Raw genomic sequence first — 72089 nt, 5'->3', positions numbered from 1 at the left:
CTCTTGAAATTCCTCTCGGATTTCCTCCTGAAGCTTCTCTCGGAATTCCTCCGTAAGTTCCTTTCAGAATTCCTCCGGAGTTCCTCACGGAATTCTTCCGGAAGTTCCTCCATGAATTCCTTCGGAACTTCCTCTCAGAATTCCTCCGGAAGTTCTTCTCGAAATTGCTACGGAAGTTCCTCCATGAATTCCTCTGGAAGTACCTCTCGGAGTTTCTCCGGAAGTTCCTCTCGAAATTTCTCCAGAAGTTCCTCTCGGAACTCCTCCAGAAGTTCTCCCCGGAATTCCTCCGGAAGTTCCTCCTGGATTTCTTCCGGATGTTCCTCCCGGAATTTCTCTGGAAGTTCCTCCCTGAATTTCTCCAGAAGTTCCTCCCGGAATTTCTCCGAAAGTTCCTCCTGGAATTCTTCCGGATGTTCCTCCCGAAATTTGTTAGGAAGCTCCTCCAGGAATTTCTCTGGGTGTTGCTCTCGGAATTCCTCTGGAAGTTCCTCCCGGAATTCCTCAGGAAGCTCCTCCTAGAATTCCTCCGGATGTTTATCCCGGAATTTCTCCGGAAGTTCCTCCAGGAATTCCGCCAGAATTTCCTCTTGGAATTCCTCTGGATGTTCCTCCCGGAGATCTTCCGGAAATTCCTCTCGAAGTTCTTCCGGAAATTCCTCACGGAGTTCTTCCAGGAATTCCTCCCGGAGTTCATTCGGAAATTTCTCCAGGAAATCCTCCGGAAGTTCCGCCATGAATTCCTCCGGAACTTCCTCTCAGAATTCCTCCGGAAGTTCCTCTCGAAATTGCTCCGGAAGTTCGTCCATGAATTCCTCCGGAAGTTCCTCCTGGATTGCTTCCGGATGTTCCTCCCGGAATTTCTCCGGAAGTTCCTCCCTGAATTTCTCCAGAAGTTTCTCTCGGAATTTCTCCGAAAGTTCCTCCTGGAATTCTTCCGGATGTTTCTCCCGAAATTTGCCAGGACTTATTCCCAGAATTTCCTGCCAAAAAACCCAAAAAAAATCTCCAGATAGTTCCTCCAAAATTTCTCCAAGAGTTCACTAGAAAAGTTCTTCAGGTTTTATCCGATAAATACCTTCAGTAATTAAAATTTTATTCAAAATTTCGGAATTTTTGTGCAATATCTGAAGGAATGCTAAAAAAATCCTGCTATTGGAGAATATCTTGAAGATATTCACGAAGGAATTCCTCGCATGAGTCCCTGAAAAAACTTTCAGATAAATTTTTGAAGGAATTTCCAAAGAAATTTCTGTAAACTTTCCTATGGAATTCCAGGAAGAATACTCAAATAAATCACTCAAAGCGTTGGATAAATTCTTGAAGGGATTTCGGTTGAATTGTTGTACAACCGGAGGATTTCGCGATGGAGGCATTCTAGAAGGTATTTCTAAAAAAGTTTCCAAATTCCAAGTGAAATCTAATAAGTGGAGGTATTTTTAAAAGGAAGTTCATATGGAATTTTTCATAAAATCTCTGAATCTGAAATTCTTGAAAGAATATCTCTTGGCATTATAGGAGCATTTCCATAAATTCCCGAAGATAAATATGGGACATTTTTTGAATAATTAAATAATCAGGCGGTTTTAGAAACAAAATGTTTGACCATACGCTGTATAACAAGGGGCGTAGTGCACCACACACAATGAAACTTGGTTGTACAACATTTGACTCCGCCCACCGTGACTCCGTCTGAGCAAAATCAAACTGTTTTGATTTCATCCGACCAACTTTGCAACTTTGAAACCGTCCGTCCGACAGTCGTACAACTTGTCCACAGACGGTCCGACTTGGCTCCGACCGAACCAAATCTCCTGGGGGCGGAGTCAAAGTTGTACAACACGTCGGAGCGTGTATGGGGCACCTAATATTTCGACAGCATTTTTTCCTCGCCACCGATTTTTTTTTTCGATTTAAATTACGGATTTTTCGTTGGAAAGCTTCCGTGGAGTGCTTAATTCTTGCTGGTTCAGTATGGTTTTAGTTCTGTCGAGAACGCGAGTGGGATTGTCCGGCGAGTTAACGGGGGAACGTGATTTTTTGCCGGTTGACGTTTATCCGACGGTTTTAAATATTCAGATGGCTATCCGCTGGCGTTGAGTCATTAGAGAGGAAGTTTCTTTTTTTCCTGATCAGCTGAAATTTAGGACTCTAAAACTCTCAGAATGTATTAGTAGATAACCGGTGAGGGTGTTCCTTTTACCCATTTTTACAGTTTTTATTCAACTCTCGGATAGTTTTTCAAATCGGCATATGTAACATTTTGATCACGCTGAGAAAATTACTTGACTTGACGTCACATTTTGACTCTTAAATCTGCACTGCGTGTGATCTTAGTTTGATTCAAATTGCAGCGGATAACAGATTTTGGCAATTGTCATTTTCGTCAATTTTTCTGTTTCGGATAATTTTCAGCTAATAGTTAATTACCGTTTAAGAGAATATTTTCTATTCTATATTCTTGTTGAAAAGTTAGTGATGTTTCTTGCGGATCTCTGTGACCCTGTTTATAGAACTGTTGTAGCGGATTGTGAAGGAAGCAGATAGAAGGATAAAAAAAATAAGCTGTTTTAATCCTGTGTCAGGCAAATATAACAAGGTGAAAAAGCACAAGTGTGATGCAAGGTTTAAACCGAGATCAAATGGAGCCTTGTGTACCTGAAAAGCAGAGTTCAAAGGAATTGGCGTCATCTTGAGCTAAGTGGAATATTTTTTTTATTATTTTTGTGGGTATAATGGGTATAATATATATGAATAAAATAATGCAGCACCTGACAAGAAACCTTACATCAGGAATGTCACTGTCATAAGACGATTTTGGCACAGTTCCATTTAGTTTCATCACCTTCATCATTTCATCATTGCCTTCGAATTGACAGTCCCTGGTATTCACTAACATGGAAACTGGTGACAATATTTTCATTACATTGAATGATCCACCCAAGACGCGTTTTCGTGGCTAGTGGTTCATACATCCCACCTTCTCTTCCCTTTCGGGGATGTCCCAAATTTGCGTTGTTCACCCCGATAAGGAGCCGTGGTTGAATGTCTTTGTAGGATTCGGCTTGTATTCCTTGTAGGTGATGATATTGGCGGGATAGATCATCCATACAAAGCGATTGACGGAAAAGGCCGAGATTCGGAATTGTATGGACTTCTCGTAAAGGGTACAGCTTGCAATTATTTCCAGTCCCAGATATCTTCACATCTACTAATTTTGAGTTTTCCTCATATCGATGTTTGTTCCCCGTCCATCTTAGGCATATTGGTGAAGACTTGCCCTTGAGATTTAGCTCTGATGCAAGTTCTGAGTCCATCAGAGTCCACGAAGATCCATCGTCCAGGAAGGCGTACGTTTTAACAATTTTATCGCGGCCATATAATAGGAGCGGGACAACGCGGAAAAGTGTCTTCCCGATAGAGCTATGATGAGCATTACAGTCGCGTTCGCTTGGTGATGTTGTGCTCAGAACTTCACTATTTGCTTTAGGTGCATGATTTCCGGATGATGCCTCAGCGTCACGTTGATTGTTGTGGAGCAGTGGATGGTGTTTGAAGGGACATCCATTTTTTCCACATGTCTGCTTTAGTTTGCAGAATCCGTTGTGTTTTTTCAGGCACTTTCTACAGATTCCAGCTTCCTTTATAATTGACCACTTAGAGTTGTACCCGATCTCTTGGAATCGCTGGCACTTTTCGAGGCTGCCACAGCTACCCTTACACGCTACGCATGTCTTTAACGATGCATTGGAGTTACACTCTGACGTTGGTAAGTTGTCAGGTTCCTCACAGTGTGCGTTAAGAAAGGCTCCAGCTTTTCCCGCACGCGAGTTATTCAGTGATGCTATTGGGCACAGAGTTTCGGCAAGATCATATAGCCAATCCGCAAACGTAGAAAGATTGACTGTTGATTGAAGACGTCGATGTTTCGCCCAATCCAATTTAAGCGATGGGGGAAGTTTATCGACCAGCTCCCTTAACAGTGCAACATTGTAAGAGTACTCTACAAGCTCGCATGCTTCGATGGTTGCGCATAAGTTTTGAACTGTAAGTGCAAATTCGATTATTGTATCGAGCTTATCCGCTTTAGGAGCTGGAGCGGCATTGATTTTTGATATCAGGCTGTGTATTATCACCTCAGGATTACCATACAGCATTTTAAGTGTACTGATGATTCCGGGAACGTTAGCAGGATGCATTAACCTGCATTTTATGGCATCATGAGCTTTCCCTCTAAGGCATTTCTGAAGACGCATCAAATTCTCTTCCTGTGTGTATCCACACATATCTGTAGTCGATATAAACATGGAATAGAATAAGGGCCAATCCTCCGGTGAGCCGCTGAAGACAGGCAACTCTCGTGAAACTGCCTGGCGAGCCGCTACTTGGTTGCTTGACAGATTGTGGCTGCTATCGAACTGTGTCGATATTACCTTTGGGGTAGACCGTTGCACTGGATCGAAGTGTGGTGTAGTGATATTTGCAACGGGCAGAGCTGTTGTACTTGTGATCCACTAGCCAAAGTTCGAGTGTTATTGGTATTTGGCATGTCAATTTGCAACCACGAGTTGACCTTCTCGTGGGCTCCTTCTTCCTCTACACTAAGTCCGGATGTTGACGATGTTTCACTAGCTATTTCTTGCAAAAGTTCGTATCGCCTTCGAAGGTATTCACGTTTATTTGCTTCTTCCTTCTGTTGTAACTTTCTTTCCTCGTCTAGCATTTCCAACTCTAGTTTCTTTTGTTTTTGTCTTGACGATGCCTTAGAACTTGAAGCCTTTGAACACTGACTTCTGACGTCTACTTCAACTGTTGACTTGTGGCGCTGCTCATTCGGCGGCAGCATCGAAGATATTTGGATTTGTTCTCTACCGGTAGCTGATGGTTGGGTTTCAATCGACGGTCCTTGGAAGTTGCTCACAGGCAGCGTGACTGGGGCTGACCTATACTCGATAGCCAACGAATTGTTAGCCAGTACAGGATTCTGCGATGATGATGGGATGAGCGCTGGTTGACTTACCAAAGGAAGCGAGGAGGTTTGATATACCGGTAACGCTTGTGCAAGATTTGATAGACACGGAAATGTATTCTGAGTCGCGTGGCTTGTTGTTACGCATGCAAATGATGGAACGATTGGAAGTCTAGGCATTACACGAGGGTATCCGATTATATTTGACGGTATATACGAGGGTACTGACGAGGCTGTGGTGATCGGGGATATTTGTGACCACAACCTGTTCACGTACTCGAGCGGAGCCGTACTTACAGGAGCTGTATGGGCGACAGTATTGGTCTGCATATGTCCCACCACGGGTGGTTTGCATTGAAGGCAGATGAACAATGGATTCTCTCGGTCGGATTGTATACCGATACACACTGGATGGTAGCAGTTTCGGCATGTAGTGCATTGCCATAAACGCGCTTGGTCGGAGAAATTGCAGACTTTGCATTGCCCCGTAGGCGTGGAGCATGACATTCTCGGGGCTTGTCCGGAGGGTCCGGATTCATGGGATGGAACCGACATTTCCGCTGTAATCCTTCGGCCTGACTCGCGTATAAACGAAATTTTTAATTTGTTGGTGGATGTCAGTCAGAAAAGAAGAAAGTTCCGAATTTTTGAATACAGTGGATGTATTAAAAATTTCCTGTAATGTAGTACATCAAATGAGTTCAGCAAAAACGTAATTTTAAATATATAATAGTATCTTACGTTTAGTGTTTCTCTTTTAGTTGCAACTTTTCTGTTTCTATGTAGTTAAGATGACGTATGGCTTCTGTAATTGGGTAATGTTTCTACTTAAGGCTCTATAAACCGTAATCAATTTGATGATGAAGATGATTTTGTTCTCATACGCACTAATACTAATGCAATTTTAGCTAAAATTCAATATTTCACTGTTATTCACCAACTTACCTCTGTCAACGTATATTCATGGTATTTTCATATGAATTTTTCACTCACCAAGCTAATTAATTATTAATTAATTGACTGAAAAGCGCTTAAAACTGCTTTTTTCCTAGACAAATTTTCGTATACTAATTGTACACACACCAACTCCGAACGATCGAAACACACCCATACACTTATTTTGAACATGCACTCAGTTTTTCATTTGTTCTTTTCTCGCCGTTTTCTTGATTTTATCACAACTAAACATAATTCACTACCCAACTTTCACTTTTGTCTTTGATGTTGAACACCAATTTCTTCACTTCATGTCGAAAAACCAACAAAAACTGCTCTAAAAAATTTGAAGTGAGAGACAGATTTGACGGCCGTATTGTGAATGTTGCAAAATTCGGAACATTCAAATTCACTACCGCATTATGTGAAATAGTGCGCTCAAAATCTCGGCAAAGCAACTTAGAAATATCAAAACAATACATCGAATATGCTAGTCGACACGCAAACAACTTTATACATATACAAGAAAAGAATCATCATTTCATCGTTGCCAGATTTATTTAATCAAATAATTATTGCGGTTTGTCGAATTAATCAAATCAACTAAAAAAAAAGAAAAGATTATACAAGCTTCTGTTGGCAGGGTGGAGAATGCTTGACTTTTAATTTTACCGTACCATTCATCCTACCATGCAGTCAAAAAAACAATACCTCGGCAGCCGCAGCAGCAGCCACGACCAAGCAGACGACAGCACATACTTTTACTATTTTCTCCCCCTACAATCAATGTTTTCGTAGAATAATTTCTAAACGTATAATCGGTTTTGGTGGCAAATATACATTTTATTATTCCTTACTCATTTTACAGATTTGAACTAATAAATCAGTATCTGTGGCTAGCACTCTTTCAAGGCTGTGGCACAGCCTAATTCAACTCGATTCTGTTCTATTTGCACTGCGCACAAGAAAGTGTGGTGAATGGATGGCACGAGACTCACGTAGCAGCAAACAAACAGTCTGCGAATGAAGAATAAAAAGACATAATTTCGTCTTACATTAATTTGGGCAACTGTCTGTTACCCGATAAAATTAAATATTCGGAGAATCAAAGTGTTTTACTGTACTTTCCCCAACACTGTATGTTGAAAGCCCAGTGGTGTATGAAGAATTCTAAAATAAGTTTCCATATAATAAATATTTCATAAATGCTCAAAAATAAACATTTTGTTGCATCTGGCAACATTATGTAGCAGCTGACAAGCTTTTACCACCCCATTTCCACCCACCTCAAATTTTCGTCACTTTTTCGTATTAGTTGCCTCACCAATACTAACAAGCAATAACATCATTAATTTTCAAAACAGAGTTATGGAGTCTTGAGCCTTAATCTGTTTCGTTTTTAATAGTTTTTCAGATTTACCGTTTCCTATTTCGGATTTAGCTTAACGCATGAACTACATAATCGTTTTCACCAACAGATTACGTCCTGTTTAGAGATATCATTGAGCGCATTGCATTAAGCATATATGTCACTAGTCTCACCTATTTTACCTATCTAATTTGTACATCTGCCGCGCATGAGATTGTAGCCAAAACAAGTCAGTGTTGCACTTTATATAGTTAAGCAACGTAAGGTAGAAATATAGCATAATATAGAAACATAGAATAATTCACTTCATCTTCTCATCAAATTCATACCGGCACAATAATTATTATTAGATCTACGTAGGTAGCTAATCAGTAGTTCGATCTTGAAATATCCGCATGTAACCACCTCTAATTTGTTTGCCTCTATTGTCCGTTAACCGACTAGTCACAGATCGTGTCCTATAGTGTAGAAGTTCATCACAATGGAATGCGATTACCACAGCTGATCGCAATTCTACTCTCCGGTGTAGTGAGATGCGCCGACCGAGGGGTCGTAACATGTATATTGTATTAATCACGCATTTTATTATTATTTATTATTATTTTTATTTATTTCTATTTATTATTCTGTAGCCTGTTTTTTTTGCCCTCCGCTATTCCCCACACCATTATTGATGTTCAACTGTTTTTTTTTTGCCTTTCTCGGACAACAAAGTTGTACCGAAAGGCTATATGATTGCTTCAAAAAAGAACTTTTGTGTTATATACCGATCAACTCAGCTCGACGAACTGAGGTGATGTCTGTATGTGTGTATGTATGTATGTGTGTGTGTGTATGTGTGTTTGTGTAAAAAAATTGTAGACACACTTTTTGGAACTTAGCATTATCCGATTTACTCGCAACAAGTTGCATTCGACGGGGAATGCGGTCCCATTGTTTGCTATTGAAAATTGGCTTGATCGAACATTGCATATCGGAATTATTGAAAAATCATTGTTTTTTCCCAAGGGAAAAAAAATCAAAACCAAAAAAAAAATTTTTTTCCGGAAATGGTGGCGATGCATTTTAACTACAATGCAAAAACATACAAAATGATCGAAAAAATGTGATCCATTCTCCTAAAAAGCTTTTTTGACCTTTCTAATGTTATTCTTTCAATATATTTTATAATGCACGAGAAAGGCATCATCACTGCTAGGTGGATTAATCTGGTTTTTTTTTTCATAATTTCTTCATGTTTTTTATACTATTACATATTTATAACAAGTGACACGCTCGCGAGTGATTGTAGTATTTATTTATTTATTTATGGACCTATTTATTTATTGATTTATTCCTTTATTTATTTATTTTATTTTATTCGTCCGGTGACGTGTTTTATTGAAATTGAAGTGAATCATTGAAATTTGAGTGAAACGTTTGATGGAATGGAGAAAAGAGAAGAGACATGTGCTTTGTGAAATGCAACATATTTGTACAACGCAAAAGGAAGTACCATTTCTATTACTATGTGTGATATATGTTTAGGTAGATAAGCGCGTGATGAATATTTTCTGGTGGTGGTGCATTGAGGCCGTTTTCGTCACAGAGATATTGAATTTTATATCAGAAATCGCGAAAAAACTTCAAATAAAACTTTGTAAAAGGTTTAGTATAATTATCTTTAAAATGCATGGTTGATTTTTGTATTCGATGAACCTAGAGGAATCGTTTTGCTCACTGAGCAGAAAGTACAAATTTGATAAATTTAGATTTGTTCAACGGATAGTTGTTGATAGATTGAGGTTAAGAAATCGCCTGTAAATTATTTAAAGAATAAACTGTAAATAAAATCGATATTAGTATACTCTTTCAACAGCCGGATGGCAAGAGTTCAAATAAAAACAGGTAAACACATAGTCTGTGGGTCGAATTGCCAGCTTGAGGCAAACCTCCATGACCTACCTTACCCTACCCAACCACCAACTCCGTAGAACTTATGAGGGCATCGCCAAGTCGGGGGCCTCTCGTGAAGTAAGTTCTACATCAACATTTCCTTTCCTATCCCTAGTTACGGTAAAGATGGGCGTGGCCGGGAGTAGTAATCCTCATGCTTATGCAATTTTTATCTTAGATTGGAATCAAGGGTAACTCCCCACCTTGATTTCCGATAGCAATCTGGATAAGGATTCCATAAGAAACATGAGTATCACTAGTGTTCAATCTACGAAGTATACCGTAACAACGCTAACGCTAACGCTTTCCCTGATCTTTAGTGCATTTGGGTCTATTTTGGCCCAAAGATGATTTAAAAACGTTGCAGCTTGGTAACCAAATGAGATAGAGTTTTGAAATTTTCTGACTTTTCCTAACTTTTGGATACGAACATTTTTGGGTGATAACCAGCTTTTAGCGACCTCTAGGAACACCACAACAAAAAAAAGTGACACATTGTGGATTAGCGGGTCAAAAATGACCCCAACTTGCATTCGCTCCCAAAAGTTCATTTTCGAACCAACCAATGCTTCACTGTTCGGGATGTGTGAGCGTCTGGATCCTCGACACTCGGTTGGTGACGTACGTATTCCAAATTGTTGGTAAAGCCTGGATGCAACGCAAAACACATGTGGAATCCGTCCAAAAATACACTTGCGTGGATATTTTTAAGGAATCCATAACCTTTACGAATAGTTCAGCCGACAAAACAGCACCGCACAGTTCCAAACGTGGGATAGTTTGGCATTTCAAGGGTGCCACCCGAGATTTTGATGAGAGGAGGTGCACCTTAGTCCTTCCTACTGCATCTACACTCCTTACGTAAATGCAACATCCATACGCCTTCTCGGAGGCATCCGAAAAGCAATGAATCTCCGTGGAAACCGCAACGGGAACGATGACACAGCGATCAATCTTGACTTCGTTCAACATAGGAAGCTGTCCAAGTAACTTCCTCCACACCTCACCCACCGGGCTGCGAAATGATGAGTTGACATCTGGGAAGGAGCGACCTACACAGCTCTGGTCCTCACAAGTTCCAATCTCACGCTTCCACGGGTCTTCCGATGACAATCGACCGCCAGCTTAGGGTTTTGTACTTGGCTGGTAGTGTTGTCCTGGGCACTGTTGTCCTTCTGACATCAGCTAGAGTGAGTGGATGCGACCAAGGGGACCATCGTCCCTAACCCCTAATCCCAAGGCGTTAAGCGACCTGTGCCGAGGGGATGCATGGCCAGGGGGGTAAAATAATATGCTAGGCCTTTAACGGAGCCTGTGGGGTACCTGGGCACCCTCCACAGTAATTGTCCCTTACCGCGTCATGCTGGGCTCTGGCGTGGTGGACCTCTTTTCCCGAGCAACTCGTGGGATCAAAACGAAAAACCAAGTCAATCCTTCAATTAGGGGTAGTAGTGTAGGCGACAACCCCTTCGTAAGAGGTGGGTTGTTCAGGTCTCCGCCTAGGAGGCCAGAGGCAATAGTCGGCAGCTCAGTGCGCAGCGCCAGCGTAGGTCACTCAACCTTCCTCTCGGCTAGAAAAACGCCGGTAGGGGTTATTGACGGCCCATGGCTTGTGGAGGCGATGAACCGCAAACGCGATGGGCTTTCGGCCTTCAAGGTGGCAACGGAACAGCTGGACGCCATCATCGACTTTGCGTCATCGAAGCATAATATCAGTAAGGACCTCAAGAGGAGCTTGCTGAAACTTCAAAAGTCGATGTTGTACGCCAAGCTGCCCTAACAGCACACATGTTCCATATAGATTACTGACACTCATATGTCACCAGATTTAGTCACAAACAAGTTGCTGCTACAATTTCTGACTGACTTGTGCTGCTCGGGTGGAGAGGGCGGTCGGGACGGCCAAGTGCGAACCCGTGAAATCCGTGGAGTCGAGGTCTACCCAGACTGAGGCCCAAGGATTCGCGGACTCGGGCAAGGTCGAATCGACCGAGGGCGTGCCAGCGAAAACGGTGGTGCCAAAGTCTACCCAGACTGAGGCTCAAGTATTCGCGGGCACGTCGGGGGTGACTGCTCCAACGGAGCAGACACAAAAACGGGGGAGACAGTCTCCAGGGGATGAGCTCCCTGGGGGCCGCTCCAAAACGCGGAGGATTACTACCTCGAACAAGGGTAGTGGGGCTGGGAAGCTGAACCCCGGCCAGGTACCTCCAAAACCGGGGGAGGAAGGACCTGGAAAGGTCCGTCCAGGATATGGTCCACCAGGATATGGTCCAGTACTCGGACGTCTAGAAGGCGATGAGGAGTGACGTCAAGCTCGGTGAACTCGGCGCCATCGTACGTCGAATAAGACGTACCCGGATGGGCGAGATTATCATTGAGCTGAAGCGGGGCGTCTCGCAAAAGGGCGCCGCCTACAAGAAGTTGGCGGAGGAAGTCCAAGACGAGACGGTCAAGGTGAGGGCACTCACGACGGAGGTGAATCTAAGGGTTAAAGACCTGAACAAGATCACAGAAGTCGACGAGCTCGTCACGGCACTGTGTTGACAGTGTGTAATGAAGACGCCCACCGCAGCCGTTCGGCTACGGAAAGGTCCGGCAGGGATGCAGGTAGCATTGGTTCGGCTATCTGCAGCGGACGCCTCCATGGTAGTCAAGTTAGGGAGCGTCAAGGTGGGATGGTCGGTGTGCCCTGTGGGCATATACGAGAAACCCGAAGTTTGCTTCAAGTGCCTGGAACCGGGGCACAAGCAATGGGACTGCAAAGGCCCTGACAGAAGCAACCTCTGCCGACGCTGCGGATTGGAGGGACATAAGGCACAATGCTGCACGAACCCTCCCAATTGTTTGATTTGTTCCAGCAAAGCTGTGAACAGCAAGCACCCCATGGGGTGTTCGAAGTGCCCGGCTTTTAAGCGTGCTGCAAAATCACAGTACAGGTAACGCAGCTGGCTTGCTCGGCCATGCACGAGTGTTTGGTGTGCGCAGGTTTAGAGGAAACGGCGGAACACGTATTGTTCGTGTGCCCACGTTTTCGCGTAATGCGTGACCACATGCTTGCCACATGAGGTCTGGACACTGCCCCGGACAACCTAGTTCGGAGGATGTGTAAAGATGAAGTTGGCTGGAACGCCGTTTTATCGGCTATCGTCCAAATCGTCTCGGAGCTACACAGAAGTTGGCGCGTGGACTCAAGGATGGCTAGTTCAGGCGCAAATAAGAGGTGGTCCAAGGGATCGGAGTCGGCTTCATGGGTCATACCGGTGGTCATGCCCTGTGGTCGAACTCGATCCTTTAATCGAACAAGTGGCCGCGCGAAGAACAACATGGTATCGTCGCTTTCGCGGCGTCGGTCAACCGGGCGGGTTCCGAACCCGAGGACGGAAAGGGGTCCTCGTCAAGGCTGGGGCAGGCGTAGGCACCGCGTCAGCAAGTCCCTCTGTGTGTTGGCGAATAGGCCCTGTCGCAGAGAGGTCAATTTGGAGTACACGCGGCATCATCATTTTTGATACCAATCGTGCAGAGGGAAGCAGGCGCGAAGTCGACCCTTCCCACCTTCCGAGGACATAGGGCGTGGTAAGGCCACCTGGAAAGCCGGCAATGCGCTGGCACGATACCATGGTGTTCTTCTAAAAAAGCGAGTCACGATGTTCGGTGCTGCAAAGACACGCAGCTAACCTCGAGGGTGCGTTGTGCACTGGCCCCCCTTTGAAGCATTACTTTCTGGTTGTACCGAAAGGACTATGGGCTTGGCGGCAATGGAAACGGTTTAGCGGTAGTCCTGCCTCCCTCGTTTGCAGTTGGAGGTGGTCCCTAACCCCGCACTTCCTGGACAACCCAGGATGTCTGTTGAGCAGATTGCCCCTCCATTGCTTAGGAAGAAAAAAAACACAGAAAGGCAGAATCCTAGATCTTCCCATGGACCTTAACGCACATGAAACGGGGACACCAAAGTAAATAGATCGGAAAGCTTACCCGAGCAACACACATGTTGTCGCATTTGAGTTACTGCAATCAAATCGGCCTGAAATGTGCTGCTAGGGTAGAGTGATTTTGAGAGTTAGGTTCTGTGTGAAATAGTTGGAAAATATTAAATGATTAAATTATGCGGTGTGATAGATCATTTTGCATTGCATTACAAATTCTCCGAAATTTCTCCAGGAATTACTTCTAGAGTTTCTCCAGAAAATCCACCGAAAGTTCCTCCATGAATTCATCCGGAAGTTCATCCAGGAATTCCTTTGAAAGTTCCTCCATCAGTTCGTTTTGAAGTTCCTCCGGAAGGTTCTGCATAAGTGCTTACAGGAGTAATTCCTTCAATTCTAATGGAAATTCCTCCAGGAATTCCTCCGAAGGATCCTATATGCATGCTTCAGGAAATTGCTCAAGGAAATCCCCGAGATGGTCTGAAACTTCTTTAATAATTACCCAATTATTCTTTTGGAGTTCCTCCAAAACTCCTCCACATTTTATAAATTACAGCTCAAACTCTACAGAAATTAGCACGAGGACTCTTCCCATATTTTTTTAATTCCTTCCGAACTTCGCTCCACTAAACTCTCCTCTCGGGAATTCTTTGAGGAAATTGTCCAGCAATTCTTGAAGTACTTCTTATGGAAATTAAATTGCGAAATGTAGATCCGGGAAATCTTTTTTTCTGGTCCGGAAGTTTGTTTAGAAATTCGTCTGAAATTTTTTCCAAATTCCTCCAAGATTCTCCCCGACAATTCTCACTGAAACTTATCCAGAATTTCTCAAAGAGTTCATCCAGAAAACCCTACAGGAATTTTCAGAGAAATTTCCTTGAACACTACTCCGACAAATCAGGAGATTACTTCAAAAATCCTCCTGCTTTTTCTTCAGAGATTACTTCAAAAATTCTCCAAGAAGTCTCTCAAAAATACCAACAAGAATATCCGCTTAAAATCTTCCAAAAACTCTTTCAGAAATATCTCTATTTGTTCTACTGGAAATTTCTCTGAAAAAAATCCTCAAGGAACTGCTCCAGGAAATTTCTCTTTCATGAGGAATTCATAACGGAATTTTCGTGGGAATATCCGAGGGAGCTCATAACAGATTTTAATGATCAATGCATGAAAAATTTCTTGAAGAAATTCGCAGATGAATTCCTGGTTTGAAACTGAGAAGAAATTTTTGCACTAATTTCTGAATGAATATCGTACGGATTTCCCGATGGACTAACAGGAAAAATTTTCGAAGGAATTCCCAAAAGAGTTTCTGAAGAAATTTTAGAAGTAGACGTATTTGTTCATGTATAATTTCAATACAAAAAAGGGTTAAGGTTCCAAACAATTTTTAAGTAAAATGCTGAAATAGTTTCAAGCCGAAATATTCTAGAACAAACTACCGACGAAGTTCTAGGGGTCCTTGAATCGCTGAAGAACAATTCCCGTGTATTTTGAGTAATTAAATGTCAGGTGGATTTTGTTTGACCGAGCATATGTTGTACAACAAGGGATCTAGTGGTTTCCCGAAAAACAATTCAAGCTGAATAAACCACTTTTTCAGCTGAAAAAGCCTATTTTTTATTAAATAAGCCCTTCATCAGCTGTCAACTTTGTTGGGTCTAGACTTTATTGGAAATAAGAATAAATGCTGCATATGATTGTAATAAGGAAATTGTCATATGAACTTGGCTGAAAGTTTGTATTTCCGAAAGGAGCTAGATAAACCTAGAGTTAACAGTAAAAATGCCATCGGTGTGGTAAAAATATTCAGCGGCGTGGCCAATTTTCGTACGGCGGCGCACCTAAATGGCGGCGTGAGAAAATCATTGACACATGACAAACGAGTAGTGTTGAATTAGTAAAGAAGGGAAAAATGGTGATCCACACTCCACAGTGGGCTGGTTACTAAATGCGATTATATGAATTTAAAAATTACAGTCAAGAGCAAATAGGTAAAAGACAGCGACTTCGTGGAAGGCCTTGAAGACACTTACTGCAAGCGATGAAATCGGCTATGAGGGCACTGAACGTTCCGAGAAACTGATGATGATAATCAAAGCCGTACAAATATGGAGTTCTACAATAGTACGACAGTGCTGTAACACCACGCGCGCTGTTACGTAGTACTATTACTATTCCCATCACAGTAGAGTATGAGAAGATGGAAGTAGTGCCATCATATGAAAAACGGGTTTGCTGTTCTTCCTATTGGCAACAATGCATACTTTTGAAAGGCGGATTTTCAAATAGTGCATCAAAAGGATCAGCTAGGTAACTCGCCACAACAATTATCAGTGCGATAAACCAGCATTTGTTTACGTTTGTTAGTCATTTGCTAGTGTTGCTAGTAACACTAACCGAAGTTATTTTAAATCAATTTTTCAATCCAAAACGATTAACAGAAGGAAATTATTTTAACTGTTGATAATGTGGCCCTTGACGAGTATTCAAATCATTCTCGATCCTGCGCTCCCTCACGTACTTTTCTTTTTTACATCTTCGCATAAGTAGATCATCACAAGCCAAAAACCATATCCAACGGAGGCCAAAAAATCGAAACGATGGATCTCATTATCTTATAAAACGTAGAAACGCCATAAGTTAATATTTGTAAAGTTACGATAAATCACGGATTTCGTAATTCTTTAGTCGCCAAAAAACGATAAGATTTTCTACATTTAGCACAGATCGATCTGGTCTACTACATATTTTGGATTTTATGTGTTTCTCTTCTCACTCACAACAAAACCTCACACCCACTGGTTTCGAATGTTCGTTCGAACAAAACAATTATCGGCTGTGCCGCGTTTCGCCATTTATCCATTAACGGGTGGGTGAGAAAATTTGAAGCTTCCCTTGCAAACTGACTCAATCCGTGCGAAATTTATTCGCTTCACTTATCCCACCGACTAGAAGGCGGCCGACTGAACAGCAATGTAGCCAGCAAAGAGAAAATTAAGTTCTCCGAGATAGAAATAAATATCAACATATTTTAGTGGACAAAAAAACCAACGGGATCTTTCTAATTTTACCCATCAGAGCAGCATTTGGTAGGGAATGGTAGCAACGATACAGCGCGATCAACCGAGCAAGAGTCAATTGGTTCGATTAGCAAATTGGAACGACAGTAACCGAGCGGTAAATTTCGGCGTCCATTTCGCTCGAAGATCCGCCCGGTGGAGACGCATGGTGGGCCATAAATTTTGACCGCTGGACTAGTACTGTCGGCTGAGGGTATCTGGTATTAAAAACGTCTTTGTTTTGAGTAAAATCAAATCAGATTTCATGTACCAAATACTATGGCAGCAAATGTTACAAATGTTCACTGATTTAAGTGAATAAATTTATGATATCTCTGAAAAAAAAACTGCTAGGAAAGTTCAGTAAAATGTAATGACTTTTGCACAAAATTTAATCAGACATTCGAATCGAGACAATTCAAATCACCTGACCAGAGCAATTGATTGATCAAAAAATTAAGCGGAAGGAGTCAAATGGGCTTGTTGAACCTAATGGACAAAATCATAGATAGTCAGAGCGGTAATCAGCTCTTCAATAGCTTTCGATAATAAATTTGTTAAATTTTATTAGCCAGTTAAAAAGAATGTCACTCGGGAACTGTCCGTCGCGTAACTGCATTCAGGACAAATCTGTCTTATCCGATCTCAGGTCCCATGCTGAATACCCTTAAATTCTACTTCTAGTCGCTAGTCGCCGTACTCGCTTCGCTACAGATGCGGAGGTGTCGAGCAACGATGTTCGGATTTTTCTACAAACATGTGGTCGTTTTGTTGATTTCGATTTTTTTTTTCACCAATATTCATCGCCGCGGCCGGGGATGACTGGCTGCAAAAGTTCCATTGCATTTCTCGCATCCAAGGATGCCATGGCGGGTGGACGTACGGCAAACGAGCGAAAGGCGTAGGCGTAGTGGGCGATTTGCAATTACCCTGCGAGCCGTTTGCCTTCGGGGCTCATATAGATAGTGCGCGCACACTGACTGACTGGCTGGTGATCTCGTTTACCTACAGATTGTGTCGTGAACGATCAGATCTGAATGTCTCGAAACAATGATCGCATGAATGTTGGATATTCTCGTTAGCGACCAGCCAGTGGCCGTCGAACGATTTTTTTGTGGTATGTGCCGTCATCTGGCGTTTTGGTAAACTTTGTAAGTAGGAGAATCGTGCACGGACATAGCAGAGCGATGTGGAATTATTAGAGAATCTGAACTCGTTCGATGGTGTGCGCTATATTTAGCACGACTTTCGACTCAGAAAATCTCATATTTTTAGACCAAAACGTCCCGTTTTCGAATGTGGGTATTAAATAAACAAGTTCTCGGTGAACGTTTGCACCATTCGCTGCTGCTCGTATTTGGAAAGCATGAATTTGGTCAGCAGATAAATGTTTGTGGTGTTTTATTGAGAGCTAAAGAATTGCATTGTTCTAAGGCATATATTTTCAAAATGTGAATTTCTAAATCGGATCCAGGAATTAGTTTTACAACACTTTTTGAGTAGTTGTACTAATAATGTGCAACAAAAAAACAGGAATGGAAGTAATAAATATCAAATTGTAATTAGTTAGTTCACTTTGGATTTATTTCGGGTCGGGTAAAACTCTTTGGTGGTGTTTTGCCTTTCTCGTATACCAAGGTGTAACGAAAAAGCTATATATTCACTTCCAAGACGATTTTGTGATAGAAGACAAATAGTGTTATATACCAATCGACTGCATTGCATTCGACTGAGAAACCGGTCCCATTGTATCCTATTGAAAATTGGCCAGATCGGACTATGCGATCAAAAGTTATGGCCAAAATACGATTTATATACAAAAAAACACGCTTAAAAATTCTCATTCATTTTTTTTAGTGTATCTCATGTACGAGAAAGACACAAACACCGCTAGGTGGATCAATCAGGGTTTTTTTATTTCTTTTGTTCATGATAAAACCAGTGCCGGATTTATGGGGGGCCGGGGGGGCCGTGGCCCCGGGCCCCCACAAATCTTATGTACCAAAACCAACCTTTTTTGTACATTTTGGGGCCCCCACAAGCTGTCGACCCCGAGGAATCAAATTAATGGAACTCAATGTAGAAGAAGAAATTTGCACCAAGTATGTTATCAGTAGTAGTAGCAGTAGCTTTAACTAAATGATTGGAATTTTGTTATCATTTAATCTAAGTTACTGAAACTATAGCTATAACTGCGTTACTAGTAGAATTCAAACAACGAACCATTAGGCAGAGTTGTAGAAAAACCTTCGCACTAGAAGTCCACCATACAATACATTTTGAAATTCAGCTTCTGGAATGAGTTATTGACAAACTACTAAATGATCGAACGCAAATTGCTAAGTGATCGATAACATCCTTGATTTGCACATAAGAAAGGTTGCTTTAAGCCACTTTATAACGAAAGCAGCATGTACAGACATGCAATAAAGCATGAGTCAGTTATTGGCTAAATAAACTACACGCAAGATAATCAGAATCGCGAAAAGGTAGTACAGCAGTTTTTTGCAAAAAAAAAACAGATTAATCCACCTAGCGGTGATGGTACCTTTCTCGTTTCTTTCAAATGAGTAATTCCTACGTACTTTCGGTATGAAAAAAAAAATTTTGGCCACAACTTCTGAGGCCATAGCCCGATCCGACCAATTTTCAAGGAAGGAAATAATGGAACGCAATTCTGCGTCGAATGCAACTTGTTGCGAGAAAATTGGCTGAGGGTAAATGCCTAAAAATGAGAGAGAATTATTCTTGTAAAACCCAGATTAATCCACCTAGCGGTGATGGTGCCTTTCTCGACCTTCGTAAAATGTGTGTGCTTGAAAAAAGATGAGCTAGTGGCTAGGAGTAAAGACAAATTTCTTTGTCCGTTCTATGAAAATCAGATTATTTATGGCAAAGATATTGTAGATCCAGTTGAAAACCGAAAATCATATTTTGTCCCATTTCCGGATGTCGCAACTGCATCGCGAGTGGTGCCCGACTATGGCACAGTTGCGCACTACTCGCGATGCAGTTGCAACATCCGGAAATGCGAGAAAATGCGATTTCGCGGGACCTCGGTTCGGTTTTCAGCTTGATCTACAATATGCTAATAAGAATTTCGACATTTTGTTTCCTTTTCCAATCTTTTGACGTACATAACCCTGTTTTATTTCACCCAGTCATATATTTTAAGGATATCACTTTTGGATGTTAGTTGAACTGAAGCTCCGACTACACAAAAAGAAAACGAAAATGTCATTCCCATCACGCGAGCGGAGGGCAATATTTGTTATGATATAAATCTCATGACCGTCTTTCTGCCAAACTCCCGTATGAAGTGGGAGAGACAGAGACATCATCTCAGTTCGTCGAGCTGAATCGATTGGTATATAACACTATGGGTCTCCAGGCCTTCTGTAAAAGTTTGGTTTTTGAGCGAACATACAGCCTTTTCGTATAAAAGGCTAAAATGGTGTTTCGGCCATATCTTCCGATCCCATAGTCCGATCTAGCCAATTTTCAATAGGAAACAATGGGACAGGATTCTGCGTCGAATGCAACTTGTTTCGTGTGAATCGATTAAGGTTAGGTGTCCGAAAAATAGGTGACATTTTTGTGATTTTTATGAAAAAGGTATTTTGGTCATAACTTCCAATCCCATAGTCCGACCTGTCCAATTTTTAATAGGAAACAATGGGAAAGGATTTTGCGTCGAATGCAATTTGTTGCGAGCAAATCGGTTGAGAATAAGTGCCTGAAAAATGAGTGACATTTCTTACGCAATATTTTCGTATGAATTTGTATTTTGGCCTTAACTCTCGATCCCTTAGTCCGATCTGGCCAATTTCAAATAAGAAATAATGGGACAGGATTCTGCGTCGAATGCAACTTGTTGCGAGCAAATCGGTTGAGGATAAGTGTCCGAAAATGAGTGACATTTTTACGCGATTTTTTTGTATGAATTTGTATTTTGGCCATAACTTTCGATCCCATAGTTCGATCTGGCCAATTTCAAATAGGAAACAATGGGACAGGATTCTGCGTCGAATGCAACTTGTTGCGAGCAAATCGGTTGAGGATAAGTGCCCGAAAAATGAGTGACATTTTTTACACGATTTTTTTGTATGATTTTGTGTTTTGAACATAACTTTTGATCCCATAGTCCGATCTGGCCAATTTCAAATAGGAAACAATGGGACAGGATTCTGCGTCGAATGCAACTTGTTGCGAGCAAATCGGTTGAGGATAAGTGCCCGAAAAATGAGTGACATTTTTTTACGCGATTTTTTCAAATGAATTTGTATTTTGGCCATAACTCTCGATCCCATAGTCCGATCTCGCCAATTTCAAATAGGAAACAAGGGAACAGGATTCCGCGTCGAATGTATGTTACTTATTGCGAGCAAATCGGTTGAGGATAAGTGCCTGAAAATGAGTGACATTTTGTTGAGTAGTTTTGCACACACACACACACACATACACACACACACACACACACACACAGACATCACCTCGATTCGTCGAACTGAGTCGATTGGTATATAACACTATGGGTCTCCGGGCCTTCTATAAAAAGTTTGTTTTTGGAGCGATCATATAGCCTTTACCGTATACTTAGTATACGAGAAAGGCAAAAACATGTATTTTAGCCATAACTCCGAATCCCATAGTCCGATTCTACCAATTTTCGTTACGATTCCGCGACGAATGCAGCTTGTTGCGAGAAAATCGGTTAAGGATAAGTCCTTGAAAAAAGAGTGAGAATTTTGTACGTGTTTCCCATGTAAAAAAATGAATTTTGACCAAAATATCGAAACCCATTATCCGATCTGTCCAATTTTCAATACGAAACAATAGGACAAGATTCTGAGTCGAATGAAACTTGTTGCGAGCAAATCAGCTAAGAGTAAGTGCCTAAAAAGTGAGTGAGAATTTTTCTTGTAAAGAATTATATTTTGGCCATAACTCTGTAGCCCATAGTCCGATTGGCCCAATTTTCAATACGAAACAATTTTGTACTTAGCTGGTAGCGCAGCCTGGGCAGTGTTGTCCTTCTGCTAGAGTGAGTGGGTGCGACCAAAGGGACCATCGTCCCTAACCCCTAATCCCAAGGCGTTAAGCGACCCGTGTCGAGGGGATGCATGGCCAGGGGGGGTGAAATAATGAGCTAGGCCTTTAACGGAGCCTGTGGGGTACATAGGCACCCTCCACAGTAATTGTTCCTTACCGCGTCATGCTGGGCTCTGGCGTGGTGGATCTCTTTTCCCGAGCAACTGTCCCACGAGTTGAAATGAAAAAACAAGTCAAATCTTCAATTAGTGGTAGTAGTGTAGGCGACAACCCCTTCGCAAGAGGTGGGTTGTTCAGGTCTCCGCCTAGGAGGCCAGAAGCAATAGTTGGCAGCTCGGTGCGCAGCGCTAGCGTGGGTCACTTAACCATTTCCCAGGCTACGCCGGTAGAGGTTATAGACGGCCCATGGCTTGTGAAGGCGATGAACCGCAAACGCGATGGGCTTTCGCCCTTCGAGGTGGCGACGGAACAGCTGGAGGCCATCATCGACTTTGCGTCATCGAAGCATAATATCAGTAAGGACCTCAAGAGGAGCTTGCTGAAACTTCGAAAGTCGATGTTGGACGCCAAGCTGGAGAGGGCGGTCTGGTCGACCAAGTGTAAACCCGTGAAATCCGTGGAGTCGAGGTCTACCCAGACTGAGGCCCAAGGATTGCGGACTCGGGCAAGGTTGAATCGACCGAGGGCGTGCCAGCGAAACGGTGGTGCCAAAGTCTACCCAGACACGCGGGCACATCGGGGGTGACTGCTCCTTTCAGATATTTATTTTATTTCGTCAACCAACGTAGACTAGTACATATACATATACATGTTTGTTTTTGTAATGCTATAGTATAATTAAATAATAGGTTTTTCGCCCCAACGCTCCAACGGAGCAGACACAAAAACAGGGGAGACAGTCTCCAGGGGATGAGCTCCCTGGGGGCCGCTCCAAAACGCGGAGGGTTACTACCCCGAACAAGAGTAGTGGGGTTGGGAAGCTGAACCCCGGCCAGGTACCTCCTAAACCGGGGGAGGAAGGACCCAGGAAAGACGGTGGTAAGGAGTTACGGCAAGCTGAGAACTCTCAGCCACCCCAGACCAGGGAAATAGAGGGGGATGACGCCTTCTGGACCCTGGTCAAGAAAAAGAGGAAACCGAAGACGTCAAGGGCCGAAAAGAAGGCCCAGGCGAATGAGGGTAGTCATCAAAACGGACGAGGCTAAGTACTCGGACGTCTTGAAGGCGATGAGGACTGACGTCAAGCTCGGTGAACTCGGCTCCGACGTACGTCGAATAAGACGTACCCGGATGGGCGAGATGATCCTCGAGCTGAAGCGGGGCGTCTCGCAAAAGGGCGCCGCCTACAAGAAGTTGGCGGAGGAACTCCTAGGCGAGACGGTCAAGGTGAGGGCACTCACGACGGAGGTGAATCTAAGGGTTGAAGACCTGGACGAGATCACCGAAGTCGCGGCATCTTGTCACGGCACTGCGGCGACAGTGTGAAGTGGAGACGCCCACCGCAGCCGTTCGGCTACGGGAAGGTCCGGCAGGGACACAGGTAGCATTGGTTCGGCTATCTGCAGCGGATGCCTCCAAGGTAGTCAAGTTAGGGAGCGTCAAGGTGAGATGGTCGGTGTGCCCTGTGGGCATATACGAGCAACCCGAAGTTTGCTTCAAGTGCCTGGAACCGGGGCACAAGCAATGGGACTGCAAAGGCCCTGACAGAAGCAAGCTCTGTCGACGCTGCGGATTGGAGGAACATAAGGCACAATGCTGCACGAACCCTACCAATTGTTTGATTTGTTCCAGCAAAGCTGTGAACCGCAAGCACTCCGATGTGCCCGGCGTTTAAGCGTGCTGCAAAATCATAGTGCAGGTAACGCAGCTAAACCTGAACCACTGTGATGCAGCCCAGCAACTGCTGTGTCAGACAGTTGCTGAATGGGGGACGGATATCGCCATCATAGCAGATCCTTACCGGATACCCGCCAGGAACGGTAATTGGGTCACCGATGGGTCTAAAATGGCGGCGATATGAACAACGGGGAAATACCCAGTCCAAGAGTTGGTGTCTTCGACACACGAGGGCTTCGTCATTGCCAAAGTCAACGGGGTCTTCTTCTGCAGCTGCTATGCGCCTCCTCGATGGTCGATCGAGCAGTTCGGTCGTATGCTAGATTGTTTGACGGCTAACTTGATGGGGCGTAGGCCGGTGGTGATAGCGGGGGACTTCAACGCTTGGGCCGTGGAATGGGGAAGCCGATCCACGAATCAACGGGGGCAGATCCTGCTGGAATCACTGGCCATGTTGGATGTGGACTTGGCTAATGTCGGTACCAAAAGTACCTACAGCTAGAACGGGGCCGAGTCGATTATCGACGTTACGTTCTGGAGCCCTGGCCAAACGAATAGTTCGAACTGGAGGGTAGATGATGGCTAAACTCACAGCGACCACCTAGCGAGCAGCTGGTAACAGTACTCTCGCGTGCATGCGATGCCACCATGCCTAGGAAAGTCCACCCTAGGAATGGGAGGCCACCGGCTTACTGGTGGACTCAAGCAATTGCGGACCTGCGCCGCGCCTACCTACGGGCAAGGGGGCGGATGCAGCGAGCACGCACAGAAGAGGAACGTGTTGAACGACGGGTGGCGTTCGTGGCTGCTAGAGCCGTTCTGAAGACTGAGATTAGATCAAGCAAAAAAGCCTGTGTCAAAGTGCCAACGCGAATCGATGGGGTGACGCCTATAGAGTCGTAATGGCCAAGACACGTGGGGCGATGGCCCCTACAGAGCGGTCTCCAGAGATGCTGGAGAGGATCATCGCGGGGCTCTTCCCACGTCACGACCCAAGTCCCTGGCCTCCCTTTGTGGAGCTGCCAGGGGCCAGGGTGGCCGACGAGGGAAGAGTAACTGTGGCGGAACTTGCGGGGATTGCACAGTCCCTTAGTGTAGGTAAGGCGCCAGGACCGGATGGTATTCCGAACCTGGCCATCAAAGCGGTCATTGCTAAGGCTCCCGAGATGTTCAGATCTATCATGCAGAGATGCCTGGACGAGGGAGTCTTCCCTGAAGCATGGAAAACACAGAGCTTGGTCCTGTTGCCAAAGGCGGGAAAACCACCGGGGGATCCGTCGGCATATAGACCAATATGCCTGCTTGATACGGCGGGGAAGGTGCTCGAGAAGATCATCCTCAACAAGTTATTGATACGCACGGAGGGTGCGGATGGTCTATCGAGTAACCAGTTTGGCTTCCGAAAGGGTAAGTCGATCGTAGACGCTATCTTGTCGGTTACCAAATCCGCGGAGATAGCTATCGTAAGAGGAGGGGGATTCGCTATTGTCCAGTAGTGACTCTCGACGTGAGGAATGCAACTGCACGATCACATCTGAACGCTCCATCAAACTCTTGGGGGTAATGATCGACGATAAGCTCACCTTTGGTAGCCACGTCAATTACGCCTGCAAGCGTGTCTCCACAGCTATAGTGGCATTGTCCCGGATGATGTCCAATAGCTCTGCGGTTTATGCCAGCAAGCGCAAGCTTCTGGCTAGCGTTGCTTTGTCCATACTGAGGTATGGGGGCCAGCTTAGGGCACGGCCCTGCGTATTAACTGCTACAGAACGAAGTTAGAAAGTACGTATAGGCTAATGTGCCTAAGAGTTGCGAGCGCGTACCGTACCGTGTCGCACGATGCACTTTGCATCATCTCCGGTATGATGCCTATTGACATCGTTATCGGTGAAGACATAGAGTCCTTCGAAATGCGCGGCACGAGAGGCATCCGTAGGACTGTCAGGTTGATACCGGAGATAGGTACGTGGGTCAAGAGGCGCCATGGGGAAATCACTTTCCATCGTCCAAATCGTCTCCTAGCTACACAGAAGGTGGCGCGTGGACTCGAGGAATGGCTAGTTCAGGCGCAAATAAGAGGTGGTCCAAGGGTTCGGAGTCGGCTTCATGGGTCATACCGGTGCCCTGTGGTCGAACTCGATCCTTTTATCGAACAAATGGCCGCGTGAAGAACAACATGGTATCGTCGCTTTCGCGGCGTCGGTCGGTCAACCGGGTGGGTTCCGAGCCCGAGGACGGAAAGGGATCCTCATCAAGGCTGGGGCAGGCGTAGGCACCGCGTCGGCAAGTCCCTCTGTGTGCTGGCGAATAGGCCCTATCGTAGAGAGGTCAATTTGGGATGCACGCGGTATAATCATTCTTGATACCAGTCGTGTAGAGGGAAGCAGGCGCGAAGTCGACCCTTCCCACCTTCCGAGGACATAGGGCGTGATAAGGCCACCTGGAAAGCCGGCAATGCGCTGGCACGATACCATGGTGCTCTTCTAAAAAAGCGAGTCACGATGTTCGATGCTGCAAAGATACGCAGCTAACCTCGAGGGTGCGTTGTGCACTGCCCCCCCTTTGAAGCATTATTTTCTGGTTGTATCGAAGGGACGATGGAAACGGTTTAGCGGGTCGGGGATGTAGTCCTGCCTCCCTCGTTTGCTGTTGGAGGTGGTCCCTAACCCCGCACTTCCTGGACAACCCAGGATGTCTGTTGAGCAGATTCCCCCTCCATTGCTTGGGAAGAAAAAAAAACACATACAGACATCACGTCAATTCGTCAAACTGAGTCGATTGGTATATAACACTATGGGACTATGACACATTTTTGGAGCGAACATATAGCCTTATATAGGATTATTCATATGGTAAGAACGGTAAGAACACGTAAATGACCCCTTCTATTTGTTCTCAGGGAGAATCTTATAGATTCCATGAGCGGCCAATTGAGATGGTAATTAATTTCAAAAGCACACTCATCTCCTTGATAGAAAATCATGAAGTAAGAGCTACCGCACAGCAAATAATGATGCAAAAACGACAACATCCCTTTCAATGGATTCCTCGCGACACTCCACAATTACCGAAACTGGGGCTGGGGTTCCCCCGGTTGATATTAGATTTCAAGAGCATAACCAACTATTCGATGAAAAATGATAGTGAAAGAGCCACTACACGGCATATCTTGGTATACAATTAAAAATATCTCCTTGTACAGGTTCCCAGGAAGCACCTCGTAGGTTTCAAAAGTGGCCAATGTGGTCGCTAATCGATTTTAAGTGAGTGAGAGTAAACACGGAAATGTCCTCTCCTATGAGCTCCATGGGGGTACTTCATAGGTTCCAAAATGGAAAATGTTGTCACTCATTCATTTCGGTATAAAAACGGAAATGTCACCTTCTACGGGTTCCCCGAGGGCATCTCATTGGATCCAAGAGTGGCCAATGTGGTCACTTATCGAGTTCAAGCGCATAACCATCTGTTTGGTGGAAATCATGAGAAAAGAGCCGCCGTACGACACATTTAGATATTAAAACGGAAATGTTCCCTTTTACGGGTTCCCCGAGGGCACCTTGAATGTACCAGGAGTGGCCACTTTCGTCGGAAGCGCTCTCATGGACCATAGATTACCGTTTTAAGAGAATCTATGAAGAATTAGCGATCGAAAGGCATATATGGAGCGATTTTTGTGCTCCCCTTATATGACCGACAAGGTCCCCGTGGAAGTCGTTTCCCGGTGGCCATTGTCTCCAGAATCAGCATGTCAACACATGACCACAAAATTGATGAGTTTATCTTTTGAACGGTATATAAACTTTGTAATTCGGTTACAATTTGACTGTTTTATAAGCATTTACATTTCTAGGTCAATATGACCCTAACATCTTATTCTTAAGATTTCTTAATACCCGAAGAAGGTTAAGCACTTCCATATTTTTTAGAGGTTTCTAAGCCAAGTTTCCATTTTTGCATGTGTATATCATGAAGCTAACACGATGATACTTTTATGTCCAGGAAAGGAAAGTCGAGACAACCGGATCGGGACCTTCAGCATGGTCTTGCTTTGTAGACGCGCATCTTACCCTTAAAGTGTCAGTGTCAGTGCTCAATATTCTTTAGCATAGTCTTGCCTTTGTTAATATCATTTAAGCTCATGCATTTGGAAGGCCCCTAGGTTGGACCTGAGGGAAATCCTTTTCATCTGGAACACTCACGAAAATAGTGCCTTACTTATTTTTCATTCGACGGCGTCGCACAGTGCTTCGAACGTATGGAAATACGGGACAAAAATCATAACTTACATTCTACACGTTTTAACTCAATGGTGTCTTTGGGAAAATGATTGTAAACTAGTTTTTCTACTATTTGCATTATTGACCTATGTTAAATTGATAATTGCATTAGTGGCGTAAGCGCCAAATTTCATAACATATAATACGCTTCGTATAATCGAGATCATTTTGGGAAAATTGTCACTTATGATAAAAACTCCTATTTACGTAATTGACCTATGTTGAACAGATAATTGCATAAATGCCGTAAACGCCAGATTTTACGATATGCCTCAAAGGACCAGGATCTTTTTACGAAAAATATGTGATATGATACTGTGGTATGATAACAGTTTTTATTACAACAATTGACCAATTTCCAATTGATCATCTCATAAGTGACGCCAGCTCTCATGTTTTATACTATAGAATCAGAATATCCTTAGTATAGTATTAGTATTGAGGGATTGTTTTTTAACGACGGTATCAGAAATCTTGGAACTTGTTATATTTTTTTCCAAGTTTGTTTATTTGGTAGGCTCAGGCGTGTATAACTCTTTACGGAGCCATGGCTCTTTGTGATATGTACAATCATATCATCTTATTATGAAGTCAGTAACAGAGGGGTAGAAGCCAGCGTACTCGTGGTGACTGGGATCATCATCAGAATGAAGGAAATTTGCTGACATTTCGAATGGTTGATACGTCAACTATGAAATCATGGGCAGTAGAGCAACAAGCAGACTCTTATCTGAGCTCTCATCCTCCGAAAATTTTCGTTTGTAGGTGCTATGTTCTATGCGTCCATCAAAACTCTATTTCCATACAAGTTTCACCGTCCTTGAGCTCTCTACCGAAAATTTCTGCATAATGCTTAGCGAGGTACAATTCATCAGGTCTTGCAAGTTAACCTCAGCGGACGTTTCAGACGCGGAAACCTGTTTAGGATTTTTTTTTCCTTTTCCTTTTTCAACGCGTAAAGGCTAGGAAGCAGATTTGCATGTACCTCGTTTAAAGTACTTTGAAGCAGATTGTATTTTTCTGTCGGATAAACTCTAGTCAATGTACAACGCCAGTACTTGTGTCGCTGTCATTACCTTTTCATGATTTGCGCTTGAGCTACTTGATATATTGGCCGCAAATGCTAGCTCCTCAGGTTAATTTTTATTGATAAGGTCTTCAACACGTAGTTTCTTGGTTTTATTCGAACATTCCTGAAACGGTTTTTGAGGTCTACCCTTCGCGATGTTGAATGAAGACTCGGCAATTTCTTCAATATTTATTTTCGGATTGCGAGGAAGATTTACCAACGAAAACAATCAGAGAGTTTTGCTTCTCGAATTTCTCGGATGATCGAAAGTCAGGAGATGAGGACGGCAGGTATATCCGCCGACTGTAGATGATTCTACCGGGTTCAGTTCGATCGACGGTGTGCTGAATTAGACGGCAAATGGAGCTGGTGAGTCCGATTGGGAAAGCGAAGTACCGAACTAGACGGTCCATGGACAAGGAGGATTTGGTCAGCGATTGGAACTTGGTAACAAATCTACAGTTTGCAGAGTCAGGTATGTGACGAATTGATATGTACGATGAGATGCCGCGAATCAAAATCCTGGCATCCACGGTACTAGGTGTTTAGTTTAGCTATTGTAAAGTACGCAAAATGTTCGGGAATTAGAAAAATCAAGCTTCCAATCTGATATAAGAACATTTAATGTTGAGAGATGTAACAGAAGATTACCGGAAGATAGGCTGCATTCAAGATAAGTAGTTAACACTTTTTTTCATCTGAGTTTACTGAATCTTACTCGGAGAGGCACTCCCCACTTTTTGAAGGAAAAATATTTGCATAGAGTAATAAAATGAGGGTCATTGGATGATTGTTCGTGTTTCCCGTATTACGTTAATAATTCCTCTATATTTAAATTTCTTTTCTTATACGTAAATTATGTCACTAAATTAGTAAAAATCTGCTACCTCGAACCAGCCCCTCTTTTGTTGCAGCTTGTTACAACGTGTTGATATGTACCACATAAAAATCACAAATCATAAAAAAAAAGTTCTTTTCAAATTATTTTGATCCCTTTCAACGTCAGCATGATGATCTCATGCGTTTCTTCATAATCTAGCGCTTCATATCTCGCGCTTAGTTTCATAGGGGCGTAGCTGTGTTGATCGATTTCTCTTAGTCGATGTTTTCTTTTTATTATTGTACCGCATTGCGCTAGTTTGTCGATGATTTAATGATTTGGTGTGATAAAGGATGATTGTATCTTGCACCAGAACCAATAATCACGGTTGTAGCTTTTGAAACAATTGAGTTATTAACAAAACATAAAATCGATCAAGAGGAGGTCGATCAGTACAGTTTGCGCCCTGTGGGGCTAAGCGCGAGATATATATTATTATTTTCCCATACTTCAAATAGTTCATCGATTTAAAAATAGCTATGAAATTTATGCATTTATATTTTACATGTTTTTTTAAAGAAATAGTGGATTTCACACAACGAAAGTAAATGAGATGAACAATGATGGTTTACAGATAACTGGAATTGTTTGTCTGGGTTTGTACTCTTTTGCTGCAATATATGTCGAATTTGCATTTCAGCGTAGTTTATGGACAGTGCTCATATCATATTGATTATAACTATTTTTTTAGTAATATTGTTAAAATCAATACACCAATTAAATTGTTTATGTTTATTACATTCTACCTTTTTCATGTATAAGCTTCTTCGTGTGGAACTGATAATGAATTTAATTTTATTGACTGCATTGCGGAATAAATGACCTAAAATATGTCCATTTACATTCCTAAATCCTGGTAATAATTGGAATAGTGCTTGAAAGATCGTGTTAAAGTGCGCGTCTATTCGGTGGAAGTGTCTCGGTATGTTAAAGTTAATCGAGCTTACATTATGCGAGATTTTCTCTTAAGTGCGGGATGATGCACGTAATAAATAAAAGTTGATAGAGTTTATAAGTGCGCGACGATTCGTTCATAGAAACGCGATCCCTAGTACGCAGAAGCCGAAACGTACGAAGAAGTCGCGGGACCATAAAGGTAAAAGATTTAAAAATAATTAGTGTGCGATAAAAAATGTTTATTTAAAAGTAGAACGGTCTCGAGACCACGGTTTTTTGTTCTGCTTTGTGCGGTAAGTTATTCAAATAATTAAGTGCGCGGTCGGACGTGTTTGTTCATAACAGAACGGTCTCGAGATCACGGAGTTTTTGTTCTACTTTGTGCGGTCAGTGATTGAACTATTTAGTGCACGATAATCAAACTACACGTTTCACACAGCATACCGTTTACCAAAACGAACCCCGCTACATGCCCTACCTCATATATCCAACCTCCCAGTGATTTCTCGTGGAAGTGCAGATGACTCGTCGGCTTCCATCAAAGCGAGTATCACGTCAACATTTTCCTACCCATTCCTCAATTGACCTGCATTCGGACACGGCCGGCGCTGGTATTGCTTTATATTGGGTCACCAGTTTTTACACATTGAGGATGATGTTAGTCCCAAATGTCATCTGTTGGTTCTCTGTGTAATTACAGCTGACCTGGAAATAACGGAGTAGCAACCGTGGGCGGTCAATCATGCTCATGCTCATGCTCAATTTCTCGGATGATCGAAAGCTCTTTAACCATTTTTGATCAATTCTGAAACAAGTTTCTCGGAGGAATCTTCTGGATTATATAAATCAGACAGAAACTTCAACACACGAGCTTTTCGTTAGGACGGATCAACGGAAAGCTATTGTTTGTCTATATCCATTAGGGTGGTTCAAAAAATCGATTTTGCTCCACAGTGCTCACCTGATTCTCTACCATGTTCTGAGTGTCCTCTGAAAATTTGAGCTCATTTGGATTAAAACTGATTTAGCACAAGCCGTTTCAAGTTTGCATGCAAATTAGTATGGGGAAATTTATTTTTTCATTATACTAATAATGACGTTTCCCCATTAAGCACATGTTAAAAGAAAACCTACATAGCTAAAAGGGATACTCGACAGCTTTCACCCAACGAAAACCGCATGTTGATTAATCGTCCCAATATTAATCGATTTTAAGACAGGTTGCGAATCTTTGGTCATGATCGTTAAACTTCTTTAAGGGCATCAATGAAATCTCGCTTAACTTTTCAAAAGGACCTAAGTAACATTTTTTTCATGAATTAATTTGAATAGCTCAATCAACAGAACAACATGAAAGCTATTGATTGCAGTATTCAAATTAATTCATGAAAAAAATGGCACGGCAAATGCTGGGTAAAGCGTACCATTGGTACTTCGCGTACCTGAAGGAATAAAATAGACCCCATCTCGCGGTCCTTAGCCTCTTACCCAGCAACTCCTATCCCTACCTCCCCGCGGTGCTGGCCGGGATACGAGCAACCTTAGGGAAGATCGGGTAACCAACCCCGGTGGGAACTATGGTCGTATGCTGACAGGGAAGGGGGGTTTGCTCCTCTCCGGAGGTGCAAATCTTATTGAGCGTCTGTTCTCCATGTCAGGATCGGCTCACAACAGCGTCTGTTCTCCATGTTAGGGGCGGCTGATCATCGTCCGAGTGCCAGCGAGGGACTCTGTGAAACTGTGAAACTGTGCACCATGGTCCACCGGAAATAAGGAGGAATGGTCCTCCGGAAATTTAGGGGGTTTGGTGTCAGGCCCTGCAAGCCAGCCTTTAAAAATCTTAAGCAACGAACAATCAACAAGAGAGTACGGACCGGAACCATCGGCGAAGACCACTGCGACGAAAAAGGACTAGCGATTGGAAACTCGGTTCGTGGAACTGCAAATCTCTCAACTTCATCGGGAGCACACGCATACTCGCCGATGTGCTCAAGGACCGTGGATTCGGCATCGTAGCGCTGCAGGAGGTTTGTTGGAAGGGATCAATGGTGCGAACGTTTAGAGGTAATCATACCATCTACCAGAGCTGCGGCAACACACACGAGCTGGGAACAGCTTTCATAGTGATGGGCGATATGCAAAGGCGCGTGATCGGGTGGTGGCCGATCAATGAAAGAATGTGCAGGTTGAGGATCAAAGGCCGGTTCTTCAACTTCAGCATAATCAACGTCCATAGCCCACACTCCGGAAGCACTGATGATGATAAGGACGCATTCTACGCGCAGCTGGAACGTGAGTACGACAGCTGCCCAAGCCACGACGTCAAAATCATCATAGGAGATTTGAACGCTCAGGTTGGCCAAGAGGAGTTTAGACCGACTATTGGAAAGTTCAGCGCTCACCGGCTGACGAACGAAAACGGCCTACGACTAATTGATTTCGCCGCCTCCAAGAATATGGCCATTCGCAGCACCTACTTCCAACACAGCCTCCCGTATCGGTACACCTGGAGATCACCACTGCAGACAGAATCACAAATCGACCACGTTCTGATTGATGGACGGCACTTCTCCGACATTATCGACGTCAGGACATATCGTGGCGCTAACATCGACTCTGACCACTATCTGGTGATGGTTAAACTGCGCCCAAAACTATCCGTCATCAACAATGTTCGGTACCGACGACCACCGCGGTACGACCTAGAGCGACTGAAGCAACCTGATGTCGCGACTGCATACGCGCAGCATCTCGAGGCAGCGTTGCCGGAAGAGGGTGAGCTCGATGGAGCCCCTCTTGAGGACTGCTGGAATACAGTCAAAGCAGCCATTAACGACGCAGCGGAGAACAACGTCGGGTATATGGGTCGAGGTCGATGGAACGATTGGTTCGACGAAGAGTGCAGACAGATTCTGGAGGAGAAGGACGCAGCGCGGGCGGTCGCGCTGCAGCAAGGTACCCGGCAGAACGTGGAGCGTTATAGACGGAAGCGGAGACAGCAGACCCGCCTTTTTCAGGAGAAGAAACGCCGCCTGGAAGAAGCGGAGTGCGAGGAGATGGAACAGCTGTGCCGTTCTCAAGATACACGCAAATTCTATCAGAAGCTCAACGCATCCCGCAAAGGCTTCGTGCCGCGAGCCGAAATGTGCCGGGATAAGGATGGGAGCATCTTGACGGACAAACGTGTGGTGATCGAAAGGTGGAAGCAGCACTACGAGGAACATCTGAATGGCGCTGACAGTAAAGGCAGTGAAAGTCAAGGCAGTGGAGGAGATGACTACGTCAGTTCAGCGGACGATGGAAGCCAACCAGCCCCCACCTTGAGGGAAGTTAAGGATGCCATTCAACAGCTAAAGACCAACAAAGCCGCTGGTAAGGATGGTATCGGAGCTGAGCTCATCAAGATGGGCCCGGAAAAGCTGGCCACTTGCCTGCACAAACTGATAGTCAGAATCTGGGAAACCGAACAGCTACCGGAGGAGTGGAAGGAAGGGGTTATATGCCCCATCTACAAGAAAGGCGACAAACTGGAGTGTGAGAACTTTCGAGCGATCACCATCCTTAATGCCGCCTACAAAGTGATATCCCAGATCATCTTCCGTCGTCTGTCACCATTAGTGAACGAGTTCGTGGGAAGTTATCAAGCCGGCTTCGTTGACGGCCGCTCGACAACGGACCAGATCTTTACTGTACGGCAAATCCTTCAAAAATGCCGTGAATACCAGGTCCCAACGCATCTGTTCGTTGATTTCAAGGCGGCATACGACAGTATAGACCGCGTAGAGCTATGGAAAATTATGGACGAGAACAGCTTCCCTGGGAAGCTTACCAGACTGATCAAAGCAACGGTGGATGGTGTGCAAAACTGTTTGAAGATTTCGGGCGAACACTCCAGTTCGTTCGAATCGCGCCGGGGACTAAGACAAGGTGATGGACTTTCGTGCCTGTTGTTCAACATTGCGCTAGAAGGTGTCATGCGGAGAGCCGGGTGTAACAGCCGGGGTACGATTTTCAACAGATCCAGTCAATTTATTTGCTTCGCGGATGACATGGACATTGTCGGCCGAACATTTGCAAAGGTGGCAGAACTGTACACCCGCCTGAAACGTGAAGCAACAAAAGTTGGACTGGTGGTGAATGCGTCAAAGACAAAGTACATGCTTGTGGGCGGAACCGAGCGCGACAGGGCCCGCCTGGGAAGCAGTGTTACGATAGACGGGGATACCTTCGAGGTGGTCGAGGAATTCGTCTACCTCGGATCCTTGCTAACGGCTGACAACAACGTTAGTCGTGAAATACGAAGGCGCATCATCTGTGGAAGTCGGGCCTACTACGGGCTCCAGAAGAAACTGCGGTCAAAAAAATCGCCACCGCACCAAATGTGTCATGTACAAGACGCTTATAAGACCGGTTGTCCTCTACGGACATGAAACATGGACAATGCTCGAGGAGGACTTGCAAGCACTCGGAGTATTCGAGAGACGGGTGCTTAGGACCATCTTTGGCGGTGTGCAAGAAGACGGTGTGTGGCGGCGAAGAATGAACCATGAGCTCGCCCAACTCTACGGCGAACCCAGTATCCAGAAGGTAGCTAAAGCCGGAAGGGTACGATGGGCAGGACATGTTGCAAGAATGCCGGACAGCAACCCTGCAAAGATGGTGTTCGCTTCCGATCCGGCAGGTACGAGACGGCGTGGAGTGCAGCGAGCGAGATGGGCAGACCAGGTGCAGAACGACTTGGCGAGCGTGGGGCGTATCCGAGGATGGAGAGATGCGGCCTCGAACCGTTCATTGTGGCGTCAAATTGTTGATTCAGTGTTATCTGTTTAGATGTTAACTAAATAAATGGAATGAATCATGAAAAAATGTTACTTAGGTCCTTTTGAAAAGTTAAGCGAGAAATGTGCAGTGCAACATAGTAGCCTGAATTTGTGTGTGCTATCTTTCGCGCCACGAGCAGCAATGTTGCCTGTTGATGAGTTATGCAATTAGCTCCAGAAAACCACGGTATGGATTAAATTCGATTACTAATTATTGGGGCGATTAATTAACATGCGATTTTCGTTGGGTGAAAGCTGCTGAGTATTCATTTTAGCTATGTAGGTTTTCTTTTAACCTGCGCTTAATGGGGAAGCGTCATTAACAGTATAATGAAAAAAAAATTCCCCATACTAATTTGCATGCAAACTTGAAACGGCTTGTGCTAAATCAGTTTTAATCCAAATGAGCTCAAATTTTCAGAGGACACTCAGAACATGGTAAAGAATCAGATGAGCACTGTGGAGCAAAATCGATTTTTTGAACCACCCTAATATCCATGTTATTGAGCGCAAGAGTATCATCTAGAAAATCGTTAACAGCTATTAATAGAGCAAATAGGAGCAGCTGGAATCACTTCCATTCTCTTAAGAATACTATAAGATCTGGTGCGATTTTCAGAGATGTGTTTTGATGTACTTTTTTTAAAAGCTGTTCAAAGTTGTAGACTATTTCTTCCTATATAACTTCATGCCCAAGGCTGGGAAGCTTCACTTATCACAATGATCGAAATATGTCCCACTGAAACACATTTAATTGGATCTTACTTACTTGATTTTACGCTTCCATATCGATTTTCACAGTGAAAGGTACCGTTCGAAAACTTAAGCAATGAAAAAGATGCTTTTCACCAACAGGTGATAAATCATCCACTTTCAGCTATAGAAATGTTTTCAAACACGAGTTTTTTTTATTGTCCCAGTGACCTCACAAAGATACTAATGCGCATACAGCATAATTGAAACATATTTTAATATCATGGTCTACTTGATTCGACTAAATACGAGAGTCGATTTTTCCATTTTTGTCCAAGGGACATAGCACTGTGCGTCGTGGCGCGTTGGCGCACAGGTCATTTTCATGCCCGCAATATGAAGCATAGTAAAACGTTCATCCAAAATATCAACAAGTTTCAACTGGCTTTCGGTGAGCTCGTACCAGTTTGTTTTAATGATTATTCTAGTATGTATTGCACTTTCGCACTTGAAAATTGTTTCGGCACTAAACGCTTACCAAGTCAATGATAAGACTATATTTTAATAATTTGACCAGCAAAACAAACTTATCAGGTATAAATGATTTAGCTATATATATTTGTTTCTGCAGCTTGTATTTATGATGTGTTTTCATGGTGATAGGTTTATTAAGAACAAACTGCATTTTTTTATACGGCTGATTTGTTTGAAAAAACCGAAAAACCACCCAGTTATATGACGAAACATGGTAAATTCGGATTTAATTATTGAATGTTTTCTCCATGATGAATTAAGAAAATTAACTAATAAAATAATTACTATGTCTGAAGCTGTATGTATGCATATGCACAATGTGTGACAGATTTAGTTTAGTTGATCACCGAGGGAAGTGGTTACCTCTAATACATTTTTCGAACTGAATCTGTCACATGTGCATATGCATAAAAAGAGTTTCAGACATAGTAATTAGTGGGTAGCTCAAAACTCGGAATATAGGATTAACTTTAAAAAAAACTCATAAAATAAAACATTTGACTTTACACTTCACAATTTATTTTCTTTACTTAATTAAGAAGCTCAGTTTTAAGCGAAGTCCAAATAAATATTGACGTGAGAAATTGTTTTCAACCAACAGATCACTTCCCACGATTTCCCATATTTTTGCAGCCTACATTTTCGGTCAACAACATTCGTACTCTTAAGCAGAAGTGAATTTCTGAGAACATTTCAAGGTCCAGAACGTGAAAGTATGTTGCTCATCAGTAACCACTAATTGACAACATAACAACAGCCAAATCGATCGGGTCGTCATCCTTCATAGGGAATCACCTTTCGCATCAATAGACTCACAGAGTACGGTGCAATACTCATCGAACCAACCTGCCACCCAGCCGGTGGTAGGCACCTGAACGCGATGACTTCATTCATTCCGTCTTGATCTAAGACGACGACGGCCAAGACGGTGGCTATTTTGGGAATTTTCCCTCTAGGGGTTCCCATTTTTTCACGCATATTCATACCCGCAACGCAATGTTCCTTCTGCCATGGTATATGGTGGCAGCGCAGAATGCCGATGGCGACACAAACAGCCAAGCAACCCAACGCACGTTCGCTCGGTGTCGGTGGGTGGGTAGCTGATGGGCTGACCCGGTCCCCCGGTGTAGGGGTGGTTGGTGTGCGGTGGAAAATTTTCGTGTAGGCGCGCGATCTACGGCCAGGGACCGTGCTCGAGCGTGTGTACGTGTGGGCCGCCAGCCGATCGTATCGTGTCGTCGTGACTTTCGTGCCGAGAGCCCCCGTGATCGGGCCAGAAATTGTTGCAGGGAAAATAGTCAGCCTTTATTCTTCGGATTGATCAGTATTCTTTCCGAGATCCGAGAGTTTTGTGCGATTCAATCTTCCTTTTTTTCTGTAGTTGAGGTGAGTTGGAATTCCTGGGGTTGCCTGGTGCTGGTGCTGATTAGATGGCGATCGTTTGATTTGCTGGTGCTGCTGATGATCCTGAATGCTGCTGATCCTGCTGGAGTAATCTGCTGCGGTTTGGTTCGTGGATCTTTGGAAAAATTGTAGTGACAGAAAAAGGCCCTGTTCGCCATGTTTGTGAATTATGACCATAAATGGAATCGCGATCGTGGTAACGACGGGTACGACATAAACGATCATAGTGAAAAACGAATACGGACGAAGTGAATTACATCACACCGTTTGCTGCTGAGGAAAAAAATCACTTGCAGTTTTCGTGACATTTTGTGTGAGACAAATTGAAGATGCTGCTTTGGATTAGTGGAACAATGGAACTATCTTTGAATGATTATACAGGAATAATTCTCAAATGATATATTGCAAAAAGAAAACAAAGTAAGATGATGGATCACTTCGATTCGGAAGAACTGTGATTGCTCAATAATGTACCGTGCCTTCAAAAGTGAGTCAACGTACAAATATTTCGCAATCTGACTTTATGAGAAAACTATTAGGATCCTCGCCAGAGGCGTTCAAACGTGAAAAAGTGTTGTCACAGTGAAATTTTTCGGACTGGCAGCGTAGAAATGATATAAAATTTCAAAAATAGCTCACCCCCGACAGAAAAATTTATCTGCAGTGCGGACATGTCGGTATTGGTGACCAACGATCGGACCTGAACTCGCACCATTAATGACAGCAGCCGCGTTAGCGCAGCAGTGTTTTAACAGTGTATAAAAATAAAATTTTACCCAAGAAATGAAGATAGCAGGATGTTGAGCCGTGTTGCGCGCCGGCGCATTCCGTGATCCCGCATGGTCAAACGCATACACACATACACACACATACACGGTCAAACGTAGACCGCCGAACAAACACTTGTGGATCGTCGAAAAGCCGCCGCCCGGTGCGACACGAATGTAGTAATTTTAGACCTGAATTTTCCTCGCGAACATTGTTCGTTTTGGATCGAGGGACGATCGCGAAACGAGGGTCGAGACTTCGAACGAACGTGCGCGAACCATGCACCAAATCTAGGAGCAGATGACATAGCGGACAACGGCAAATGACGCTTGACGGAGCGGGTGTAGGTGTCGACCGTGTATGTGTGCCTGTGCGTATGTGCGTGTTGACAGGTGGAAAGGAAAAGGAAGAAGCGGTGAAATTGGGACCAAACCGCCTACACTACTGTGGCGCGCACACGGCACCCACTTGTTCTTGAAAGGGGGAGGGGAATGGGGTAAATGTGGCGCAACTCAGCTCAGCTGCGAAGACACAATTCTTTTCTGCCTCTACGTGACTTATGAAGGTGTGGGACGAACGGGAAAAAGTGAAAGTAGAGGAAAACTCCCTCGGAGGTTCATACAAGTCATAAAAAATGGGAGCACACTCATATGTGGCGAGTATAAATACCCGCAGAACATACAGACCAGATTGGTTCAGGGCTAACGTTTCCAGTGAAAGGAAATGAGTCATCCACAGCGATGTGGCGAATGGCAAATTTTCCTAGAAATTGATGGAGGCGCTTGGTACGTTAAGGTGTCAAAATTAGCACATAATATTGAAACTTCCAATGCACGGTTTGTTTCGCTGTCATTGAGAATTACTTAAAAATTATCGGTAAGAGTAATTAATGTTTCCCTTACCATCACATTTTATTATGAGAATGTTTGTGACACTTGTTGGTAAGGTGCAGAAATATGATATTGACCAAAAGCTTACAACAATAGGAATAAAAACTACCGCAGACGCCAGCTCTCCCAGATGGACTGTGATTTTAATTACCAAGAAAATTTTAATGTTTCAAAATGCTTATCCAGCCATTTTGACATTCAAGAGATAGAAAATATTTACATATTTCAATCAATGTAGTCTCGCAAAAAATGCAAAACATTGGCACTCACCAGCTCTACCTAACAATCAATCATTTTGATTGAAAATCGACTAACATTTCCTTCGTTTTTTTTCAGTTGCTGCTTTTTAAAATGCATCTTAATTTCTGACTGAAAAAATAAGAAAACCACAAGCAATATTTATTGTCTGTCTGAGCGAGTACTTACTCGTTATCAGTTGGAGTAAATAGAAGAAGTCCCCCTAATGTATTGCTTAATTGCGGGCAAGGGAAAGTACTGGCGAAAGGGTTTTGGTTTTAGTAGGTCGATTATGAATTACATGTCACATCCACACACTATCTGAGCTAACCTCCTCAGGTGTCTGGTTGCAGATTTCCGTTTACCCTTGCTCAAGAAAAAAAAAGATGGACTAGAAAAACATAAGTCCACCTATATCCACGTTATTCTGTACAAGCAAATTGAAAGCAAACTATAATCGTCGAAATCAAATGGATGTACGACAAGCTCGTCCTGGTGTCCGGACCGTCCGTCAAGTTCATCTAGTCCGTTGATAGCTGAGAGTTTTTGAAATCGATTTCGATCAATGCAACAAATCAGTCACGCGTTGACCCTGGTGACTACACTACACTGGCCACGTCGGTCTTAGCCGGATACCAAAAAGATTTTGTTATATGAATTCGGCTTTGACTACATGCAAAATAATTTCACGAATAGCAATTGCAGTTTTGCTAGTTTCTCAAACTGTTCTGCTGCTTTTCAGTTGCGGCTGAATTCTTCTGCACATTTGAGCACAAACAGCTCAGTAAAATAAATAGCGTTTGATGTTCTGGTGTTCTTCAGCTAGAAATTCAAAATTTTCATATTTGAGAACAGAGTCTCAATGTAGCGAATGAAAGATACAATCAAATCAATAAAGGAAATCTCGCGCTTAGTTTCATAGGGGCGTAACTGTATTGATCGATTTTTCTTCGTCAATGTTTTCTTTTTATTATTGTACCGAATTGCGCTAGTTTGTCGATGATTTAATGGTTTGGTGTGATAAAGGATGATTGTATCTTGCACCAGAATCAATAATCACGGTTGTAGCTTTTGAAACAATTGAGTTATTTACAAAATATAAAATCGATTAAGATCATCGATCGATCGATCAATACAGTTACGCCCCTATGAAACTAAGCGCGAGGAATGTTTTGATTTGATCTACAAATTATTAATTCAAGGCAGAGCTGATGAGTGTCAATGTCTTTCATTGAATAAAAGCCTACATTGATTTAAATACGTAAATATTTTCTACTTCTTGAATGTCAAAAAGGCATTCACTCGGCCGCCATTACCAAGCGCAAAATACTGGATAGACAAAAATACTATCTGGTTTGAATTTTTAAGGTCAAGAATCACCGAACAGTCAACCGTGTGCTTTTTGTTGGAAAAAGTAACCTTCTTCATATAGTACTATAGATAACCTTCCACGAGTCATGATCAGGGTCTGCAGAAATCGCTCTCAATAGATAACGGACAATGATAAAAGAAAGGCAAAGACTGTTCCGAATCAAAGTAAGCCTTGATAACAAATTTATCATAGGGGAAGAGGCCCCAAAACGCCCCCCCGATGCAAAACGCCTTTTGTGGTTTCCCTCATATTTACCGTCATTAAGATGTCCGTAACAAAACTAGATCTAAAATTATGTAGGATAGGCGAAGAAAGTTTCAAAATAGTGCATGGGAAGGTCGGAAAAACCGAAAATTTCCACATTTTGAAGAAACATCTAACATTTTTGCGAGGCAAAACGCCCTAGTGGCAATAACCTACAAAGTACTTGCGTCTCCACGGACTATCCATGCCAGAATGCTGATTCGCCGACGCGTGGTGCTTTGTTCCCTAGGAGCTGTCAGCTAAAGGCGTTTTGCCTCATGAGTTTTCCGGCAACAAAATATCACCATTTTTTGAAATGTGAATATTATTATTATGATTGAGATTTTTGTCAATTTTTGAATGGTATCAACTAGCTATCTTGTTTAACTGATGCATAATGTAAAAATACCCATGAATAGCGTTACAAATAAGACAATAGAGCAGTATGTGCTTAGCTAGGGCATATTGCCCCCCCTTCCCCTACTTGTATACAAGTGCGAAAAAACAGAATCGGATAGTCAGCCTCCAAAGAGAAGTGATGATACTCGTTTTTTTAATCTTTCGTTTATTTTGGAGGCTCAATTGCCGTGAAGCGTTACGGAGCCGAAATCAAGTTTAACAATTCATTTCTTAAATCTTATACATAATGTTAGTTTTGGGGAACCGAAATACTCGCGGTTTGGTCGAGGTTAGGGAATACAATAATATAATAGGAAAGTAAGGGAATTCAGGGTGCTTTAGTGATCAGGTTGCTGATGTTCACATAATTAACATTCTTGGCGATGTATCACATCTGTAACGGGACAAACATTTCTTTGGGAAACATCAATAAGAGGAAGGCATACGAAAGGGGTTAACGACGACAGACATTGAAATGGACAACAAGAGAAAGACATTCGATATGGGGTACGACAGAGAAGGGGGTGGGCAGACTAGGATCGCAATCTTACATCAGCAACTTTCACAAATTGATGGACGAGGGACATTTTTCGAGGTCAAGGCCCGCCAACACTTCTCTGAAAGGCTATGGTTGTTTTCCTCGGACCCGGAGATGTTCAGTTAATGCAGATCGGGGCCGCGATTCTCCTCGCACGCCCACACGACATGATCAATGTCCTGATAATCCTCGCCGCAAACACAGAGATTGCTTTCCGAGAGCCCCACTCTGAAAAGATGTGCGTTTAAAGTGTAGTGATTGGACATCAGACGATACATGGTTCGAATGAAGTCTCGTTCCATATTCAATTTTTTTTTGAGCCATGGACGCTTCGACACCTGCCGGCGAATTGAATACAGCCATCTACCCAGCTCCCCATTTGTCCATTTCTGCTGCCAGCTGATCAAGATTTCCTGACGAACTAATGAGAAAAAATCGATCGTAAATATCACCTTCCACGGCGCCCACCCTAGCCAAAGAGTCCGCTTTCTCATTTCCCGGGATCGAGCAATGAGAAGGGACCCAAGCCATGGTGATTGTGAATGACCGTTTTGATAAAGCACTCCCGGTGTGATTCTCGCTTTGTTCTCGCTAATTTTGTGGTGGGAACCACACAGCTGTGTAGAACAAGTTTAAATGCATCATCAGAACTAATGCTCGCCGCGTTTGGAGCTTTTTAAAAGTAATTTAGCATGAGGTATAACCTCCCGAATCAGCTCTATATCATGACAGCTTGCGAAAAAGGTCTCTCACGGTATGCAACATATCGTATATGTATACAGAGACGATAAGTGAAAGACTTTTTCATTCTCTTTTGGATTCAATCCCTGGTCATGATTGATTCTTAAGGCGAAAAGATTTTTGTTAATTTTTTTTTCAAGATGGGATTTTCATAAAGAAATCATGCACAATTTTTGCTGTACAAATGATTTTTAATCGTCACCGCCACCAATTTTCGTTGCTGCAATATTTTAAACCGCGCCATCCGAGAGTTTTAAGCGCGCCGATGTATTTTAAAGGTACCAATTATGCATAATAAAACATCGTTTTTCCGAATATGTATACTGTATTTTTTTAGTGAGATCCCACCTCTTTGAAAATGGAAACATGAAAACAAAATGAGTGTACCAGATTCCTGAGGTGTGAGGCTATCTTTAAGTAACGCTGTAGTTGTGGAATGTTTTTCGTTTATTTTGATTTTTTTTTCATTACTAAGAAAAGACTCCCGGAAACCACAAGTGATTTCAAGGAAATCTAAAAAAACTTCATAATAAACCATAAATAAATAGGTCAACTGTTTGTTATGAAATTGCTCTCCTTCAGGGGAATTCATCCATCAAGAATTCTGAGGAAATTCTTCCCAAGTGGCTCTATTGAAGAGTTCTCCTCCAAGGAAATTCTCCTCCAAGGAAATTCTCCTCCAAGGAAATTCTCCTCCAAGGAAAAGAAAGAATCTTTTTGCCTTTCTCGTATACTAAGTATACGGTAAAGGCTATATGATCGCTCCAAAAACAAACTTTTTATAGAAGGCCCGGAGACCCATAGTGTTATATACCGATCGACTCAGCTCGACGAATTGAGGTGATGTCTGTGTGTGTGTGTGTGTGTGTGTGTGTGTGTGTGTGTGTGTATGTGTGTGTGTCTGTGCGCACCCGCCCAAAAAAAAATGTCACTCATTTTTCAGGTACTTACCCTCAACCGATTTACTCGCAACAAGTTGCATTCGACGCAGGATACTCTACCATTGTTTCCTATTGAAAATTGGTCAGATCGGACTATGGTCTTGAAAGTTATGGCCAAAATACCACTTTTTTTTAAGAAAAATTGAGTAAAAAAATGTCACTCATTTTTTAGGCACTTATCCTTAACCAATTTACTCGCAACAAGTTGCATTCGACGCAGGATACTCTACCATTGTTTCCTATTGAAAATTGGTCAGATCTGACTATGGGCTCGGAAGTTATGGCCAAAATACCACCTTTTTATAGAAAAATTTAGTAAAAAAATGTCACTCATTTTTCAGGCACTTATCCTCAACCGATTTACTCGCAACAAGTTGCATTCGACGCAGGATACTCTACCATTGTTTCCTATTGAAAAGTGCCCAGATCGGACTATGGGATCAAGAGTAATGACCAAAATACTATTTTTATAATGCCGAGAAAGGCACCATCACCGCTAGGTGGATTAATCAGGGTTTTTTCGTAGATTATCACTTTTTTTTCGCAAAGCGGTTTCTGGGCGTGAGAAATTCCTTCTCTATTGAATTCTGGGGATTTCCATCTCCAGGATTTTTGGAAAATTCTTTCTACATAAACTCTAGTGGAAGCCACTTCCAAGGATTCTTGGACATCCCTTCTTCATGAGTTCTGGAAATTTCCTCCTGCAAGATTTTTGAAAAAATCTTTCTCAAGAAGTTCTTGAAAATTCTGCTTTAAAAAAAATTTAAGAAGATACTGAATGCATTCCGAAAGATTTTTTTTTTAACTTTTTGAAGAATTTTGGTACATTACTTCGTAAGTTCTAGGAAATTCCTGTGATATTTTTGACAATGTGGTGTAGAAATGGTCTTCCGCTATCTTATTTGTTGATTAAATTGGCATGTACCAATTCTCCGAAAAACATTTCGTAGAATGCACCTTTCCACCGAAAGTCGTTCCGCGGGATGCCATTTGGCGGAATTCAGTTGGAATAACTTTAATTGAAATATTTATTGGTAGAGTTTGATAACGTGGGGCTTCTTCTTCTTCTTATTGGCATTACATCCCCACACTGGGACAGAGCCGCCTCGCAGCTTAGTGTTCATCAAGCACTTCCACAGAACTGTGTTAACCGCGAGGTTTCTAAACCAGGTTACCATTTTTGCATTCGTATATCATGAGGCTAACACGATGATACTTTTATGTCCAGGGAAGTCGAGAAAATTTCCAAACCGAAAACTGTTTAAACCGGCGCCGGGAATCGTACCCAGCATGTTCTTGCTTTGAAGCCGTGCGTCATACCGCACGGCTAAGGAGTGCCCCAAAATACGTGGGGCTAGTATTTCGCAAAACGATCTAAATTCTTTTGGATTGTGGCTTAAAACAATGAAAGAAGGCAATGTTTTCTTTGAATGAGCGCATCTGGACGGTGTAGAGGAAGAGTCCCCAAACGCCCCCTCGAGGCAAAACGCCTTTTGTGATTTCCCTCATATTTACCGTCATTAAGATGGCAGTAACAAAACTAGATCCAAAATTATGTAGGTTAAGTGAAAAAAGTTTCAAAATAGTGTATGGGAAGGATAAGAAAAAAACCGAAAATTTCCACATTTTGAAGAAACATCTAACCTACAATGTACTTGCGTCTCCACGCACTCTCCATACCAGAATGCTGATTCGCCGACGCGTGGTACTTTGTTCCCTAGTTCCCTATAGCGTTACAAATAAGACAATAAAGCAGTGTTTGCTTAGCTAGGGCATATTGCGCCCCCTTCCCCTAATGCAAAGCGAAATAAAAATCCCTTCTTTAAGAGGATGCGTCTGTCCGCTACAAGGCGGAATGAAGAAATAACGAATTGTAAAAGCAAAAAGTCTGTTAATAACAAGGTAAAGAGAGGAGATAATCCCATCATTTAAGGGGCTAAAACTACTTCTATTCTGAGATGCCCTCCTTAGCTGTGCAGCAAGATGCGTGGCTGCAAAACAAGATTATGCTGAAGGTGGCTGGGTTCGACTCGCAGTTAGGACTAGAAAACTTTTCGATTGGAAATTTTCTCGACTTTTCTGGGCATAAAAGTTTCATCGTATTAACCTTATTATATATGTATGATTGCAAACAAAATGGTAGCTTGGCTTAGAAACTTCACAGTTAATAATTGTGGAAGTGCTGGACTAACACCAAACTGCGAGTCGGCATTATCCCAGTGGGGGTTGGAATGCTAAGAAGAAGAAGGAGAAGAAAAAGAAGAAGAAGAAGAATAAGAAGAGGAAGAAGAAAATATTCTAATTTAAGCTAATCTGAGAAAATAACAATCAGCTGAATTCTACACCATTCTTAACTGGAAAAATTTCCCCATAGTGACACCGTGACAGCAGTACACAGTTAAAATAAATTCTGAAAATTACACGCCATGGAAATATTTAAACGCTTATTTTTGTGTTCAATAGCCTCTAATTTTACATCCAACTTTCTGCCCATGATCGCATATTTGTAACATTCTCATTTTTATTCATTTTGTAAAAAGTCTGTAAATCGTTCAGTAAGCTCAATTTACTGCATCTAATCCCACAACAGTGAAATAGGCTTTACTATCTTGCTTATCTGTGGTAAGCTGGAAATGATTGAGTTCGTGGGGTGGATTGAAACGATTTACAAACTTAACCAAAATGCAAATGTTACAAATATGCGATCATGGGCAGTTTTTCTTGTATACAATATAGAATACAAGCTCCATGGTAACGACGACCTATAATTTTAAAAAGTCATGGAAAAATGAGTCGTATCGAACGGAGCCTTGTTACATCATACATGCTGTAACATTTTTATACTGCGTACAGGGTGTCTGCAAATTATCCGTACAACAAGATAAGTTTATAATTATTGAAAAATGAAAAATGAGTGACATTTTTTTACTCTTTTTTTCTATAAAAAGTCGTATTTTGGCCATAACTTCCGAGCACATGGTCCGATCTGACCAATTTTCAATAGGAAACAATGGTAGAGTATCCTGCGTCGAATGCAACTTGTTGCGAGTAAATCGGTTAAGGATAAGTACCTGAAAAATGAGTGACATTTCTTTTGGGTGGGTGCGCACAGACACACACACATACACACACACACACACGCACACACAGACATCACCTCAATTCGTCGAACAGAATCGATTGGTATATAACACTATGGGTCTCCGGGCCTCCTATAAAAAGTTCATTTTTGGAGCGAACATATAGCCTTTACGTATACTTTGTATACGAGAAAGGCAAAACCAGTATGCATTGCATGTTATTGTAATAGGATTACATGAACCAAGCTGGATTTGTTGACTTCAAAAAGACCCCTGTATCCTAAGATATACGCCTTCGATCGTGTCGAAAAAAATCACGATGGCCACACGTTTCAGATATTTAGACGATTGTGACATGATTTCAAATGTCTCGGTAATGTTTTCGGTGTTTTTCTGGCTGTTGTTTTCAAGATGGACCAAACCAAATGATAAATTCAATTTAAATCCGGTGAGTTAGAAGGCAATTCTTTTTTGTTTGTAAAAAAACAGAAAATAGCATTCAACAAAGAATAAAAGTTTTATTTTAACATGAAATGACTCTCAGTATTCCCAGAATATACATCTGTTACAGCCTGCTGAGTTGTTATGCCCATAGAGTTACTGATTCACTCCATTATTGTCTGTTTTTGCGCTGTAGAAGCAAACTGTCAAAATCTGTACGGATAATTTGCAGACACCCTGTAGTTATCGCAGGATCAATGAATTAGATTCGAAGATCTACCTAAACATAAACAACTGATCAATGACTCGGTGAGAAAATTGCAGTCCGAAGATATATTTCACGTTGAACATGTCAACTCGTTCAAATCGCAGCTCTTGAAACGATCCTGCTTAAAATATGTTGACCTCTCTTATCTGAGCAGAGACACTTTCAGCACAGCAGAAATGAAGCATTCCTTTTAATTTTAGAATTTTAAATTCCAAGGCCATTTTTTTCATTTTCAAATGGGAAATCGCGTGCATGTGATTGGGAAATTCATTCACGAAACATTCACAATGTACCCCATAAATAATGTTTTTTTTCCACACATAATCCTATTTTTGTTTTGATGGCAATGGGATCGAAGTAGGTTGCGTTTGAAAATGGGCGAGAAAAAATGTTCATCCGGTTTGTCAGATGACGTAAGTTTTAAGCTTCTCCTAATTTTAAGAACAAATCATTCAAAAGAAGGTGACCGGACGAAACAAAAATAGAAGAAGAATAATCATAGTATGGCTGGGATGGCGATCTTTAAGAGACCAGAATGCGTCGCAGTTCAAGGATGATTTATTTTTCATATAATTTATTCTGTGATGTCAAAAAATGTTGATACAACCTAGAACGAGGTTGATGGCTAGATGGTGTTGGATTGGAGTTAAAATAATTAATCCATCATCGCATCCGATATTATGCCAAATAATAAAGAAAATAGAAATATGTAGCTAAATTTCTATGGAACTAAATCAAAGTTAAAAAAAACAATTTTATTCGTGGAAGTTTATTTTTCTGGATTTTTTTAAATACCCTACGAGAGTTAGATAGTTTAGTTCGATTTGTAGTGGTTTGCACCATGATAGCAAATATGTCAAGGATTTTACATTTACCCCTGATATCAAACACTGCGGGGGAAGTGGATAATGTTCTGATCACGCAATTTTTTTCTTCCCTCCAGGGTTTATTTTGATAGCTGTGAATCTTATTATGCTCCTTCTTTGTTGTCATTGTGATTTCAGTGGTGATTGGACTAATATACATAAGAAACGCCTGATTAATCCACCTATAGGTATTGATGCCTTTCACATGTTTTATATTTGAAAAAAATGTATAAGAAAGAAAAAAATAGCACTGATAGGTGAATATATTCCATAATTCACATTTATTTATATTCATAACAAGTTTCGCAGTTGATTGCAATTTATTTTTTGCGAAGGAATTGGTTCAGGACAAGTGTTGAAAAAATAGGTTATAATTTTGCACGTGTTTTGCGCACATACACAACACGCACACACAGACACCATCTCAATTAATTCGTTAAACTAAGTTGATTAGTTTATAACCCTGTAAGTCCAATTTTTCTTATAAAAAGTTCATCTTTGGGGCGAACATATAGATTTTACGTACATTTTGTGTTCGAGGAGGCAAAACCAGCCCTCCACTAGCTATTACGAGAATTCCTTGGGGATCTATTCCGTTAAGCCAATGAAATAATTCAACAAAAGATACTCAGAGTAATTATCGTTTTGGTTTTAGTTATATGTAACTACTCATCACAATTGAAGGTCAAGGGAACATGGATTTTCCACTTACCCCATCCCACCGGGTTAAGTGGAAAAACAACTCCTAATTTTCAAATCTATTTCCATAAATTTTAAGCGACCGAAATTGTATGAATTACCGCACAGTTGGTACAAAATGGACTGTTTTTGATAGTCCATTTTGATTGAATGCATTTAGATCATTTAAACTGGTTTTACACTATTTCAAACATGCACTATCGATTTTTCCTTTTCCACTTCCCCCAGTGTACCTTACTAAGGTGCTTAAGTGTACGGATTTCGATGCCCCACGGTATCGAAATCATACCAGCTCGATTGATCTGCTGGAATGGTAAATGATACACGTATATACCATTCATGACATGGTTTATTGGGTAGATCGCATGTTCTAAACTTCAGGACGTGTTGAAGAATTCAAAAGGCCTGTAGTAGCTTGTAAAAGTAAGTGACATTCTATCGGCTTGATGGACCTGCTGGGATGTTCACCTATGCACGCATGCATCTTTTATTATTTAGTTGATAATATATATCGCGTGTTTTACATTCAAGGGCGTTTGGGAAAATTGAAAATGTCTGTAGTAACCTCTAGAAGTGATGGGAGAAATCCTATCGGCTCAATGAACCTTCTGGGATGCTCCACGATGCACGAATACATCGTTCAGGATTTGGTTGATCGGGTAGATCGCATGTTCAGAACTCCAGTACGTTATAGAGACCCTGAAATAGTTTACGTTTATTCAAAACTTGATCAATTTATGTCTTTTGATTTTAAAGACATTTTTGGACATATACCTAGCTTAGGACATGTTGTTTCTAGACATATTTCCTAATATACTCAAGGACATCAAAAAAAAAATTAACGCTTATTTAGTTATATTTTCGTTTTCTCGTTTCTTCTCGTTGGGTGTTTCAATCACAGCGACCATTTGTTAGATCTATTGTGATAAATGCTCCATTTGATGTAGCTTCGTCGAGTTGCGCATTATTACTATGTAGAGGAATCGCTATGTAGAGGAATCGTACTACCGTATTGGGACTTGTTCTCCAAACTTCAGGGAGATCTATCAGCCCCTATTGTGGAATTGTAATCTTCTTTTAAAAATTACCGAACAAAGGTATAAAAGATGAGCCGAGCCTTCTACATTTATGTCACAGAAACGAGCAACATCATCTTGAAGTTTTCCTAACAGCTTTAAGTGATATCGGCTCGGGCAATGGCCTGTTATAAGACCTGTATATTTACTTAAATCTTTTTTGAAAAGATCTAGACATTTACCTCGCAATTAAAGTTATCTATTTCTAGAAGATCCCAAGATTCCATTTTAAGAAAACACGCAGATACACCACAAAAAGGTTTGGAATCTATGAATTGTCGAAATGAACCAAGTCTTGTCTTCGTTGCCATTAATGCCACAATGACCAGGAACCCAATACAGGTTCACTTTGTTACGACAACCCAAGGTGTGAAATGACTAAACACATTCCCAAACCAGTTTAAATGTGGGTGTTGCTTATTTCAAAACATTCAATGCTGCTTAACTATATTTGAATTCTTATAATTTCAGTGTAAGAGTAAATTGAAGCATTTTAGAAAAACTTGAACTGTAGCTTGGGAAACAGTTGACTACTTGCCCATGGAAATCGACATATTTATCCCTGGGCACTAACACCTTCTCTCTTGGTTATTCAGCTTGGAACCAACATCGATCCAATTGATCCAGAGAGAAGAATTGATCCACTGCACTTCGTTCATGATTATCAAAACATCATTGGAAGCTGTAGCTCTCCTCATCCAGTCATCATTGTTTGTGAGTTGATACTTATTTTGACCTTTTAGGTCACATCCGGGGAGGTTTGAATCTCATATGATCTTCAAAGCCTTCATCTCTGTTTCAATGGTAGCACGTGGACCAAGAATTATCTAGCATTTTTTCGGCGTGCTTCTCATTGCACAAGTTATTGAAAGAAGCTAATAGCAAGTAGCTAATCTTTGAAGTTTTTCTAACTTCTTCTGCGCCACATTTTCTTTCGTTTTTGGCCACCATATTAATGTTGATATTATCCAGTACAAATAAGTAGGGGCAATATGCCCTAGCTAAGCAAAAAATGCTTTAATTTCTTAGCTGTAACGTTTTTATAGGTATTTTTACCAAATGCAACAGTTAAACAATATAGCTTGCTGGTGTCATTTTAAAATTGTAGAAACTCTCAATCATATTGATAAAATTCACATTTCAAAATAGTGGTGATATTTCATTGCCGGAAAACTCATGAGGCAAAACGTCTTCTAGCTGGCAGCTCTTTGGGAACAAAGCACCACGCGTCGGCGAATCAGCATTCTGGTATGGATAGTGCGTGGAGACGCGTAGTACATTATAGGTTAGTCCGCCTAGGGCAGCGGTTCTCAACATTTTCCTTGCGAGGTACCCCTTCGATCTTTTGCATTCATTGAAGTACCCCCTATTTTTACCGCCGTAATGAAAATTAGCGTAATTAACCAGATATATGAAAACGGACCAGAAAACTAACGGGACATATGGCTCTCCATCAGGACCTGATTTTGGGGAGGTTCGGGTAGCCATGGCCCCGGGGCCCTCTTCCGGCAAAGTCTGGCCCTGCTCTCCATTATATACATGGTCCAAAAAGTTTTAAATTCTCGTTATTCCTACTTTCCAATTCAAATTAAGTTTAAACTCTTGAAAAAGGGGTTCTGAGACACTTGAAGAAGGCTTCTAAAATTCTTGGAAGGAGGTTTCACAGCCTCTTGAGAGGGGACTCCCGAACCTCTTGAAAGGAGGCTTCCGAGCCGCTTGAAAGGTCCTTTCGAATCTCTTGAAAGGAGGCTTCCGAGCAGCTCGAAAGGGGCTTTCGAATCTCTTGGAAGGAAGCTTCCGAGCCTCTTGAAAGGAGGCTTCCGAGCCTCTTGAACGGAGGCTTCCGAGCCTCTTGAAAGGAGGCTTCCGAGCCTCTTGAAAGGAGGTTTCCGAGCCTCTTGAAAGGAGGCTTCCGAGCCTCTTGAAAGGAGGCTTCCGAGCCTCTTGAAAGGAAGCTTCCGGGTCTCTTGAAAGAAGGGTTCTGAGCTTCTTGAAAGAAGGTTTTCGAGTCTCTTGAAAATAGACTTCCGAGCCTCTTAAAAGGTTTTTTTTAAAGGAGGCTGTCGAGTAGGGCAGTTCAAATTTCAAAAATGTTCGAAAATTCCAACTCCCATATGTCTATTAGCATCATTTTGTTAAAATAGGAGTCCTGGCAAAATTTCAGGCAATTCGGTGGCCATTTAGGGGTGGCGCGAAGTCAATTTATGTTTATATGGAAATTTGTATGGGAAAAACTTAAAATTTATTCAAGTCTCCCTACAACTGTCAAATCGTGATGAATTCAAATAAACATCCCCAACCTCCCTTTTTGGAATCTATATAAATGAGACCTCGGGATAACACATTAGTTATGAGTGGATTGAACGGTTCTATTGATAGTATGAATATGGGATAAATGGCTAAAATGGTGTAATTAGCCTCAACGTAGCAGTGGAAATATAAATCAAAATTAATGTGTTACCCACTGGTTGAGATTCCAAAAATGGAGGTTGGGGATGTTTATTTGAATTCATTACGATTTAAGAGTTGTAGGGGGATTTGAATAAATTTTAAGTTTTTCCCATACAAATTTCCATATGAACATAAATTGACTTCCCGCCACCCCTAAATGGCCACCGAATTGCCTGAAATTTTGCCAGGACTCCTATATTATCAAAATGATGCTAATAGACATATGGGAGTTGGAATTTTCGAACATTTTTGAAATTTGAACTGCCCTACTGTCGAGTGTCTTGCGAGTACCTTTTAAATTTGGATTCCGTGAGGATTGCCCTTAAGCCTCTTAAATGGGTACTTCCGAACCTTAAGATTCTAGATTTTAGTTCAGAAGCTTATTCTTAACATATCATTCAACATTTTTTTCCTCAATCAGATCTTTATTGAAAAGTTTTCATTGGAACTGTTAAACATCCGCCATTACGCATTTTTGTCCGAGGTACCCCCTGGGGCCAGCGAAGGTACCCCCAGGGGTACATGTACCCCAGGTTGAGAACCGCTGACCTAGGGCATTATGCCTCGCCAAAACGTTAGATGTTTCATCAAAATGTGGAAAATTTCGGTTTTTCTAACCTTGCTATCTTTTATTATTACACTTTTTCGTACACACTAGTTTCGCTACGGCCGTACGAAATAGGGTAAAAATGATGGAATACGCGTTTTGCCCCTGAGGGGGGGGGGTGGTTTGTGGCCTCTTCTTATATGAGATTCAGGGTTACACTATCGCCGTGTAAATCCACTGAATCATGTTTGACTTTAATCCCCATTTTCTACCGGACGTCGTCTTACTTATAAGGTACACTGGGGGAAGTGGAACAGGAAAAATCGATAGTGCATGATTCAATTAGTGTAATTAGTGCGGTAATTCATATTATTTTAGTTGCATGAAATTGATGGAAAAAGATTAAAAAATTTGGAGTTGTTTTTCCACTCAACCCAATGGGATGGGGTAAGTGGAAAACCCATGTTACATTGACCTGGGCAAATGTGATGAGTAGTTACATATAACTAAAATCAAAACGGTAATTGCTCTGAGTGTCTTTTGTTGAATAATTGCATTGGCTTAACGGAGTAGGTTCCCATGGAATTCTCGTAATAGCTAGTGGAAGGCTGGTTTTGCCTTCTCGAACATTAAGCGTACGTAAAACCTATAGGTTCGCCCCTAAGATGAACTTTTTTATAGGAAAAATGGGGCTTACAGGGTTATAAACAAATCAACTTAGTTTAACGAATTGAAGTGATGTCTGTGTGTGCGTCTTTGTATGTATGTGTGTGCGCAAAACACGTACAAAATTATCTCCTATTTTTAAACACTTGTCCTTAACCAATTTGTTCGCACAAAAAATTGCATTTAACTGCAAAACTTGCTATAAATATAAATGAATGTGAATTATGGAATATATTCATCTACCGGTGCTATTTTTTCTTTTTCATATTTTTTTTCATATGTAAAACATGTGAAAGGCATTAATAACGATAGGTAGATTAATCAAACAAACCACTACAAATTGAATGGGATTAGTTTAATTGTATTGTTATAGTCACCTGTGATATAAATTTACTTGAAAAAGGAACCATTGGTGCAAATAAGATTTAATTTTATGAATGGAAAAATCAACTTCTAGCGAAACCTAAAATGACAGTTCAAGCGTTAACCATGTTAGTGTATGTATTATACAAATTTTAATAAAGTATTAGTGTGGGCATCAAAGTATATTGTTGCACAATGTTATGGTGTGGTAAAAACTGTAAAGTATGTACAATTTCAATTTTTCGAGTCGATGTTTACACTTACCCCCTTTTTCCACTCCCCCCAGTGTACCTTACTTAAAGCATTAGTAGCTTCTTCGAGATGTAGGTTCCAATCCAGCTTACTGTCCAGTCTAACTCCAAGATGCTTAACTGAGTTTGAAAATTCAAAATAGAGAATGAATTATTCGTTTTCCTTGTAAACGCCACTAATTGGTTGTATGACATTCCCCAAAAGGCCGTTTGCCAGAATGCACCATTCCCCAGAATTGATCATCTCCTATTTGCCATTGGATGTGATCCCTTCGTTAGAAATAGACGTTTGCCAGGATTAAAGCAATGGTGGGTATGATCCTTTCTTTAAAACAAGGCGCTTGCCCGGATTAATGCAATGGTAAATATGATCCCTTCTTTAAAAGCAGGTGCTTGCCCGGATCGAGGCAATGGCAGATGTGATCCCTTCTTTAAAAATGGGCGTTTGCCAGGACTAAAGCAATGGTGAATATGGTCTTTAAAAGTAGGCGTTTGTCGGTATTAACGCAATGGAGGATGTGATCCCTTCTTTAAATATGGGCGTTTGCCAGTTTCATATGAATATAAGCATACATTTGCAGTAGGATATCCTCAGTTATGGGGTTGAGGGATAGCCAATACGATATCGATTTGCGATTAATTAAATCTGATAAACGAAAGTTTGAGCAGAAAAATCGGTAATTTTTCGTAGGCGCTTGGTGTGCTTTGGCTGAACCCCGACGATATAATCCCTTCTTTAAAAGAAGGCACTTGCCCGGATTAAGGCAATGGTGGATGTGACTCCTTCTTTAAAAGTAGGCACTTGCCCGGATTAAGGCAATGGTGGATGTGATCCCTTCTTTAAAAATAGGCGTTTGCCGGGACTAATATAATGGAAGATGTGATCCCTTCTTTAAAATTAGGCGCTTGCCCGGATTAAGGAATGGTGGATGTGATTCCTTCTTTAAAAGTAGGTGCTTGTCCGGATTAACCCTTTCAGGACGGATGGGTCATATATACCCAGCGCGCTGGGCAAATGTGACCCAGCTGTCCTGAAAGGGTTAAGGCAATGGTGAATGTGATCCCTTCTTTGAAAATAGGCGTTTCCCAGAAATGCAGCAATGGTGGATATGATTCATTTTTTTAAGAATGCACTTGCTCTGATTAAGGCAAGGGTAGTTGTTATCCCTAGGTGTTTTCCCGTGCCCGTGTTTGAATATAGCTATTAGCAATTGTGGATATGATTCCTTTCTTTAGAAGTACACATTTTGCCTAGAATACAAGATATATTTTCATCAATGAGGAAAAATAGCTGTCTAATATGACTTTAAGTGATCTATTTGTAGATATGATGCAATCAAATGAAGTCTGCGTCTGGAATGAGGCGATGAAATATGATATCCATTCGTTAACAATTTGTTTGATAGTAGACAAATATGAAAGTTTTTTTTTCTTTTGAAAAATAGTATCCATCTTTCTGAAAATTGTCTAATTAACGTATTAGCCCTATTACCCTTTTTATGAAAATTATTTATGTACTAGCTTTATGTACCCGGCCTTGCTCGGAATTGCCAGTTTGATTCGCAGTTTTTTTTTCACAATCGGAAAATGAATAAACCAATTGGTCAACAGGATAATTGCGTTTTCTTATCGATACTTCATCATTTGATCAGAAGAAGGCAGATTTCATTTGAAAACATTGACTGGTTTTGAAGAAGGGAGCAAACCCATAATCGCCATATTCCGGGCAAACGTTTATTTCTAAAGAAGGAAAAACATCCACCGATGCCTTATTCCGGGCAAACGTCTATTTTAAAGAAGGGATCACATTCACCATCCAGAAGGAAACACATTAATCATTGCTTGTCACTGGGCAACCATAATTTCGATAAATGGTTAAATTGATCGATAACTAAACAATACAATAATGGGTTCAAAGTTAGGCTGGAGCATACACACAAACATACAAACATTGAGTTTTATATATCTCGGTACTTATTCAAAAGGACGTATGTGATTTTGTAAACAAAGATGCATACGTCGATTTGTCAAATATGATGGCACTCCTACGCAAACCAACACAACGAACATGTAGCCGAAACCTCCCCTACCTGTATGTGGCGATGGTTTGCGTGGGAGTGCTATCAGATTGCAGAAATCAACGTTTAAATTTTTGTTTACAAAATCACATACGTCACATACGTTGAATAAGTATCCGAGATATATAGATAGCTAATAGCTATATGTATTCGGCTTTGCTAGGGACTGAAAAGTAAATTATTCAATTAAAATGTCCAATGCTGTAGCACAAAACCCACAGAGGTAGATCTACCGCTCATAGAATTGTTCCTTTGTATCAATCTATTTTTATATATTTGTTTGGCCCTTTCTACCTTTTCAATAAACATCTTCCAAAAATAGAGAATAAGTGTACCAAATCTGGTTGTAATTTATCCTGGGAGTTACACTGAATTGCTCATTTTTTTTAAAGACAACCCTTCCCCATAACTTCCCTTTTTCCCCAATGACCTCCCACCTCCTTTTGTTATCTTCTCCTTGGGATAGAAAATGTGTACACCAATTTTGGTTGAAATCGGTCCTGGGAGTTAGGTGTTACACTGAATTGCTCTTTTTCTAAATACAACCCTTCCCCCTTACCATCCCTTTTTCCCAATGATCATACCACCCTTTGTTATTTTCTCCTTAGGATAGAGAATGTGTACCAAATTTGGATGAAATCGGTCCAGGGGTTCAAAAGATACACTGAATTGCTTGTTTTCTGAACAATACCCTCCCCCAGCCCCTCCCTCTTACCAAATTACACTTCCATATGATCGACTACTCTTAGTGAATATGTGTACAAAATTTGGTTGATATGGGTACTGGGGGTTGGGAGTTACACTGAATTGCTGTTTTATAAAAGACAACCCCTCCCCCATACCCTCCCTTTTTTACAATGACTGCCCCACCCGCTTTGTTATCTTTTGTTTAGGGTAGAGAATGTTGGTATCAAATTTGGTTGAAATCGGTGCAGGGGTTCAGAATTTACTCTGAATTACCCGTTTTCTGAACCATACCCCTCCCTCCAGACCCCTCCCCCCTTTCAAAGATTACACTCTCATATGGTTGTCTCCTTATATTGAATATGTGTACAAAATTTGATTGAAATCGGCCCTAGGAGATGCAAGTTACACATAATTGTTCGTTTTCTAAACAAAACCCTCCCACCCCCTTTGTCAACTTCCCCTGAGGATAGAGAACGTGTGTACCAAATTTGGTTGAATTCGGCCAAGTGGTTCAGAAGTAGTTAGCGAACATACATACATAGATTGATTTTTATATATATAGATACCGAAAATCCTTTATATATTTTTTCTATTCTTTACCCATCAATAATAATCGGAATTTCCAGTTTTACTATTTCTGGGGAATGGTACATTCTGGCAAATGGTCTATTCTGGGGAATGGCTTTCTGGCATATGGTCCTTTCTGGCAAATAGGTTTCTGGCAAAAAACATTCTGGCAAATTGATTCTGGCAAATGGTTTTCTGGCAAATGTCATACAATCCACTAATGTGGTCTTTGAAGGATTTATATTCAATTCTTCTTTTTCACACCATAATGTGATGCAATTTAAAGCAATTCGCATTCGTTTAGAAACAATACAGTCATACCGTGGGGGACCGAAATCCGTCCACTTTATTAGATATCAATAAATTTAAAAGGGTTTAACCCTCTAATGCCCAAGACCGCCTTTTGACATTTTTGATTGTTTTTTTTTGTAATTTTTAAATGATCAGATTTCGTAAAAATCTTTATGTTGATCAATAATATAAACCTCAATGCATGTTTAAGTGTGGTTTAAAGTCAATTTTCGAAGTTCTACACATTTATAAAAAAATATTGAAAATTTAGTAATATTTTGTTCCTCCGTGTTTTTGCTCATACACCTTTGAATAGTGAAATATTTGTAGTTTAGTATTTTTCTACAACTAACCTTATTAAATAGAAGGTTTTAGTGGTGAATATTACACTCTAAAATATTTATCCAACTCGTTACACGGAAAATACAATATTAACCCTGAAAATTTAAAAATTGCAATAAGTCAGCATTGGAAAGAAATTTTCAAACTCTAAATATGTTGAAAAATCAAAAAAGATTAATAGATTCAAAAAACTATTTGGCTGGATAAAAAATTTGAAAAAAAAAATACTAAAAAATCAAAGTGTGAAATTGATAAAATTGTAAATTAATTTTTTTTAACGTCCAAACCGTGTTTAGATCGATTTTAGAAAGCAAAATAGTGATTTTGAGCGAAAACAAAAATTTGGGTTGTAGAGGCTTAAGGTAATTCATTTATCTTATTTTGTTTATTTTGTTGACAGCAAGCTGTTTGGTCATTGAAATGGAAAGTAGGCTTTAAAATTAAAATAACAAAACCCAACTTAATTCACCGAGTAGTGATACTGCCTTTCTCGTATTTAGTCAAGACACCAACCTTATATGGCGCTTATATGGCTCGGTTCGATGTACCATTTTCTTTATAACTTTTAAACGCAACGGTCGATCGTTATCAAATTCAAAAGGCTTTGTCCTCTGTCGAATAAAACTTGTTGCGAGAAAATCGGTTAAGGATTACTTTATAAAAAGTTGTCTAATGTTTTTCTCATTTTTTGTGCACACACATACACACGGACAGACCGACATGTTCTCAGTTTGTTGAGCTGATATCGTTCTTCTAGTGAAATGATAGCTTTCGGTACAACTTGGTGTACGAAAAAGGCAAAAATTAAATACAAGTCACTCCCCATCAAAGGCGAAGTTTCAGGCTCCATTTGCTAGCGTGTTGACCTTAATTGTAGGTACCAAAAGTATCTGTGTTCATATTTCCATCGCATTGGAGGTCAGCTGATATTTCTCTTTTTGATAGCATCTCGCCAATCCACTCAATACATAGAAACCTCGTTTCAACATACCATTCTTGAGAAAATTATTTTAGCTATTTTAGTGGAATGTCTTCACTTGTCAGTTTGAAATTTTTGATGAACAATTAGGCGCATTAAGGATCCTAGAACTTTATTTAACAGATAATTGTTCTAAATATGTGTATATAGCAAGAAAGCGAAATTAGAAAAATGCCACGGAATGTCATGTCACCAGGGCACTGATCAATAAAGGTGAGTGCATGGTAACTGGTGTGATCTATTCGTAGTCTGCTAAGTATGACAACTTCTTTGCGATTTCATTTTAAAGACTGTCTGAATGGTTTAGTAGTGTTTTTTATTTCCCTGAGTTTGTTATGGGGTCTTCAATTCCCATTTTTTAGTCATACTATTTGGGATAGAGTCAATGACTTAACATTGGAGGAACTAAGCACTCCACTATTTAAGTGCTCAAAACTAATGGGATATACCTAACACTTACTTAACCAATTATTCTGGAAGAACTTGATCCCTTTTCTAAGATAGTAGTATTTGATGGTACTGAATCAATATGTTTGCTCTAAAATAAACCTCCAATCATTAGAACATTATTCCAATAGTTGCGGTCTGGCTACCGTGTTTGTTTATTGGTTTTCCCATAGTTGCGAATCCTATTGTTTTTATATGCGCTTCGATACTACAGGAACAATACCGCAACTATTAGTGCAAAGAGCAGAAAATTTTAAGTAATTTTTGGGTACATTACCAGTTTTTATCATGAGTATGATTTTTCAACTAATCGATCGAAATTGTAGGTAGCTGCGATTAATTCACGCATTTCTCAACAATTACACTATCTCTACTATAGGAACATTTGCCCTAATTGATTTTATTTTACAATGATCTACTTTTTTTCGCGTAATTGTGCTCATCTCAAGGGCACTTTTTGCTTCAATGACTTTCGGCCAATGGCCTTTTTGGCCAAATGACTTATTCGGCCGAATGATTTTTGGTCAAACAGCCCTTCCCCTCGGCTCAAGCCCTTAAACCAAACAGCGATACATCGACGGTCGCGTCTACTATGGCTTCACCCTAAGAATCAATCAGCTAATCTCGAAGACAGCAAGTCAAAAAAAAACCTTCCAGTTTAATCCGTACACTGTTGTGAAAATTCACGTATTTGTAAAGTCTGTTTTTGAAAACTTCCCCCAAACACACGCAACACTACTCTCGCTGGGCGATTGTCTCCGCCACCTGATGCTGGGTCGCGGCATGCAATGTCCCGTTTAGATGCTTCCATACCAACGGCAACAAAATCGCAGTCGCCAGGCGACGACGACAATCGCGTCGCTTGTGTTTGAGGGAACCTGTGAAGTTGATTATAATGACGAATGCCGTTTCTTGAAAGTTAAATTTAGATATTTACATATTTCACTTAGAAATTACAAAATCGTTCTTCGTAGCATCAGCAAAATCAACAGCACCAGCAAGTTCAGAAAGTTTAACACTTTTACCATTCTACAATGAACTCTAACCACCCTTTAATTTATGTTTGTTCCATACAGATCTAGCTCCTAACACCACCAACAACAACCATGGCTGACGATGAAGCAAAGAAGGCCAAACAGGCCGAAATCGAGCGCAAGCGTGCGGAAGTGCGCAAGCGTATGGAGGAAGCTTCCAAAGCAAAGAAGGCCAAGAAGGGTTTCATGACTCCAGAAAGAAAGAAGAAACTCAGGGTAGGTTTGGAATCAAATGGTGAACGCTAACTCTCCAAGTCTAATGCTTTTATCCTTTTTCTCATCTGTAATACAGTTGTTGTTGCGTAAGAAAGCCGCCGAAGAACTGAAGAAAGAACAGGAGCGTAAAGCAGCGGAACGTAGGCGCATCATCGAAGAGCGATGCGGCAAGCCAAAGAGCGTCGAAGATGCCAACGAAGGTATTGTTGATCATGTCGCCCATTCTAGAACGTACTGTACTTTAGCCATAAAACGAAACCGCACCCCCCAAGTTATAGTTATGTCTAAGTACTGACGCTGACGAATTTCCGGTTAGCTCGCACTTTGTAGCGAACCACTTAGGGAAGAAAACCATGCTTCATTTTTATCTATCTCATCAACGTCATCATCTTTTAGAAGTTTCTATCTCTTTCCGCCATTTTGATCATCGTGTACACTGAAAAAAGTATCATCTGCTCATTTTTCTCATCCGTCACGGCACATGGAAAAATGCACACATCCCAATCGCATAAAAAAAAATATTTTACACACTTTCTACATTACCCCCCGCCATTCCCCTCCACCGCCCAACCACCAATTCAGAGCAAATCAGGAAAGTCCTCCGCGACTATCACGCCAGAATCAATGCCCTGGAAGAGGAGAAGTTTGACCTTGAATATGTAGTGAAGAGGAAAGATTTCGAGGTATAGCAGCATTACTACAAACAAAACCACACTCTCTATCTCTCAAAACTCTCTCACTGTGCTTCTTTCTCTCTGTTGCTGTCTGTTCAACGACTCTACAAAACAGAACCGCCTACATTACAATACAAAATACTTTACGACCTATCAGTTCTCTTCTCTACTGTCTGTTTCTGACACAAGTTTTTTTTAAAATGATTGCTTGATTTTTTGTTTCTGTGGAAGGAAGTTTTCCAACTCAGTAACCGCCGCCTGCTCGATCTATTTATGTGTTTTATCATCGGACGTAAACCACCTCTTTGTTGAACGATCTTTTCTTCGGTGTTTACACTGAAACGAAAAGTTACTCCGAATGGCTTATGATTTCCGTGGAACGTCATTTTTGTCAAATTTTAATTTTTCTAGTTTTTTTTTTGTTTTTTTGATGTTGTGTATATTGTTGTCACTAAAACTTTCCGACCAAGGAGGATTCTGTAGGAGGCAGAATAAGTTTTTTTTGTAGGGTGATAGGTGCTAATCAAATCCTAAATACCATCCGGCTTGAATCAATCCAACAATCGACTGCAAGAAACAGGCTTCTGTAGTAGTAGCGAAAGTTTGCTGCTTTTTGAAATTGGGAACCGTCTAAATCTGTTGTCAAAATTTCCCCCTTTCTGTTTTTGTAGCAAGTGTGAAGCACATATGCAAAGAATACCACAAAAGAATTTGTAACCTGGAGACGGAAAAGATTGATAATGAGTATGAAGTGGCTAGGAAGGACCACGAGGCAAGGATTGATTTTTGTTTTAGTTTCTACTATGCGAACCGTTTTGTCTATGGCACATTTATATGGTCTTGTACGAGAAGAGTAACGCCTCCTAAAAATAATCACACCAGTACACACTGATAGAAACAAGTATTCACCATATAAACACTGCCACCGTCTAAAACTGAAAACAAAATGGCTGCCAGTTAAGCCGCCGCCGCTGAGCGCTTGCCGTTGCGCCGCTGCTACTCACGAGCGTGATTAACGAAGTTTCTCACTCTTCCTCCTGCTGCTCCTCTTCTAGCTCCTTCTCTCTGACTTGCTGAATCTTTGGATTGACCCAGCAGCTTCATTAATCATTTGTGCCAGGCCTTGCTACGAATTTTTGTCTCTTGATAAACACCAAACTTAATGCAAGCGAACTTGCTTAGATTTTTGTGTCTTTGAATGCATTTTTGGGGAACATTCTCTAGTCGACCCTTCCGCGCGATCCGATCCTAATCTGAACACTTGCCACACAAACACACAAGCTCACATCATACACGTGTACCTGAGAAACCTCATTCACCCTTCGACCGTTACGAATGGAGGGCGCCTTTCGTGAAGGCTCCCCGAATATAATCATCGTTTTAGAATAGACCAAATCCAAAATGAAGCCAACAGCCACATCCCAAAATTCATTTTTGATCTACTTGTCCACAATTTGTCAACGAAAAAAAATAATTGCTCACTCACTGATCAATGGTTTAACTCCTCCGTGTATTTATCCACTAGCCGAGCTTCAAACTATTGTTCGAGAATATTGGAAAAGGATATTTGCTTTGGAAGGTGACAAGTACGATTTAGAAAGAATCGAAAAAATGAAACAGTTCGAGGTAAAATTTTCAAGACGACCCATCAAAATTTGCAATAGTTTGCCAATCAAAAATATTAAAAACAAGATACAAAACAAACGCCACACACACGTAAACATAGATGAACAGATTATTTTTGATTGCATTGACACTCACGTTTTTTTTTATCAATTGCCATGAATCAAAACCAGAGAAAAGTCCAACTCTGTAAAATCGGCATCTACATAAGCACACTGAAACAAATACTACTCCCGAAACCGAGCAATTTTTTGTTTTGCTACTTTTTTCCTCGAAAATATTTTTGAATTAACCTTTTTTTAGAAACTAAGTCAAGAAAATGAAAACAAAAAAATACAAAATACAATAAAACTACACCAAAATGCAAAAAGTAAATCGTTTAAGGAAAATAACAAGAGATATCTGTGTCGGAATCAAATTCCGTCCGTAAACATGGCCGCAATCGAGTTCGTCATTTCATGATCGCAGACTCATGATTCATTCTTTATCAGTTTCTCTCCGTCTCAGATTACTTCAGACGTAAACCTCCAAACAAGCGCCCCCCCTCAAACGTTCATTTATCTTATAGCTAAAAGTGTACAAATTTGCAGTTACTTTCCAACCGAATCAATTGAGCGAAAGTCTTAGAAATCAGCACCAACTCACGCGTTTTTTTTTTTTGCGTTCTCGTTATATCGTTCACGTCTCTTTCTCTCTTTCACATAATCTATCCCTCTTTGTCACTGTCAGAGAACAAACTTGAATTCACCGTGTTGCACATTCGTTTTCCCATTCGCAGACGTGTTGAAAGACATTGTTAGAGAATATTACAACCGTATGTATACATGTGAAGGCCAAAAATGGGATTTGGAATTCGAAGTCCGGAAAAGAGATTGGGAGGTACTGCCGAACATATCCACATTATAATCTGTTTCTTATACTCATCTGAAGTTCGTTTTTTAGTTTTTCGTTTTCATTTTGTTCGTTTTACTTGTTTTATTATTGACGTCTCTCGAATAAACCAAAACCAAAAAAAAACATTCAAAAAATTAATCGTTGCAAAACATTGTCCAACGTTTGTGTACCACTTCGTTACCAAACAACCAGTAAATAGTTATTAATAGACCCATCACTTGTTTTGTTTACATTTCACTAAAAACAAAATAAAAATTGACAATCACTCCCGAGAGCGCAGTTGTGGTCGCTTCCGCTGTCAACTATTTCAAGTTACAATCGGTCACAATATGGCCGAAGCGATGGCGGAACCAACACTGATTATGGAACCCAAACAGCAAGGGACAGTTTCCAGTGACATCACGTGTTTCCAATTCGAAAAGAATTGGAACACGTAATTCAAAATGACCGAGCTTGCTGGAAAGATTCCTAGTCAGTGTCATTAGCGTTTCGGTCGGATCGGAAGTGAAGCCAAGATCTACCACCCCACACCACCATAAATGAGATTTTAAATTGGAGTTTTCGTTTCTGATTTCACACTAATCGACTGACCAATGGTTTTTTCGTGTTTCATTTTTTGTACTGTGTAAAACATGCACATCAACAAAAAAAACCACAACTACTAGATCGCAAAATTGTTTTTAATTCGTATGACAAAAGAAGGCAGTGGCGCATTCACAGTTGACAAATTTTTGATGAGGTGCACAAAAGACAGATGTAAAGCGAAACCTGTCAACTAGAGGCGCCACGTGCTAACTTTTGACTATAAATACGATGTAAATTCGCGTTTTTTTGTAAACAATTCTCCTTCAAAACCCTATGTCAAATAAATGCACATCAATGCGACATCTCTCCTCCTCAATCCTTGTAAACTAACACAACCAAAGTGACGTAGGAGTCGCTAAGTTTTGAAACATAGTTTTAATGTGTATAGTAGGCGTAGATTTGTGGGTACTGTTCCACGATATCCTACTTCTTGTTAAGCACTAGCGACGTGTTGAAATAATTCATGGAATGGTACCTACCATAAAGTGGCTGTAAATATGTAGCGCTGGTAAATTGCTAGGCACATTGCACATGCGAAAACGGTTCTACAGCTCGGCAAGTGCTCCCACAAGTTTCCTATCTAGAATCAACAGTCGGGTCGAAGACATCTGCCTTAACTGTCATGGCCTGCTTTTTGCATCCGTCAACTAATCGCATGTCATTCTTTCTTCACTATCCCTTTCTATACTTTCCTGTCAAAATTACTAACCAACTTTCGCAATCGATAACTTATAGACTAATGCAAAATGAGCTCCCCAAAAAAACAAAATTCTGACGTTTGAGCGGGTCGTAAAATGAACTGGCGTTCGATTGAATGCCCCGCTCAAATGTCAAAATCCTTTGGGCGAGTGAACTTTATGAACCCCTTGCAAAAGTCTATTATGAATCGGGTAAAACAAGTCTGGCAATTGTATCATACACTGAACTAAAAATCCATGGTAAATTTTACATGACAACTACACTCAGTACACGTCTTTTCGAAGGAACCCTCTCGCTTTCTATGAGCACTAGTGGGCGGCAACATTGCCGTAACTATGACTACAGCAACTCTATTCCGTGAGACATCACTGAACCTAGAGATGGTTGCTGAACAAAACACCTTCCATCAATGACAGGAAAAACGAAGAAAAATACAACACTATCTAAATTGCTGTTGTAGCGAAACCGAGTAAAATAATATTTGAGTTATTGACTCCCGCGTATTTATTCCCCGATTTGGTAACCTTCAATATCGTTTCGTTCGGTGTTTAGCCTTAATTTGCCTCTAGCTTGCTACTTAGTTTTGTTTATTAATAATGTTTACAAACAAATGACAGAAAAATATCAAATGAAAAATTTAGAAACAGTATGGCACAGAACAATGTAACTGTAACCGTTTTCGCCGTTGTTGCCTTTCATCACATCATCACCCCTGTTTCCACTCATCCAGTACATCATCCGTTACATTTTAGTTCATGTTTAAATAGTCGAACTGCTGCGATAAACACGTGGAACTCGACTGTTGCTTCAATGTTGCCGTCGAAATTTTTGACATGCTCCCCACCGTGTTCTCCAAATATAACCTAAAGTTATCTAACGTTCGTTTTGTTTATTTTTTGTTGGTTATTGTTTTAGTTTTTGTTTCGCTTTTCTCTGTCTCTTTATAATTTCAAATCGAAACCAATAAAGTGAAATCCCCGAAACAAAACCAAAATAGCCCAGTATTGCACGTGGTTTTTGTGATCTCCCTCATAATTTCATTTTACAGTGTACTAACCAGTGTTGAGACCCGTCACATTTGTATGATGTTATGTGTTATTTGACATGCGATCAGCCAGAGAAAACTTGTTTTGTGTCAAAGAATCAAGTCTATAGGCGTCCCTTATCATTTGGATTTCATTTGAGTGATTTTTCGTTCGGTTCAAACTCAAACTATTAAAATCACTTTATGTGCCATACTGTGCAGTACCTTCACAAGACTATTATCTCTTTCTCTTATTGTTTTCTGTCAAATTGTACACGCATTTCTTTTAGCAAGGAATGAACCATGAATATCCTTCGCATCATTATGGGAACCAAATTAGTCTGCAAATCTTAATGAAACAAAAGCAATTTAATAATCTTATTTGTTAATAATTATTATGAGCAGACTGGTACCCCATGAATGTATTACCCAATCTAATGACAAACTACCGGCAAATCTAAAAATATAAACAAATTCAAAACCTGATTGAAATCAGTCCTGTGTCATGTGTTGCGATACCAATCAATCTGTTTAATTTTCTCTGGATAATATTTGTGTTCTATCATCGCGCGGGCCGTGTATTTGTTGTTTAATCATCTCTGTCTCTTTCACTGATCCTACCTTGTTGCGGTATCTTTTTCCCTCTCGCGAAAGAGACACCCACTTGTTCAACCAACAAAATTCCAAATTACAACCAACCAATCAATCAAAATATGTCAATGTAGTAGATGTTTTGTATTTTTTCGTTTTTCCTTTCGTTGTATTGTTTCACACAAAGTAAATATAAACACATATAGAAAACACACACTAGAGTAAAAATTTGTCGTGTTTCTCTAACACACTGAGACGTTCTCCAGAAGGGGGAACCTCGATTCGGTTGCCGTTTCCTGCGGCGTTGTTCCCCTTTCTAGTGACTCTGCTCTCACATAAATAGTTATAATGCCAGCTTTCACGAAAACACGACTCACCACAATTAACACTAGTACTAATGTAGTTTGTAAAAGTACTATTATTTTAACCCCTTTCCCAATAAAATAAAAACAAATTAACCTTACTTTTAGCGATTATATTCACATGAATGCTGTGTCAACTAGTAGTAGTCCGATATCACTTGTCTAACACTTGTACATTTCCAAAACCTGTATTTTCCACTACTCACTGTATAAATTTTCAAACTAGTTTCCCGTTAATCTTCATATAAAAATCAAACTCAAATATTGAGTTGCACTTATTAACTGTTCTCGTTTTCCCTCCTGTGCCGTCGCATTTCGCCTGGATCCACCTTCTAGATTTCCGACCTCAACGCCCAAGTCAACGACCTTCGCGGTAAATTGTAAGTTTTCAACCAGCGTTTTACACCCAGTGTCGCAGGTAACGAATCATGTGTTTTGTTTCCCTCCCGCAGCGTCAAGCCAACGCTGAAGAAGGTCTCCAAGTACGAGAACAAATTCGCCAAGCTGCAGAAGAAGGCCGCCGAATTTAACTTCCGTAACCAGCTCAAGGTTGTCAAAAAGAAGGAATTCACCCTGGAAGAGGAAGATAAGGAGGTACGTTCGCGTCGCTTATTTCGCACGCTTTATTTTTGGTCAACGGTGCAAATCAGATTTTTGAAGCACGTCGAGCGCAAAAAAAGCGAGATTTTTTTTCCAGTGTAGGAACACTACTGGTGTGACTTTGACCACGCTGTCAATCGATCCAAGTAGGCCTCTGTTTTTGTTAAGGTTTTTCCAACAACGGCAAAGTCTTCTGTGATGAACATTTTTTTGACACAGAAGCAGCTGTCATTGCAACCAGGCGTTCTCAACGGGTTGATTTTTGAAGAGACGCTCAAAACTGAACGATCTACGTTCATTAATCGTTTTTCGCTTTTCGAAATTGTTCTCTCTTTGTTACTCCGCAGGCTAAGAAATCGGAGAAGGCTGACTGGCAGAAGAAGTAGAGGGGATTACAAAACCACTTTTCTTTTAATTATCTTTTTGTATATTTAAAATTAACTGCAATCCATATGTGTCTATTTATTAGTTTCGAGAATTATTATTGTTAATTTTAACAACACAAAAAAACGTGGCAATAAGAGAGCTAGAACTGTTAATTTGTCGCCAAATCCGCCGCTACCAGCAGTAATGCAGAAAGTAACAAATCGAAAAATTCGCAAATAAAACATCGTGGTACGGAACAACTGCGTTGGTGTGATTCTGTAGATTAAAAGAAAACGAGTTTTGTATCTGTCCATCAGTTCCGTGGGAACTGAGCGTAAGATTCGCCCGAACAGAAAGCCAGTCAAATATTTGTTGTGGAAATGGATAGGTAAACAACGTCTATTTTAGACTTTTTATTGGATTGAGTTTTCCGTGAAGAACCCTTGTCCCGAGTATCTAGCTTGAATGAGTTCTATGCAATTGCAAACAAAAACATTACGTAGCTCAGTTTTCAATTGTACCCTAGTTAAGCACTCCACAGGTAGAGTATGTAATTATCGATGAGGCGCAGTAAAAATCTGACTCGAGTCTATAATGAAGTATTTGGCAACACTTATCATTCAAACAGTGTTGCCAAGTTGTTTGATAGTATTTCTAACATTAGATGATTTTAACTGCGCGCTCATCGATAAAAACGAATATCAGCACGGCTTAGATTCCCACCCTACAAGACGAACCAACTTAAACCCAACCGCATTCTACTCACCAGAAACTGTCATTCTACGCACGCTCTTCTTCGAAATATGTTTATACTGACACGAATATTTTCTTCTTCCACTTTCTTCCTTTTCCTTCGTTTCGCGGCGAGCAGAAGAAACCCGATTGGTCCAAGAAGGGCGACGCCAAGGTAACGGCCGAAGCAGTCGATGCCGAAGCATAAGGCATCACCTGTGCGCTAATTCTAAATCTTCGTCCTTACCACCATTCAAAATCCATAAGCACTCATCTTTATTTGTCTGTTTTATAATCTAAAAAAATATTAAATAAAAAGAAGGCAAACATATTTATGTATAATTGTCAACCGTACCCGTGGAGCGTGGAGTTGAACGAGAAATCGAAAGGAAAAGAAGGATTTCCTGTCCCCCTCTTCCCGTTTCTGTTCCCAATTACCTGAACAAATCCTAACCCTTCCCGAGTACCCATCCCTGATCTGTTCCAGAGGTGTCACTAGCCAGCCTAGTGATAAAACCGCTCTGTCGTCGAACAATGACTCCCATTTTCTATATGTATTTATGACTTCAAAATAAACGTGTATTTTGGAACGAGTAAAAATCATTCTGTGAACTAACCGCTCTGTTGGTCGTTTTTTGTATCAGTGTAAATTTCTTCGAAACGCCTAACGCCCGATTTGCGTCTGATTTCACAGCCCGAGGAAGAAGCAGCTGCCTAAACCCTGACGACCGATTGGAAACCGCCCTTAGTGTGTTGTTCGATTTTGAGTAAGTTCGAATGTTGTTCCTTTCCAATGTGTCGTTTTGTCTCAGTGTTCGGTGTTGTTACGCTGTTGATGTCCAATTTCACCTTAATGCGATTGAAACTGTTCACAGGAAGGATCAACCGAACGCACATGAAACCCCCCTCGAAAGCATTCACATCATCCTTTTGTAATAAAACGACCTGATCGATTTGGACTTCTTGCACAGCTGTTACTATCTACTGGATAAGGAGGAGCTTCCGGGCAGCCGTCCTACCCTGCTATACAACCCTGGAATATTTCTTTGAACAAACGAAGTGGCCCCGCAAACCCCGATGAATATTATCTCGTTATAAGATGATTGACTTTACACACTGTGGAGATGTACACAATTAGGGAAATAAATCTAAATAAGAATACTGATTTTAATTTCTACAACATAGTTCGCCATTTATTGATTGCAAATTAAGTGAGGTTAATCACAGGGAATTCACACCTACTTGTACTAGGCTAAGATATGCAAAAAAACAAACGTCTCATTTCGGTAGTCTCTCTGTACAAATCTGATCTTGTTGAGATTTTCTTCATATTTCAGTAAATCTTCATTTAAAGAAAATGCTGGTAGTTTTCTTTCAGTGTATTACAATGGGAGCAAATCAACTGAATCCGTGTGAATCATGTAGTTCATTTTTTATCCATCAGCTAGAGAATTAAGTCTTACTGAATAAATTGAACCAATTTTTGTAGTCTATTGAACGCTGTTTCAAATAAAAATTCTTATTCAAAGGTTCTCAGGTGTTTATAAGCCAAATAACCTCGCAAAAAATGAATAATCACGCATGCATAGTGGTCTGCGATAAACAACAAGCGTGACTATTTATTCTGCACAAGAAATAGTTTTTAATATGGAAAGTGCGTGATATCGTTATCAAACCTTATTACTTATTTTGATGTTGAGAATGAGCAAAACGCCGAAATCTTATCTGATGCAAGTCAACGCGTTGAAAAATAGATACGAAAAAGGTCATCCTACGTAGATTTGGATTTAAAGAATGTAGATTTTTTTAACTACTGTTTAAGTTGGTATATGGTCATGTTCTTATTTATTTATTAGCTGACCAGTCAAACTTCATCTCGCCCAAAATTGATTAGATAGCATTTTTTTGTATTCCAAATTTAAGTTTTGACATCAGTGCTATGATCGATTTCATTATGCCCTTCAAAATATTATGCAGAAATTTGAATTGCATTATAATACTATAGTATGCAAGCCCTCCTTCCAGAGATCCAGAAAGAGGAGAGGCTCGAACCACCAATCGAAATATTTCTTGCCTTTAAAAACTCCACATGCCAAATTTGGTTTCTTTTGCTCGATTAGTTCTGGAGTTTTGTAAAAAAAATGTATTTCATTTGTCTGGGAGTCCCCCCCCCCGGTGGTTTTCTGTTTTCGTTTCGGAATTATGTAAGAGGACGGACTTTTAGGGTCCTCCTAAAAAATTGCTGCACAAATTAGTTTCACAATACTGTTTGTATCAAGAAGCCAACAGATTGCGTAGAGAACTTAGGAGCGTCTTTTGTCCAGATGTAGTCGTCAACGTGTGGTCGGGGATATCCTTGCCCGACAATATACTTGGTAACGATCCGTGAGAAGGTCTTTCTTCTAAGCCATGCTATCAATATGTGGTAAATATAAATGGCCGAAAGCATCGATTTTTTAAAGATATTCAGACCGTCACCAAGTTATCCACACATTACGCCCTGGTTTTGCCATTTGGCCTTGATTTGTATACAAGTAATAAAAAAGTTGAGCCGAGCAACGCAACGGTATGCTTCTACTAGAAAAGAAACGTACTGCACCATGCGTCTCCATTTATTTATATGCACATTTATAACAAGTATATTAAAGAACTCTATCAACACTGCTTCCTGTTAGACTCTTATTTTCATGATACAAATTCCTCTAGGTCATACATGTTCTACAACAAATGAACATTTATTATGTCTCTAACGAATTCAAGAAAAATCTGTAATTCATCGCTAGATTATTCCCAGATAAGAAA

At 41.1% G+C, this 72089-nt stretch overlaps 1 protein-coding gene across 8 annotated transcripts; it reads left to right on the top strand.

The window, feature by feature from the left end:
• Positions 1-37481: 37481 nt before the first annotated feature.
• On the top strand, positions 37482-70645 carry LOC134207178 (troponin I). Of its 8 annotated transcripts, XM_062682904.1 has the most exons (9): positions 37482-37641; positions 60964-61137; positions 61214-61337; positions 64213-64313; positions 67926-67969; positions 68042-68183; positions 69427-69462; positions 69982-70054; positions 70163-70645. In XM_062682904.1, exons 2-8 carry the CDS (start codon positions 60994-60996, stop codon positions 70003-70005), a joined length of 615 nt encoding a protein of 204 aa, XP_062538888.1. In that variant the 5' UTR covers positions 37482-37641; positions 60964-60993; the 3' UTR covers positions 70006-70054; positions 70163-70645. The 8 variants fall into 8 exon arrangements, 5 of the variants coding, with proteins under 5 accessions (XP_062538888.1, XP_062538883.1, XP_062538884.1 ...); XR_009978357.1 differs by lacking the exons at positions 69982-70054; positions 70163-70645 and adding an exon at positions 68537-68943 and having other exon boundaries at positions 69427-69903; XR_009978359.1 differs by lacking the exons at positions 64213-64313; positions 69982-70054; positions 70163-70645 and adding exons at positions 62483-62583; positions 68537-68943 and having other exon boundaries at positions 69427-69903.
• Positions 70646-72089: the final 1444 nt, after the last annotated feature.

This window comes from Armigeres subalbatus, chromosome 1 (genome assembly GCF_024139115.2).
Source record: "Armigeres subalbatus isolate Guangzhou_Male chromosome 1, GZ_Asu_2, whole genome shotgun sequence".
NCBI classification, from domain to species: Eukaryota; Metazoa; Arthropoda; class Insecta; order Diptera; family Culicidae; genus Armigeres; species Armigeres subalbatus.
The sequence above is the reverse complement of the archived record's forward strand: the minus strand, read 5'-3'. Positions and strand labels throughout refer to the sequence as shown.

What these genes read in the sequence shown, in the direction of transcription:
- LOC134207178 (XM_062682899.1), top strand. Translation starts at nt 60,994, where the DNA reads ATGGCTGACGATGAAGCAAAGAAGGCCAAACAGGCCGAAATCGAGCGC. An exon ending in CGTCGAAGATGCCAACGAAG is followed by an intron (nt 61,338 to 64,212) that starts GTATTGTTGATC and finishes TCCCATTCGCAG; the next exon opens with ACGTGTTGAAAGACATTGTT. An exon ending in TCCGGAAAAGAGATTGGGAG is followed by an intron (nt 64,314 to 67,925) that starts GTACTGCCGAAC and finishes TCCACCTTCTAG; the next exon opens with ATTTCCGACCTCAACGCCCA.